This window comes from Melanostigma gelatinosum, assembly GCF_949748355.1.
Source record: "Melanostigma gelatinosum genome assembly, chromosome: 8".
In the NCBI taxonomy this organism is placed as follows: Eukaryota; Metazoa; Chordata; class Actinopteri; order Perciformes; family Zoarcidae; genus Melanostigma; species Melanostigma gelatinosum.
Genome location: NC_136641.1, coordinates 8,257,133 through 8,329,221, shown reverse-complemented (window position 1 = coordinate 8,329,221; position 72,089 = coordinate 8,257,133). Strand labels below are relative to the sequence as shown.

At 43.2% G+C, this 72,089-nt stretch overlaps 1 protein-coding gene across 4 annotated transcripts; it reads right to left on the bottom strand.

Annotated features, from left to right (window-relative positions):
* Window positions 1–30,355: 30,355 nt before the first annotated feature.
* On the bottom strand, window positions 30,356–70,889 carry mib2 (MIB E3 ubiquitin protein ligase 2). Of its 4 annotated transcripts, none has more exons than XM_079273329.1 (19): window positions 70,759–70,889; window positions 57,258–57,653; window positions 55,750–55,921; window positions 50,507–50,613; window positions 48,880–49,074; window positions 48,389–48,531; window positions 47,896–48,003; window positions 47,657–47,761; window positions 46,653–46,815; window positions 45,908–46,041; window positions 44,788–44,936; window positions 44,094–44,250; window positions 43,339–43,493; window positions 37,623–37,749; window positions 37,203–37,463; window positions 34,363–34,541; window positions 33,928–34,121; window positions 33,620–33,685; window positions 30,356–33,101 (listed from the first exon to the last, which is right to left on the bottom strand). In XM_079273329.1, exons 2-19 carry the CDS (start codon window positions 57,478–57,480, stop codon window positions 32,860–32,862), a joined length of 2,880 nt encoding a protein of 959 aa, XP_079129455.1. In that variant the 5' UTR covers window positions 57,481–57,653; window positions 70,759–70,889; the 3' UTR covers window positions 30,356–32,859. The 4 variants fall into 4 exon arrangements, with proteins under 4 accessions (XP_079129455.1, XP_079129456.1, XP_079129457.1 ...); XM_079273330.1 differs by lacking the exon at window positions 70,759–70,889 and adding an exon at window positions 63,776–63,917; XM_079273331.1 differs by lacking the exon at window positions 47,657–47,761.
* Between the last annotated feature and the right edge of the window lie 1,200 nt (window positions 70,890–72,089).

The window sequence follows — 72,089 nt, the reverse complement described above, 5'->3', positions numbered from 1 at the left end:
GAATTTCACCAAGACAGGCTTTAACATGAGGCCATATGCACATTTGCCTCATATTAACAGATATGTAAGAAATAAATAAATCCAATACATGTGGTGTCATCAGTCCCACCCAGCTGAGCCTCTGTGGTAACTCCAAATGCAGAGAAACGTGTACGTGATGCGTATGGCAACCTCCTGGGTTAACGTTATTCAGTATGTTGGTTACGCCCTCCAGAGTTATGGAAAGACACAAGAGGAATACCGTTTCATTTTGAAGTGGAAAATGACTCACCGATAGCAGACGTTGGCAAGAACACGACAGAATGGGAAGAGGTGGTGGAGGCAGAAATGCTCCCGGTTTACAAAGCCTTAAAATACAGCAACTAAGTGCTTGATGCAACGAGTGCTGGTGCCAGTCAACACTTCAGAAATCAGTCAGGTCAGTCAGCTGAATTCCATCAACATGTAATTACAGACAGTGGTGTATAAAGCAGCCAAAAGCCATACTTGAGGAACAGTAAAGATACCTGACTGGAAAATGACTCCAGTAAAAGTAAAAGTCACCTATTAGAATACTACTTGAGTAAAAGTCTTAAAGTATCTGATATTTATTGTACTTAAGTATCAAAAGTAATTTTCAGATATTAAATGTACTTAAGTATTGAAAGTACAAGTAAATGCTGTTCATAAAAAAGCAAAGGGTCAGAATTTTGAGAATGATGAAGTTTATTCTTTTAAGTGCTGTGGCACCATGACCAAGGACATGGAGCTGTGTTGAACATAATTGGGTTGGCTGTGATCCATTCAGGAGCAACAATGTTCAACATAATATATTGTACATAAGTATACTTTTGCATCTACTATGAACTTATCATCATAATTCTCCGAAAAGCAATATGACACTATGAAGGAGTTGTAACAGTGCGTTTATAAGTATGCTCATTAGACTAGAGGATGTAGAGGACTAATGCATAATATTATGTTCAGCAAAACATATCCACTTGATGCATCAGGTCAGTGTTTAGAGAAAGGACACCTGCCTTGTAAACTCCTATGGGCCTGATTTGAACACAATAAAGGTTTTGCTCAAGCTGAATCTGCAATTGGGCGACTGCTACCATCATAACTCCATCTGATCATCCACAACATGACTCAAATATCAAAACATGATCAATACTAAAGCAGCACCGAAAGTAACCCAGTCATTACTTGAAACTGAAAAATGTCCTGTTCATCTTCAGAAGACAATTCTATTCGAATGTAAAGAAGTCACATTGTATTAGAATACAATGTGACTTCTTTACATTCTATTATCAACCAGCTTTATTTTCCTTCATTCATCTGTTCAGAGACTGAGTCGACAACTCGCACATAATGTGATAGAACATAACAGCATAGAGGATAATATAATATAATCAGCAATTAGTGTGAAATTGGAAACCATGAGAGATTACTTATTTATTTTCATTTACATTTTTAATTGAAAAATGCCACCCACAGAACACCACATCAGGCTGCTTTTTGCATTAAAGGTAATAAAGACGTTGATTTAATGATAATCTGTCTGAATGTATCTGAAAATTGCCAACCGGATTCTGTTCTTAGGGACTGAATAGTTGTACATACATTTCTAATATGTGTGCTGTGTCTTGACATCGAGGCTCGAATGTGATTCAGGCAGTGAAGTGATTATATATTTTGCCAGAACTGATGTTTCTTGTTCATATGCAATACATAAAAGTGTGTTATTGGTTTGCTGAGAGCAGAATACTCTGTAAGTATACAAAGCATTCATTGCAGTAGAGCTTCAAGTATTGAAAAAACTAAAATCGAACTTCAGTGTGGCAATGCTTCTGCCCTAACTGCCTGTGGAACTGCCTATAATCAGCTCCACTCCTCTATAAATGACTGCAGACTGTGAAAGGAGTTCCCCGCATGACTGTGTGGCAGCTCCTCAGAATGAATGTACGTCAGCAGAGTTGCAGGTATGTCACAGCCGTTTAGACTTTGTTGTGCTCCTGTTCCACCCCAGTGGCAAGCCCAGCTAAGTGAATCTAGCCTCCTCATCCACAGCCGGCAGTAGTGCAGGGAAGTGGTCTGACTGCACCAAGCATGCACAGACCAGTGCAGGAATCCTCTACAGGCTCTCTGCCCGTCAGGAATGTGATTCAGTAGGGTGACGTCACCAAGGGGGGGGACCGAAAAAGTTGCCTGTAATGTACTGTTTTTATTTGTATAATTCTGACACATTTTAACTTCAGTGTCTTTATGTGCTGCAATGTAAAAAAAAAATGCTTTACAAATCAAACATTGGACCCACGGGGAGATCATTTATGGAGGTGGAAATGATATTTTGCAGACAGATTTTAAGTCGTGTTTTTTTTGTTATAAAACAAGATACAGTAATTACAGTTGATCTGCACTGTTGGTGTCTGTGTCCATCTTGGCAAGAGTAAATGCTTCACCTTATCTGATGCCAGTTAAGTAAATAAGCCATCCAGTCGGCTATGTCTACCGGCCTGTGTAAGTATAACACGACTGAATAATGTGGATTTGTTTTATTTTACTCTTTTTATAACAGATTGTATAAATGCATTCTTATCAGAATCGTTCAGGTTAATTAATTGTAACTTATGAAGATTTGTATGGCAGCAATTCACTTTGGTTCAAAACTTGTTATTTAGTCTGAATTTTCTAGCATAGAGATATCGCATAATGTTCAAGATGGCCGCCCACCTGTTGTACGTGGGCAAATAACACACATCTTCCACTGACAAAGGACAAATACTAAACTCAAAACAGGTCTGCCCAGCATTCACACAACCAAAAGAAGTAGGTAATGTGAATCATCCACATTGGATTTTATTTAACTTGACATTATTGGTAAAGCCCAGGTGTTACTAAAAACGTTGATGATGGCTCTGTTCTACTCAAGTGTGTCAGTAAGCCATGACAGTGTGACAGTGAACAGAAACTGAATTCAGCCTTCATCTTATTATCGAATGTGACATGATGTCAAAATATCTTCAGCCTTTTCAGCATGGATACACCTGTCTGCATCAGCAATATATTACTGACCTAAGGTCAATATGAACAAAAATACAAACGTGCTTTTTATGATGTATCATTTAAACACAGATGCTCATGATAGTACATTATAGAGGCAAAGGTATATGTTTCTCTGCATTGTGGTTTCTCCTAAATAGATGCAGTCTTGAGTATTTAGATCACAGTCCTGTGAAAGGTGCCTCTGCTGTAAATGCTAGAGATTAATGATTAAGAAGGCTTTTGTCTTCCCCTCAGGATTCGTATCTTTATTTGTATAAGCTGTAACAGGAAACCATTTGAATCACCCATAATTCACAGAAATGATGATGATTAAGTACATTGGAAGGAGAAAACGGACTGTTCTAACTAAAGGTTAACATCTTCAACTTTCAATATATGTCAGGCACAATTTTCTCCACATTGTACACATAAAAACTGCGATAGAATATTTCTCGGACTAACAAACTCTTTGTTTGTGGAAAAACCATGAATGTAAGTCTCTCCATCATGGGGGATCAATGAGGCCTGGGCCCTGTGATGTTTAACAGCTAAATGGTTTTTGTGTTTGCGTTCCAACTGATAAAATCAGAGCTGCGTTAAAGCAGTCGACTGAACCCCTGAGCTATCAGGCCTAATTAAACACCATAGCCATGCTATTGGCTCCGTATGTGTGTCTGTTGCTGAGAGGGAGATAACAGTACTAAGAAAAGAAGAAAAAACTTCCCCTGTAACTCTGTAATTGCAACCATTGTGATAATTTAGACTAAGAGTATAGTTTTCAGTAGGCAAAAGCAGCCTACTGTAAGTGGCCCATGGACCTGGCAGTGAAAACACGTCTTGTGCTCCTCGGTTTATCAAGCTAGCCTACTGTGTACTGCCATAGACTGGGACACAATGAGGGCTTAGCTGATGGGGGGGGGGGGGGGACCTCATGGGTAAATTGAGGCATTTAAAAAGAAGCTCTGTTCAGCAGTAACCTGATCCACACCTGACTGGGGCTCGGCATTCCGGTCTGGCTGAAGGAAGAGTTCACAATGACCAGAGAAGCTGCTACAAAGGGCCAGCAAACAGGAGATCTGAATAAAAGAAGTTTAAAAGAAGAACTGATTCTGAAACTATGTTTAGAAAAAGCAAATGAACAAGAGAGGCATTTCACATTTCATCCCATTTTATTGAATCTTTTCTTTGCCATTACATCAAATAACATCTCAGTAAACACAGTTAACATCATGTACATAGTGTATCGTAGATAATGAGTTCTCAAAAACTGTGTGCATTGTTCTACTGTACATGGAGAGAAGCCAAGTCCCCAGAAGGAATTCAGTTATTGCGGTAAGAGGAAGAAAGCAGATCTTTTAACAGATAAAAGCGGCAGCATTTTCTACAATACATTTTTTTTTACATGGCACTCACATTAACATTCCTGATAGAAACTAATTTGTAAAAAAAAAAAACTCGGCCTTAACCCGGACTGCTGCTCAGTAGAGAAACTTTGACTCAAGTCACATGGAAGAAACCCCGAGAAATCAATCAATCTTCCAGTGCAAGGATCATAGTTCCATAGTCATCATCATTCAGCCCCATCTGCCACTGCTATAAATATGATGATGTGCTCCCCTGCACTGCCCTTTGTCAATACGCTGCATGTCAGATGCACGAGAGCGAGAGAGGAGGAAGTAAGAGAGCAGAAGGTAATGCCATTTAATGGACGGCATTACCAGACAGTATTAGACACCATTAATTACATCTAACCATGTCTGGTAAGACGCCTATCAACAGGCTGGAAGGATGACCTCTGAGCGTTCACCTGTGCATAGAGGAAGAAGAGAGCCGGAGGGAACAGAACAGTGTAGCAGAAACGGGTTGAAACGAGCAGTTCCTCTTTTGCTGCAATCAACGGATTCTATGCACACTACACATTCATTTACCCATACATGTAAATTGGCCAAGCATGCAGAGGGAGAATGAAGCCCCGAGTGAGCAGACACCAAGGCATGAAGCAAAGTAAGCTTGGTGAATTGTTTCTGTTCCAGTCATTCTCCATTGTTACATCAACACACAAACATGTGACGCCAACACAGAGAAACGGGAACTGGGAGAAAATAAAAGCTTTTTCACAATTCTGTGGCTCGAATAATAGAGCTGGGTCGGCAAATAAAGGTGCGGCTCATTATTTGCGGGGTAATTCTCCCTCCTTAAACAAACACTCGGTCTCTGCTTGCTTCATGTCTGTTATTTGCATATTTCTCAAGTCTGTTTGAAGGCTTTACCCTGTAAATTCACATTCTAGTCTAGACATTGATGAAGATTGTTTGACGTCCTCAGTTATATTTAATCTCCGTTGTTTTAAAGGTTTAAAATCAGTGTAGGTTTTACTCACTAGCACACTATATATCGTCCTTTAGTGGATAAAAGCTTGGAAAGCTGGGAGGAGGCCACAGCGTCTGTAGCTCAGTTTTACACCAGTTAAGCACTCTCAGGTGAGCTCATGTGTCAGTTTCAGGATGTGCCACGCAGGTAATGCTAGTCGGACCAATCACTGCCACACAACACAAACGCCAACTCTGTTCAGGGGAGGGAACAAGGAAACAAGGCCCTGCAGGACCGGTGGAACCATCAACCAACTGCTATTCTTTAACTTGGGTGGGGTTGGGTTGCAATAAAAGTTAGAAAAAAAACAGACAGGGAAGTGAGTAAAGAAGTAAAAAAATAAAAAATCATAAAAGCTGACCTTTAGGACCATTGGTGCATTCATCTTTCAAACTGTTTTCAAAATAAAAGGCTCAGACACAAATGTTTGTATATTTTTTTACATAACACTGTCACAGCATCCGTGACCTTTAATGTGTCACCGATTGACATGCAGCCTTGGGCAGCCTTGAGCCTTTATAAAAACAAGTGTGTGGTAAAAGAAAGTTAACCTTCTTGGTTTTGACTTCAAAGTAAAAAGTGAGACACTTAGGACACATTTCCCCGTCGTGCTCCCACAGAACACAGAGCCCACCCTGCTTATTACGCTTACCCTTCAGCGACGACATCGAAGGAGTCTCACAGATTTTAACAGTCATTCACATCTGGTGATCTACCGGAGACCAAAGAGTCACCCAGGAAACATCGTTACCAGACAGTGTTAGAACAACAGTTGTACAATCCAGCACTGTGAGGTAAGATGGATCCTGAGAGCCATTTCTGCCGCTGCTCAAGTATTTGAGCCGATTCAGGGGCCCGGGCCGGGAGCACACTGCTGCTGCTTACGCTGCTGAAGCGGTTTGTCTGGTTGCAGTCCTCAGATGACTATCATCATCATTACCAGGCAGTATTAGAGAGAGTGATGATATCCAATGCTGCCTCGTAAGATGGAGATAATCGCCCAAACACAAAACATCTCATGACTACACTGATACAAGGGTCCAGATGTTTGATTGTAGAACATAGAGTGATATCAGTGTCAGTTATTGAAGGTTAATGAATGAATGAAATCTACTGAAGCAGATTTAGGTGTGAGTAGTACCCCGAACCAAGAATAATTTTGTCTAAAAGAAAACAAAAGGGGAACTCTACTTTAAATCATTTGAGTAAATACGCATGTAAAAATGAAATAAGTGGATATTTGGTACAAAATATGCTCTGAAATATTGAGTTAAGTTACATAGTTTGAAGTAAAACTGAGCCACGTACAACCCAAAGAATAGCACTGTAAATAGGAGTCGGGAAGTCCATATTTAGAGACCACCTTTCCATATTATAATTGCTGAGCCCTTGTTGTGGCTTTCAGCTTAAACTCGCTGTCACAGAAGACTGGGCCACAGTGGTTGTTAATGATTGCCCAAACCTGTTCCAACTAGTCTAACTCTATTGCACGGCAAGGTTGAGAGGCCTGCTTTTCACACAATACATGGCAGTTAGTAATTTCAAACACCGCAATGTCGCGCACATTCACCTCAAAAGCACATCAGCCTCAGGGAGCTGTTTCCGTTTTACATCATATCCCGGCAATTTGTGTTTTTGATGTTGCAACACACTCCGTCTCTAACAAAGCAGTGTTGTCAAATCCATTTCAGCAGATGTTTTAAGGAATGGAAGAAAGGAAAAGCCAAATTTTTCAGTTGGTGGACTTCTCAGGCCGTTGTCTTTGTGTTTGCTGAATGATGAAAGGCTGATGGAATGCTGCTCAGCTCGACCCGAGCAGACGCGGTGTGTGCAGAAGGTCACTGAAACAGGCCTCGTTTACTGAATAACGTGGATCATTCACACGTATGCCGTGTCAAATCCTCACACTACATACTGACATATTAAAGTACATTATTCTCTAAATTAAACAATAAATACATATCTTAGTTATTCATTTATCAAAGTTATTCATTGTGCACTGCCTGGGAGTTTACTGCAACAACATTTTTGTTTTTTAAAAGTGACAAAACAAATCTTGTCACATTAGATATACAATATACTTGATCAAATGACGTTTAGGTTAACAATGGAGAGTTCCCCTTTCCTCTCAACAAAGACTTGGTTGTTCAAAGCAATGAGAATCGGCCCTCTCGTTTTGAAATATTTTACAGTGACTGAATGTCTCTCAGAACAGAAGCACAAACGAAAAGATGAGACATTGTGTTCATTGAGAAAGAAGTGGCTTCCAGTCATCCTGCAAGCAATGCAAAAGTAGAGCAGAAGAGGGGGGGAGGGGGGGAGAAGGAGAGAGAAAGAAAAGTGAGTATAAGGGAGGGAAAAGTTCAGGGAAAGAAGGTGGAGAACGAAAATGGAGAATGCACCTGTAACCTTACCGTCATGAAAGGTACCCCAAGGAAAGAATGTAACAAAACCAAAGTGAGTACGTTTTAGAGGGAAGGGGCTGAAAAAGAAAGAGAAAAAAGATCTTGAATTTCCACCCCGCTGCCTGAGAACGCTCCGTCTTCCTCCCGGTCAGTCAGGCCCCATGAAATGAGAAAGCCAAGCAGACCTGCTCTCCCAGACTCTATTTAGTTAATCATCAGCATTATAAACCAGTGCTGCGGGCCCTTTGAGGAAGAGAAGAGGGAGAGAGAGAGAGAAAGAAAGAGTGAAAAAAAGATTAGCCAAGAAAATTCTAGCTGGTAAGGAACAAGCTGCGAAAATAACAGTACCTGATCAATGTGGAGGATGTCCTGTGTTACCTTTCGAAATGTCTAATCAACAAACTACACGGTCTCAATTTGTCCTCCATTTGTCCAAATACTTCCTCTTCTGCTCCCTCATGGCCAAAACCTGCAGAACTTTTCCCATTGTTGCACATGGTGCTCGGTGCAGTGGGAGTCTTAACCGCTTACGGCTGCCCACGCTTTTTGCCTGTTGGAAGTGAGGCGTGATCAGGTAACTCTGCCCTCTGTGCTGGAATGCGACTCCACTGTGAAGTCAACAACCTGATAGGTAAACTGGCCTGGCCCTTAATCAATAGTTGCCGTCTTTGTGAGAAAACAATGGCAGGGAAACCCAAAACCTTATTTAACTCCGGACCTTATCTCAGCACCACCTAATTGGGCCTTCACACTAGCAAGGAGCAGCCTGGCAACTGTGATATTTAGGCCATGATAGCGCTTATAATCCATGTGCCACTGCAGCTTCTTGGTTGTGATTCTAAATGTATACTTCATGATTTACATTTGTCATTTTAGAGACAGTAGCTCCTCCCCATTGCTCAGTGTCCTATCACCCTTTAGTTTTGAATATTAAAATTAAGTACTAAAATATTCAACAGTTTTGGTTATAAGGGATTTGGACTTTTCCTTTTGTTCTTAATGCGTTTACATATTTTAATTTAGGCTACCTATCCACCCTCCCCCGTACTGACAGGTTCCTTTTGCATTTATGCTCTATGTATTCAGAAACAGTAGAAAAGCCAAATCTGGAAGGAATTTGAAAATGCTAATTATTCATACTGCTATGACTAATGTCATAATCATGTTGCCATCTCCCTAGAATGCTGCCAAAAAGAGGAAAAATGTAAAACTGTAAGAAGAAGATATCTTGAATTATATAACCAAATCATCGTGGCTTCTTAAGGAAAAGGGTAAACAACATTCTTAAAATGTCAGCATTAACCTTTCTTAAATGGCTCTGGGCCTTAATGCAGTGTCATGCGCCCTATCAGCTGAATCAAACCTAACTTCACCTCTCAGTTGATAAGGCCTACAGTCTCCTTTTATTCCAAACCTGTGAGTCAAACTCCGAACAAACGACATAAAATCCGTCCACCTTTTCGTCCGGCCTCCCCAATCGTTAAATCTCGCTTTCTGTTGAAATTCTGCTCTGCACTTCCCGCCCTGCAGCCGCGCACTGGCAGAGCGACACGCGCTCATGTGACTTGCGACTATTCATGTCTATGAAAAAATGAACAAATGTCGCTCTTTGCACCAATCACAATCTTCCACCTCGCTCCGCAGTCACCGCTGTACAGTATACGGTCGACATTTTTCCCTCCATTTTCCCTTCTCCTTCCCAGACTGCCACAGTCCTTGTCGGCTTCAAAAAGCTCTCAAGAGCAGCGTCGAAGACTTAATAACGTATACCTTCTATCTAGTGTCAACCATCTGCTCTGATACAAGTCCAATACTGCCGTCTGTCTTGTCTTAACCAAACCTCAGAGGCAAGGAAAACGGATGAGCAGACATTTTACGTCCGACACACATCCATTCTGCATAACAGACTTCCTTTTTTTTTCATTTCAAAAGTGCCTAAAACAGTCGTTATTATATCAAATCTCTACCTTAAAAAGAAGGAAGACAATAACAAGTTAACCGTAGACATAACAACTTGAGAATATCTTAAAAGATTGACCGAGGCTTTACAGTTCAACAGGTTGCAGAGAAAAGTTGCTAAATGAGCTCTGAACTCGTATGAATTAACACTTAACGATAATGTTGCTATTCGATTATTAGTTCTGAAAGCGGTTTCATACCGTGGATGCTCCTTGTAGATAGCATTTTAACGCTCTAAAAGAAGGAGTCCGCCTCTGTCTTCATGTCCTTTGACAAGCCTGGCAGTTTGCCTTTACCTGCCCCAACTGGTCTATCCAGTTTAGGAATGAGCGTTTGCGTCTATTGTTTCCTCTTCTTTCTCTCTGGTTAAAAGGAGTCGGAATACGATACACATTATTTTCGCTTCCCATCGAAACTAGCTCGACCCTGCTATATCAAGCACGCAATCGCAGAGCGGCTTCGTGCGATGACCTAATTTGTTTGCCGCACATTTCCTGAACTTAGCCGACGAACAAATGCCCGTAAACAGGTTGTGACGACAGCTCGAGTCTTAAAGATGGAGAATGAAGACAAAGAAGGGCTCACGTTTGTGAATTTACCAAGTCTTTCCCAGGTGTGGTCACCGAGCCAGAAACCCAAGACAAGAGGCGTCATTGTGTGAGGGCTCTTGACGCCCCGTTGGCTTGTCTTCCTCTTTCCTGCTCCTGCTGAAGGAGAGTCGACCTCTGGAGTGGCAGTTGGGAAGAGAAAAAAAAGCCGTCCCTTTCAGGTAGACGCCGCCGTTGTGTCGGAGAAAGAGCCAAGCCCCGGAACAAACCCAACCAGTTTGAAGCGCGTCAGCTCTCTTCCTGCAGCCCGAGCAGAACTTGTTTTTTTCCAGGAGCTCCCTTCTGCGGTGTTAGGCGGTTAAGCTTCTCAAGAAGACAGAGGCTGAATTTGTAAAGGGCTTGGTTTACATGTAGCCTGACCCCCCCTCCTCCCCCTTTCCCCCCACAGGTGTAATTTTCAGGTCGCAGCCAATCTCTTAGCCTCTGGCGCCCACAGGTGTGTCCCCCGCGCTGCCTTTAGCCAATGGTGGTTGACACGAAACCCCCCCCACCAATCCTACCCGACCCTCCGACTCCCACCTCACCGGTTCGCTCACCTCCGCCCTCCCCATCAGCCCCCAGGTACCTCGTTGTGTGTTTTTTATGATGTCAGCTCATGCTTCTGTGGGAACAACCTCCTCTGTTCCCATTACAACGCAGACAACGGCTAAACCACCATCATCCTCAACTCACGAACACACCCCATCCTGCCCGAGCAGACAAAATAAATCATCGGCCCGAAACACCCGGTGAGGGCCAGGTATTCAAAAACATGTGTCTGTGAGGTATTATCACATGCATAAACCTTTGCCTACTTGTGAGCTGTATAAGCCCGCCATAACCTGAAATACCTGCCCTTTGCTCTCATGCCTGTCTTTGTGTCCACACACCTTTTTTTGTTCCAACAATAACCCGGCTGTGTTACAGCGAGAGCGACAGGTGAACAAAGTGCAGGGGAGTAAAACTTGAGAAAGACACACCAGCAGTTTGAGAAGTGGGAGATGGGGGAGCAGTGACAAGGGGGCTGGCGGGGCTCCTGGCCCCCAGGGCCAAACCGGGGGCCTAATCCAAAGCCTGGACAGGGCTTGGTCTGGATGCTTCGCAAAGCAGCCACTTTCGGTCTCGAAGTGTAATTGTCGGGATTAGCCTCTCAACAATGAGCACAATGCCAGAGTCGTATCCTGTTTCAGCAGGGGCGTGGCACAGGTTGCGGCAGAACTACGTTAGCAAAGATGGAAGCAAGCGATTGTTTGAATCTTTGAGTTAAACAAACAGTAGTCTGTGAAATACTGACCCAAAGTACAATAAAAGCACTCATTATCCACCAATCAAGCACATTTACCTATTCTCAGCCTGAGTTCTGTACTGTGGACAATGAGCTGATTCAGGCCGACTGGTTATGAAAAGAGACGATAGTGACAGAAAGTCTGTGCTTAAGCATTGAAATCTATAAGCTAAGACCCTCCGTCTCTTCAAAGGGAGCAGTTAGTAAGTTGCCCTGCTCTGAAAGGTTTGCTTTGTTTAGGCCTGTCATTTGCATACCAAATGAGGTTTGGAGTGAAGGCAGAGGCATGACCCGAACTTATTTGGGTACTGATGGCTATCTGGCTAACCAGTCACGCAAGTCAGGATGCAAGGACATCCATCAGCGGCACTGACCCAACAGCCTCAGACAACAAGCACGAACAACCAGAGGCAAATGCATCTGCCTGCATACTCATGCTCCGACTCCCACCTACCAACACGAGGCTGCAACAAGTCACTTTCAGGAGAAAATCAACGAACAAAAACCTAAAATAACAGAACCCGGGAGGTCTTACGGAGGTGTAAAAAATAATTGATGCTCTCGAATGAATAATTCTTGCTCTTGATTTTGCATAACTTATCACCTTCATGTCATTACGCTTGCCTTCACACGTTCATATAAAATTCAGTTTTATAGTAACTATTTTCTCTGTAAAAGTTGTTATGATACAGTGAATGTCATCCAGTTCATATAAATCCCAATAAGCCCCTTTTACAATGCAATTCTGAATTCAGTTCTGTTGAAAAATTGTCTATTCCCATGAATTGCCTCCTTATAAATTCACTTATTAACTCAAGAACACAAACTATTAGATTGTGGGCAGAAATCAGATTCGTTTTCTTCTATATTCGGCCTCACAAGCTCCATATAAAATAGACATAGACGTGTTTTTCTTTGTTTGATATTCCTTTGTTTAAAGACATACGTTTTCTGCAATTTGGCCTGTGATTTATGATGTACTTTTCTCTAACTCCCCTCCCACAACTTTAGGTCTGTTTTTTTTATCTTCATGGATACAGTGTAATCTTGAAAGGGTCTGTGTGCACTGGACGTACTTACAGTATCAGACATCCTGGGGATTAAATGATGAGATGGAACTGACCTGTAACAAGTTAATAAACCTTGCTCACTGCAAAACTTTTTAAAGCTAAAATCATCTGGGCAGCGGGATTCATTGTCTTCACAGTAACATGACAGCAGCTGTGTGGAGCGCAGTCTGGATAAATGCCCCAGCTTGAGAAAAGGAAAACAAAGACTCGTGTTTGTTTCATATTTCCCTGTGCTGTTGCACAACATTTCCATGTAGCCCCTTCAACAATCGGCATTCAGTATCCAGGGTGACCAGTAAAGCTGGACGCTTATCTTCCATCAGGCCTCTCACTGAAGTCGAAGCTTTGATGGTGCTCACCACAAATCAAGAGGTGACCTTGGAGGGCACAATATGGCTTCTTAAAATGCAAGAGAGTCCAAGTGAGTGCTGTTTGCTCATGAAATGTAGCTGGAATGAGGGGCAGAGCTGTAGTTAAGACCACTGAGTAGAATCCAAGACGAGTCCAGGTCTGAGCACTCTGATCCACAAGACAGAAACAAGTCAGAGACAACAGAAGAAAAGGAACACGTCTCCAGAGCCACACTGATCTGGAGTAATACTGTACAGCCCTGTTGAACAGCATGTCAAACCTGTGCAAACTCTTTGGGATAGTGTCAGGATTATTTCGGGTGTTGCATATCCTGAGACCGTCTAACAACTGCCAATCGGAAGTTGTATGTATGCAGATGGCCTCAAATGGATTATGGATGTTAAACGCGTCGATAATGGACACCACTTTGATGAGGCCGTGTGCTGATACTTTGCTCGTGTCCGATCTTGAACAATTTACAGCAATGTTTTAATACATTCATCAGCGATGAAGAGTGAATAATGATATTTCCACAGTCTCCGAATGGTCAAAGACACGAATGTAAAGCCATCGATAGCTGCTGGTCTCGTAGGTTTTCCCATATTAGAGGCCTTATGGCTCAATACGCAGCATCTGTCCGTTTAGTCTTTTCTGTTGTTTTATCCACCTGTCTCCTTGGTCTGCCCTGCTGCTCAGGTGACTATGGGATAATTACAGAGATTGACATTGTCTTAGAGGAAATTGGAGGACTTAGCCCAGGTGTGATGTTTAAAGGCCCCTCATTACACTGATCAGCACTCAACCACGGACTTCTACCAAGTCTCTCGCCAATTAGCTCCTCTTCAGGAAAGCCCCCTCGCCACCTTACGGTAGATAAACACAATACTGAACACGTTATTCCTGTAGGTGTTAAGACTTTTTCTACATTACAATATTGAAAATTGCATATCGAACTTTTATCTCTGCCTTGGCTGTGATGAGAAACGAGTCTCGTTTCTCATCACAAAGCCAGAGAATCACCCAGGGAGCAGCGTGCGCACAAGCTGTCTCGCAGCCACAGCCGTGCTCTGACTTGCGGCCTGCCGCCAACAGCGGGTAATTGGCCCCGAAGGATTTAGGGCGGGATGGTGTGTGTGGGGATGGCGCTGTCGTATCCCATAATCTCCAATGGGGCAGTTGCCATAGAGAAGCAAAGTGAGGCATACCAATTATTACTGCATCTTATTCGACAACACACCTGTTTGGCTCATCTGCTGGTTTAGAAACAAACTGCCGCTGTAATCAGCCTGACATCCGTCACATGCAAAAATGAAATGGAGTAATAGACAGAATCCATACAAAACGAATGCATGTGCTTCTGTTTCGCATGAGCACACTACTTGTTCGTTTGGAGAGGTATCATAAGATCATATCAATGTTCCTATTGTGCAAAAACATTCTCTGTTAACGTTACTCGATTAAGTATTCCTTCATGTTTTAGTTGCGTGAAGATTAGAAACTCAAGACATGGCCTTTTATGTGTGGAGGAAAGGATGGCCATAATTCTATGTGTATGATGTCAATAACTATATTAGACAGTAATCAGGTCATAGGCAATGCTTGATGCATGGCTACTATACGTAGTCGCTTTAAGTCGTTACTCTTTATTTTGCATTGAGGTTTAAAAAAACGTGTCCAGTATTTTCTCACAAGAGCAAAACAAAATGCTGGAAAGACTGAACGTAGAACTACACCGTTAAGGATTTTATAGAAATAAAGTTCACTGGAAAAGTGCATGATGGAATCATAAGTCAGGCTGAGGCAAATCTTCTAAAAGTTTTTAGTTGGTTAAGTTGAATGTCTTTGAATGGACTCCTGTCTGCCTTAAACCGTCACTGGCACACACACTGAAGTTTGACTCTTGTTGCCTGTCAAACACAGCTGCTGAGCTGCCGGCCGGGTCCAGTTTCAGTCATTCACAGTCGAGACGTTGCAGTTTGTTTAGGAAATGAGCGTAAATGCTGACCTCAAGGTGATCATTCATTGTGCCCTACTTTAAATAGCATGTCAGCCTCGCCTGCCTCACGGGCAATATGTGGCATTGTTAAAGCTTTAAAGGGTTTGTGTGTGTTCAGTTTGAGGGCATTATGATCGTGTGCATCTCCAAACACACCTGCCTGCTTCTTCCAAAAGACTTTCTGTTTGGTCTCATGTAATTAGCTGGGTGCGTAATGTGTTTACGAAAGCATTAGATTTCCAGAGGAAGAGCGATATGCTTTAGTTTATGTGTATGTTGGAGTCATCCAGGCATGAAATATGTTGAATGGCACGAACAGAAGGGAAGAGATTCTCGCACGCTGTACTCGCATGCTGATGAGTGTTTAGGGCAACAGTCAGTTGCCCTGTGTGCATTGACAGTTATTATATTATCAGTTATGGGTTGACATTTCTATTAAGAAAGAACTCTTTTCTCATCCAGGTCAGTCCAGTTCACGCTTTTTTTGGCAAAACATTTTTTATTGTTTCGAAAATGTTCGGTAAGATGATAGTTCTAACAAAAGGAGCGGTTACTAGCCACTAACACATGTTACTGCTTTCACTTTTGATGTTCCCTGTCAAACTTCTTTGTCATACATTTTGGTTGGTGATGAGTATTTACCATTTTAATCTATTTTCCTGCACTAGAAGTAGTTAAGGTGACAATTTAACATTTTCTACCATAATGGCACCAGGAACTAAAAGTCCCTCTTGTGCAATCCTATGTACATTTACACCACCTTTGAGCCACCATGACGGCTGGACCAATAGACCGATGACAGGTAACTGACGGGAAGTCGACAACATGACTTTTGAATATCAATAGTGGATAATCAGTAGTGGAAAAGGACAATATTATACTTTTGAATGACTTTTATTTCATGACTTTTCTCAAATATTTGCTTGTTTTTTCTCTCTTGTAAATTTCTGAATCATTTTATCTTAGCCTCTAAAAACATTTTGATGAAACAAAGGACTCTCTGGTTAAACTGGTGACAACCAGCAGAAATATGCCACCAGTGACGACTATTCAAGTCGACATTGATTTGTTTCGTTACTTTTAACATCTGTGAGATGTCCTGGATATGTGAACATTTGTGAGCTTTATAAACTGCACACACACCATAAATGGCTGAATACATTACTTTTATGACAATTCATTATACTTGAATCCAACTGACAACTGTGGACTGGATTGATATGAGATTTCTGAGGGTCATAAAACCGATTAAAGATGCTGACATACATTTTAAGGTGATCTAAAATATCTTTGACCGTTTATGCTGCAAATCAAAATGTAGTTGGTTCTGGTAGTGTTAAAAGGAAATAAACACCAGTGCAACCCTCAGCATTAGAGAAATTCCAATTGCCATTATTACTATTTCTGTTATTGCTCGTTGTGAAGCTGGGCCTATGACAGTTCACTCACTGTGTGTTGGGTAACGGCTGATCTCTCCCACAGAGTGGATCATGGGGGTCTGGCTGCAGGGTAACAGCAGGTCCTGCTAATGATGCAAGACGTGTTTGTGATGTGCAGGCTCTCTGGGGAGGCAGGGTTCAGGTGAAGGTACGGCGAGGAAGCGGCCCACTGGGACCAGTTACCAAAGCAGAGGCACAGCCCTCCTCTACTCCTCACATGTGCTGTACCTCTCCTCCACCTCTGTGTGTCAGGGTGAGGGCCATGATGAAAACAAAATCAAAGAATCTAGTCGTGGCTAAAGAAAACCGGAAATCAATCAAATTGAATCTGGTTGAACATTTGAGCGTAGCATTTTAAAAATCTATGTATCATTGTCAAATAAAAATAAACACCTTGGTGTAATTGCCATATGAGTGCATTTCCCAGAACTCTCCCCGGCTATCAATCACCAAGTCAGAACAAGTTTCCCAGCAACCCTTCACTGTAAAACAACATCCCTATTTTCCATTTTTTTGTTGTAATGCAATGCAGCAGATCCCAGTAGGTTACATCCAACCCAAATAAAAGTGCTCCCAGGAACAGGGCCAAATTAAGAAGTAAATACTTCTCTGTTGACTTTGCCCGAAGGAGCATCTTTCATTGAAACCAATATGTAAAGGTTTGTACATCATATTCCGTAAAGCTCGGGTAGGTATTTCTTGCGTTATCGGGACAAACACATACTTTATGCATACTGTACATACATCAGGCGTTTGACAAACTACTTTTTGCTGTTAAAAGTGTTTTATGTTTCTGCACAACCTCAGCATATAAAACCCTCATAAAAGCATTGTTTCTCATCACTGTCTGTGGGCAGTAAATTACTGCTGAGCAAGGTAAAAAAAAAAAACAGGCTGCAATTAAATTAGATTCATAGCTCAGAATAATTTACGGTTCTTGGTAATGCTGATGGCCATGACCACAATATACATCTGACCTAAGCAGGGAGATAACAAGATCTCCAACCTGCACACTCAAACGACAAAATGATTCAAGGGAGGAGAACGTAAGGAAAGAGACCATAAAAAGCAGCAGAAGTAAAGATTCTAACTGGTTATGTTCATTATTAAAAGGTAACTATGGCCAACCAGAAAGTCGACGTGATCTGTAATGGGAAGAAGTGATTTCTTGTCAAGTACAAAGGAAAAGTGTTGCTGGCTGCTTAATGACCGGCTTTCGTGCTGCATATCTTATCTATGCAGATAAAGTTAATGACTTCAGTCACATCTGTAGCCTTTGTTCCTCATGCGAACAATGCTCAGGTTCCTCAACTGTAAATGATGAAAAAGCTTTTTCAGTTGATAAAAAGTAGGAAACCCCTTTTCTGTTGCACTAGTTAGACTCAATTTTGCAATTGCATCACCAAAAATCTGATGCACAAGAATAACAAGAACAAGAATTTGCAGGAATACACTCCTGCCCCGAATGGGGACAGTTTGCTATCGTCATGAACCACAGACATATATTTGATCTGTAGCGTGGGGAAAGTGAACGTGAGATTGGAGGTGAACACTGCTAAATACAGGCATCCCAGTCTGAAAAATCCCCACGTCAGCATGACCCCGAATCTGCTCTGAATTCATAGGGGTCAGTCTATGCAAGTAAATGAATGGCAGATTCTGTTGTATGAATCAAATGAGTATCAAAGTCCACAGGCCTAAACATTACCTGGGTCTCTCTGCTATGCAGACCTGTCACTGCAAAGGAGCTACACATTAACACATTCAGCACGCTGAGTTTTCTCAAAGCTCAGCCGGGGTTTTTACAACAGTTGGGCGCCGCTCTGTCAACATTACAGTCTCCAGACACAGGCAGGTTCATTTAGTCCTCACAGCCAATCAAAAAGAAGCAGCAGGGGTCCGCTGAGAGCCTATGGGAGAGCAGGAGCCATGGAGACCGTGCTGCTCGTTGACCGAGCGGCGATGGGTGAGGAAGTGTTGAGGCCTGAGGGTGCAGGTACAATTTGGCAAGCAGAGTATTTACTGGTGTGATGCTGGTGTTTTATAGCCAGTGTACTGTGCAAAGCAGTGCATTTATGGAGTATTATCGGATCATTCAGGAAGATGCAGGTGTTGAAGAGGCTTTGAGTCAACATCCCAGTAGACTGCAGTCAAAAAGAGAACAAAACACACCCAATGCTGCAGAAAAACAGCTTAAATGTACTTAAACGTTACACATCTAACTCGATCTCTTCTCCACGATACCTCCAACTACACTTCATACCAGCTTCTTCAGGATAAAATATGTGCAGAGTTTGCCAACAAAGTCCCTCCTGTGCATCTCTCATGAGTCAAATGCTCTATTTGCAGTCTGTTTCCCTTCAGGTTGGCGGGTACAGACACACAACAGATGTGGGTACACCCTCAGCATTAACCCCAGCTGACCTACCTCTTGATGAACGTGACCTCTTGCCCTGGAAGATCACCCAGTCTCTCCATCTCTGTCAAGGCAAAGGCAGGCTGCAAGGGAATCTTCAACTTGTACTCTCCAGCTCAGCAAGGGCTGTGAGATCGACCGCGCTTAAACGCGAACTCGGAAAAAAACCAAAGGGGGAAGATGTTGGCAGCTGTGATGTGTGTTGAGAGGAATTCACCGTCGTTATCACTCACTGAGTTATGCAAGAACAGGCCGGTGGAAACCTTTGCCTGGTACAGTGTTGGGCCTCAGCCTCCTTATACACAGGCTAAACACACACACACACACACACACACAGACAGAGCCAAGAAAATCCTGCCCTGCAGATTTTCTAATTACCCTCAGTGAAAGGGAGGCAGTTGGACTCACAGAGGGCCGACGGCCCGGGTTATCACACACACCACAAAGACTCCCCGGTCTTCTTTGGGATAAACTATTTTTAGCTTTCATCTGCGCTTTTTTTCTTCCTCAGAGGGCATGAGGTGTATGGGAGGCATCGTGAGGAAAAGATTTATCTAAGTGGAACTCTGTAACTCGAGCCAAAATAAAAAAGTTTTCTTTAAAGCATTTACTGCCTGTAGCTTCTCATCAGAAGATGCTTCTGACCACAATAGAGTTTGAAGTAAAAGTCAGCGACAGAAATTAAAAAAACATTTACGTCTTATTATTGGTTAGAAGTTCAGTCAAAAAACTTTTATGGCTGCAGTACAAGCCTCCCCTTTCATTTGGTGCATTATAATTTACAGATTTTTGAACTTTTTCCGAGTGCATTTCATATCTCACAACCATGGCAAGATTAACTGGTTAGGAGGCAAAATGGGCCCTTGATGAACTCAGTGAGCCTGGGGCTCTATCCCAGTGCCCGAATAATAATGCCTGGCCACTGGTTCCTGTGTGTCAATTGATTTGTGATAACTTTTTATCAAAAGAGCACCAAACCAACAAGCTTTAACATCAGCAGCTAAGGCGCATTGTGATGGTACTACAGCACTGCACGCAGGACGCAGCTGCACTTTGTTCTCAATGAAAATATATTTTTCTCTCTCTCTCTCTCGCTCTCTCGGAAACATTCAGAGGCAACGAATGAATCCGTGGACTCCAGAGGTTGAACGTGGAAACAAGCCGCAGCCTCGGGCCCCAGAGCTGAATGGGGAGACAGTGAGGTGAGGAAGAGCCGTATCAGATGAACACATGAAAGAGGGAGGTCGCTGGATTTAAGGCCTTTTGTCTTTGAGCGTTCAAAGGAGACAGCTGTCGACTGCACAAGACTCGGCTCTATTCATGTTGGTGGTGGTGGGGGGGGGCGCAGACAGAGACCATGCCAACATACACACACTTCAAAGGAACATGTGTGTACACGTGTGTGTGTGTGCGTGTGTGTGTGTGTGTGTGTGTGTGTGTGTGTGTGTGTGTGTGTGTGTGTGTGTGTGTGTGCGTGACTTCTCCCGACAGGTTCAAACTGTTATCATTATTCAAGCAACCTGAGGATATATTCACATAACCTTATTGTCATCCACGTATGATTTACACGGAAGGTGTGTAGCACCCACAGTGCTTGACGGCCTTCCCTGTTTTGCTAGGTGTCGTAGCTCTTACTTCCTGTACTGAGACAGGCCCCGCACTTTAAAGGAACAGTCCAACTTTTAGGGAAATACCCTTGTTGGTGTGTAAGAAGATATTACTTTCATCTGAGTGTGTCCAGCACGCACAGCATGTTAGCTGAACTCAGCACAAAGACCGGAAGCAACTGTCTTAACAACATGCTACATCTTGTTCATGTATCACTCCTGGAGGTTAAGGTTTTAAAAGCTGTTACACATTTGGAATTCCTTTTAATTCGTCCAGCACCTGTTTGGAAATCCTAAAGACCACAGCCTATACATTCCTACTGTTTATGACAACAAACAAAGGCAGGGAGAAAGGCCTATGACCATAGAGAGAGACGAGCCGAGATGAATCAAACTATTGTGGATAACATACACTTTTGGTAGGTCTTTACTCAAAGGCATTCATGGTGTTGCCCTGTTAGCTAGTCCAGTCAGGAAGTTGTCCGTCTTTCGTGTTTTCAGTTCATGAAAGTTAATTGTCACATTTTGGTTCCTTTAAAAATGTCCCATTCAGCATTCGGTTGTATTCAGCACCACCCTCCCTTGTGTCACTTCTGGTTGCAAAAACAAGATGGCGACGGTCAAAATGCCAAACTTGAGGCTTCAAAACCGCAGTCCACCAACCAATGGGTGACGCCACGGTGACGAAGTCCACTTCTTATATACAGTCGATGGTTTTGTTGACAGCAACCCTGCCGGCATTTTTCCAGTTAATGTGGAACTACTTCTTAAACCATACGGCCTCGTTTTTGCACTCGACAACTAGTCTATCACTTTAATAAACACAAGTAGCAATTGTATTATGACAGCAGTCAGATGTGTAAAAAGTGAAGGATATCCAAACTTTACTAATTCAATGCCAATAAATCAATAAGTGTAGATACCATAACTATCTCATATTTGGGATGATCATTTGATAATAAAGATTACCACGTGGTAGGCCTAATGAGACCAGGCATTCAGTAGAAGTCAAGTTCCGCCAGGTGTTCACAAAATCCCAGTCTGACATTGAAAGTCAAATCTCTCTCTCTCTCTCTTTACCTGAAGCAGTTTGAGCTGCATCGTCACTGCAGCCCGTCTTCAGTTGATATTTGCATCGGAGGCAAATCAGTCAGCCTCCATGAGAGTTGTGTGTCCAGCAGCAGAGCTGTAGCTACTGAGCACAGCATATGAGCCATATGTTTTGGTGTAGCAGTAGCAATACTGTGTTTTAGCTCGTGTTTGATTGTGTGATTTTTATTAACAGTAACAGTGACACTTGTATATCACAGCCGCATTTAGCAGACTCTTAAAAGTAAAACTTTTAGCCACAAGAATGGATAAAGTCAAACTAGTCGTCGAATTTAGTATGTAACAGAATTGTAAAAGTACACATTATACACTATGTTCTTCTTCACAGCAAAGTACAGAATGAATGTCTGTGTACATCCATGTTTAAATTCAGTTTAGAAACTGAATCCTCCAACGACGGGTCGACCTCCACTCCCAAAGCCTTCACTTTGTATTTTCCTATGCAAATAACTTTGCATTCAGTGAGCGGATGCAGTCGCTGCAGCAGGAGACAAGGCTGCTCTGTCACGCTCAGGTCACTTTCTGAACTCTTTTGTTCAAATCAAACCAAGATGCAAAACTGGCTTCAGCAGCAGACATGACTCAGACAACACCTTTTGTCCACTCCAGTTTGTACAAGGAAACCGACAAGAGGCGACCAGCAGCAACTCTGAACTCAAAGCGTGTTATATCTTAAAGGAAAGGGATGTGAACCAAATGCCCCTGGGAAGGAAATCTTGACGAGACATTATCCGATATTATCCGATATTATTTGTGGCTTCAAAATGCCAGATTGGATTAAATCCCCACAGTATATATCTGTTTGAATTTGGTAATCTCAGAAGAAAGGGCAACACATGTGATCTGGGTCTCATCAGGCCTTAATTAACCTGCTTCCCATCAAGTTTACCCATCTGCTGCGGTTAGTCCCTCTACATATGGGCTGTATTCTCCTATAGGAAATGTAATGACCACCTTCTTAACAAATCCGCAGTAAAAGAGGCACGACAGCAGGTTGACTACAATGAAGGCAGGGTCGTAGGGGGGCAATTGAAGTGTTAAGCAGGACCACAAAGGTGGGGGTTGGTCTGTAGGGATTTTAAAGAAGGCTGTGCATCAAACATGGCCGTTCAGGTTACTTTCTGTCAAACTAGAGCACTTTAAGAAACCGGCTCCTCGCCGCCTGTTCGTAACTGGTACATCGTGAGCAAAAACACCTCCGACCCAAAATTAGACTACGCTCCCGTACCCAGAGAGTTGAGCTGAGCTCGGCTGATATTGCATCAGTGGGAATCCCATCGTAGCAACCAGGTGCCTACAGCCACAGGGAGATGGAGACAAACAAGGTGCTTACTTTACTTTACGTCTCACCTCCTGATCTGAAGCAGGCTATACACGCAGCGCCTATATCACCCATAACTACTGCACATGTAGTTTTTGTTACAGTAGCTGTGCTGTGATTGGGATACAGCAAGGTAGAACAAAGCACCCTAAACCTGACTGCCATTAATCATCAACCACCAATGACAATGTCACAGTCAATGGAGAATTGACTGTGAGTGCCAATCGCTGGACAAAGCAGGGATACAAATCTAGAACATTTAATATGAACTCAAGGTCATGAATAGCACTCGCCTTTGGCACCGTACAGATGCTTTTGTAGCACATTTTTTGGACTTGCATGCACCTTTTGTCTACAACAGGCTATAGATTCCATATTGTCACGTGAATCATCTAGTTCAGACAGTCACGTGACAACACTGATAAAGTAATTGTATGATTTCTGCATGTTAAAGGTGAAGGTGTGGCTGTACTTTGGCGATATAGTCGGTTTGTCTATAATCGTGGGTCTGGTTGTTATTCCTACTGTGCACGACACGAAAGCCAGAGTTGGAGCAAAGATGAAAGTCGTCATGTTTATTTTCATAGTCTCTCGCCCATGAACTCTTTTTAGTTTTAATGTCGAGCTGCTCTAAAACACATGAAGTATTAAATGAGGAACTCCAGTAATTTAGCATTACTTTTGTATAGTGGTGGGAATGGTTAGCGACAGATTAAAACGGATGGTCACAATCGACCCTAATGACATCATCAATGACATTATACAACTGTTTCCAAGGGCTTGTGATGAGTACACTGAGCCCTTAAGTGACATGATGGACAATAAACATAACTTTTAAAGACTGAGCCATGTTAAAAACGCTGTTTTAACTCTTGAACCCGAGCGACCCCGGTAGTGCTATCTACTATTCAAGTAGAGCTTGTAGTTGCAGAGGTGCACTGTTCATTCTGGGCATGAGGACTTGTGTTTAAGAGTTTAATTCAGTAATCTGTGTCTATTGACACCCGGGTGAGAATAGTCAAATGGCAGATATTCGTCTATTTACACCCGTTAAATTGAATATGCTACTTAATTTAGCCATAGTCTGCTGGTCGAAAGGCTTTCTGCCAGAAAGATTTAGGAGTGATAGTAATAAAAATAGTAGTAGTACCATAAGGAGCGACAAAGTATGTGCAGGGAGTAGGCTGAGGTAGATGAATGGGTCAAATTCATTGCCTACAGTGGCTACATATACACATAGAGTTTGTTATGTGTGCCCGGGTTGGGTGCAAATGCGTTGCTGGCTACAAACACCTGGCTGCTTGTCTCCGCCATGTTATATACACCCATGTGGAATAGCTACATTGGCTATTCCATCTGTGGGCTTCTGACACCTGGGTGCGAATAGCTTATGCCTTAAATCATGTGCTTGTAATGGAGCAGATTAATGTACTCCCGACCGAAAGGAAGTAAAGCCTTTCCTAAATAACAACTTTTAAAAATCCCAGAAATCCCAGTGCTTGGTCTCAGCAGCAGTAGGCTTGATGAGTGATAAGTACTGTGTATGTTCACAAACATATACACCCTGCGGATATTTCGTCCATCATGAGCTGTGCTGCAGAAACACTTTAAAGGTGTCATGAAAGATATATATGATTTTTTTCATTTAAACAAAGCTTTATCATGATGTAAAAATGCTTATTAGAGTAGTGGACTCGACAACTGATCCACATTATTCTCTCACAATTGGGCTTGAGGCTGTTGTTTGTGTGGTTTTCGGTGGAGGATTCTCCTCCATCTCTCTTCCCTTTGTCTCATTTACTGTCAGTGATCGTTATCTGGCTGGTCTGACTTCATGTTAAAAACAAATAACGTCCATCTTTTATAATCAACATCTGCTCTTTGCTCTCAGATGAGTTGCCGTAAGATGAAACTTGGGGACCTCCGTGGGGAACACGCAGTCGCTGCCTGCACCAGATAACAGCAACAACACCGTCTCCCTCCACCCAAACCTCCCTATCGGTGACACGAACCGCATCAGCAAATCCAAAAGAAATTCTTCAACTGCCGGTGATTTTTCATTCGTATGTGGAGTGAAAAACAACTGATGCAGCGCAACTTGTTGATGGTACAACATGTGTTTAGTGACAGTGTCAACAAAGCCACCCCATCTTGAATTGCTGGTTTATTCCTGCTGCAGGAGAGTCGATTCATTAAATCCTACGCTACGGAAAAGTCCCGGCAACTTGTGGTATTTTCCACCAAAACATCTCAACCTGATGACTGTATAAAGTCCAGAGGACAAACAGGTGCAACGCTATTATTTTGACAATGAATCATCAACCAATGAACTAAGAGCATGGAGGAAACAATGGCCTTTTTTATGTTTTTTTGAATATATCAATTCCAAAATGTTTGTTGAACACTATAATGATGAAACTACAGAAGTAAATGTGGACTCACATTTACTGTGAGGGTAAGAAACAGAGGATTCTCAGGGGGTGACGGACCTGGCTGCAGCTTTGTGACAGTTAGTCTTTAGCATTCAGCAAATGTATTGACAGATTATGGTAATACTAATTGATCATAAATCAGTATTGCCTTCATATAATTGTAAATGATTGATTATAAGTGCTCCCATGTATTTGTGTTGGTTTGGTTGTGTGCTTTCTCTGGAAACAGGAGTTAGAAAATGATCTCCTTATCATTTATTGATCCTCAGTTCTGCTCACTGTAATGAGCAAAAAGTGCAAAGTCATCCTCTCTTTCTTAAAATTAGGTTTTATTTATTTTTGTGTGCGAAATTGGACTTTGTGAAAACAAATCGCCACAAACTGCAGTGGTGAAAAATAAATAACATTTACCTTCTCTAATTGTGTGGTACCGAACATTAACCTATTACTAAGGCAAATCATGTAAAATGGAGTTATGTGTGACATCAAGTTACTGCAAAGCATGCAGTTTAATAAACATCTACATTGTATCACTAACCTGTGATAACACATTCAACCATTTCCCTTCTTCAAGTAAGTGAACTGAATTTTCCATGTGTGTTTTTTTATCACAGACCCGTGTTCCTATAAGGTCGACAACAAATATAAACTGTTCACTGCAATCAGGAACTGGTATTTGAGTCAACCAACCAGTTCAACTTGCCATCAACCAATAGAACACCTGAGGCAGCGCGGGACAAGCCAGCTGTAGTGGATCCTGCTGAGAGCTTCCTCTGCTGAATCTCTACCATCTTCATGGATGCTGTTCTCTCCTCTCTGGCTCACTTTCTTGACAGAGATCAAGTAAAAGGTGTTAAAAGTTATGTTTACATTCAGTTTTGATCACCAAAACACATTGTTTGTATCCTTGAGGTCTGACAAACGTGTTCAATGCATTTCCGTCCTTGTAAAACATTTTGCGGCGGCGATTTCCCAGCAAATGTCTGCATCCACGTATACGAGCCTGCAGTCATCTTCTTTCCTTCCTTTGCGGGCACATTGCAGCGTATCTCGACGCGTTACCGCCACCTATTGATGAGTGGAATAACGTGAAACCACTGGTACTGTAGGTCTGTGTATCGCATCACCTGTGTGGGCACGCGCATGCATGTGTCCTCGTACGCAAGATAAACAAAACTCATAGAAAAACAGCTCCATAGCATTAGAGGTCAAGCACCCACATCCTATGAAATGACCAGAATCAGTCAGGTCTACGTCTGTCTGTCTGTGCTTTCCAGCCACATCTGTGGGAAATAAAATGTTTTAAAAAGGCCAAATAATACACTACAATGCTCAAGTTCATGTCACCCAGTGCAACAGCGTGGCTCCTTGATGGTCTTTCATTGATTTTGAAAAACAATGGAGGAATAACATATATCAGGGTTTAGATGCACAGATGATCAATTGTGTTTGTTTTGCTAATACCTGGAACATGTATTAACATACCAAAAGGCTCTCGTGCAATGGAAACGTTGTTCACTACTCCAGTAAATAGAACGGACCTTGGATACTACTTGGCTCATCTCAATAGAATCAGGAGGCTCAGCTAGGAGCCAGAAAGCTAATGTTATGCGAACAAGAACCAAAGTCAATAACATTGCCTGACAAGCAGTAAATATAATGTGACAGTAAATAGCACTTCTTTTTTTTGTAGCCAGCGCATTGATTTAGAACGGTGAACACACAGTTTCACTGGAACTACCCAACTATAGCTACCTGGTAGGTGTGCCTTACCAGGAATTAATGGCCACCCTGCAGCCAATCAGAATCGAGTATTCACCCGGTATTTACCCAGCCCATGTGGTAAAGTAGTCTATTATTTAAATAACAATATAATATCTAAATAAAAAGTATGCTCAAGTACACAAATTACCCTCCACATGATTCTCTTAATAACAGTAAAAAAAAAGTTTGAATATTTACATGTTATTAAAAACAAAAAAAAGATATATCAAACCACCTTTTCTTTTTCTCCCACCAGTGAAATGATTTTGACGTGAGAGGTGAGACATGTGCATGCACTAAATGATTTCCCCTTATTGTCTTTACATCCATTTTTGAGTTATTTCTCGGAAAGAAAACAGGAACAAGTGCCAGAACACCAGAAGGCCGTTAACTCAGACAGAAAAGCTTTAAACATCATCATCATCTGTAATGTCTCATCGGCATTCAACATCCTGTAAGTAACGTTAGAGAAGTCGTCTCTTCCTTGTTGAGTCAGGAACCAGTTTATAGGAACCAAAGTTCTAGTGCTGCTTACGTGAACTGTACGCTATACAGTAATGCTCTGATGGAAACATTTCATCATTTCACATGAACGCTAATTTATGACCAAGGAGAGAATATATTTAATAATAATTCATGTTTGTCTAGATATGAAGCTACAGCCAGCAGCCAATTAGTCTAGCTTAGCTGTTAGACTGTAAACAGGGGAAAACCTAAATCTCACATATTAATATGTGTTGTACATGTCATACTTATATAGGGTCGGGAGGGTTACTTAAAAAAATGTATTCCGATACAATTACCAATTACCTGTTGAAACAAAATGTAGTCAAGAACCTAATGTAAGTATCACAATATTAAAAATGTAAAAAGAGAAAGTGAATATAAAGAAATTAAAAATTATTTTCTATGTAAAGCAGAAAAGGGAACATCACAGTGCTGTACAAGTTATGCCTTCCAGCAGCACCCACTTATTAAACGTCTACAGCATCTCTAAAGCTACACTACCAAAGCAGCACAACTTCTGACGTTATATGTTTGTTTGACTCGTACAAAAACTGAAGTGACAGGGTGTGGTTTGAGGGGGGGGGGGGGGGGGCATTGTAGACAGACTCCCTGAAGTCTCTTTTGGTTGGCAACCTGACATGCAAAGTAGTATCAGCAAGAAAGCGAACAAACACAGCCCTCTAAATGTTGAAAAGTTTCAACTTAAATATTTCTTAAAACATGTCATTCTTTGTGAGTTATCCACAATGAGACATGACTTTCTCGTCTGGCTTTCTTTTTTTTTTTACTTAAAAACTCTGCTTGTCAGTTGAAGCTGTGTAATGAACAAAAGCCTGTCAGTGTGGATGTGAATGATGTGAATGATGTGAATGATGTGAATGCACTGTGCAGGAGAGCAGCAAATGAAGACACCAGAAAGGAGAGGAAGCCACAGCACACGTGAGGCTCAGGGAGCAGATCTGTGAGCACGTGTGCCCCCTGTAGGATCCCTGAGAGCAGGGTGCTGATGTTCAGGAAATAATCCCCATTACTTTGATTTCACCAGTAGATGGTGGTCTCATCACATCCCGTAAACACAAGCTCTGCTACTGTCTGCCACACAAATGAAGTGGACAAAATAATAGGACAGTTTACCTGCAAACACCATTTTATATTTTATGAAGTTGACAAAGATGGGTTTTAGGGAGGAACTGTGACAACTCTTCATTGTATTAGAATCATTATCAATAGAAATAAACTTAGCTAAGGTCAGTATACAACTTTCATCAAAAGGAGATAAACTCGAACAATAAAAATATACAAAGGAGAAACAGTGAAAAAAACATCACAAGGACATTTGACAGAAAATTACGAATGATATATGAATGTGTAAAATGTAATGATTAAACTTATAAATCTTTATAATGAAGGGAAAACAAATCAACAACGCAAATACGCTTTTCCACATATAAGTATTGGGGCATAAACGTGTCAAATATGTGTCAAATATAAGCGGAACTAATTTCATTCCAAATTGATTTGAAATAATTCAGCAAAAGAAAACTGATTTAATTTCTGTCATTTTTCAAGGAAAAATACTGACATACACTGCTAACTGCAGTCGTACTTCAAAGTGGCTGTTCATTTTTGAAAATGTTTTTGCATGTTATATAATAATATAACTATGACATATAACCACCTAACAAACTGTACCGACAGAATTCTGAATACTTTACTCGAAATCACTAATACAGGCTTCTTTCACATCAATTCATTTTTAGCTTTGTAAATATATAAGAACAACAATACACTGGTTAGAGTTCGCAGCGGCATTGTACGTGCAGCCAGTGTTCATGGCTGCCATGTTGTCTTCAGAGAGGACGTCACTGCCAAAGCGCTGAGTCATATGCCAAAGCCATCTGAGCCGCAACACAATTAGGACTAAGAAGTGGCACAAGGCAGCATTGGAGACGCTGCACAGATATACCGTCCAGACGAAACGGGTCACAGCCAACACAAGCTGCTCAAAGCCTCAAAGCCGTCTGTTCACCTGGACTGAGGACAATCTCAAGAGGGGGATGCGAATGTGAAATTGGTTCAGAAATGTTTAAATATTACACCTTTTAAAAAAAAAGTCGTTTTCTTTACAAAAGCAATATTGTTTTTCCCCCAAAACTGGAGTCAGTGAAAGTTTGTCTAGAATAGTTTCATTTTTATGAAAACTTAAAACACCATGTTTATCCTCCTCGTGGGGTTCAGACTGAGAACCAGTATTATTCATGTGAGCGTTTATAATGGTGAATTAGAAGCTACTTCACCATGATGAAATATGATATTAATACTTCTGGTCCATGTCTAATTAAATAAAAACATTTTGCAGTTGAAAATACTTAATTACATTGCTTGAGATATGCAAGATGCGTATAGAACAATCACTAACCTACAACGCTAAAGTGTAAAATTAACATTTAAAATCTCTGTATATTGGGACTCAATTTTCAGTGAAACAGTGCGTCAAATGACACAAAAATGTCTAAACTGTGGAAAATGCTAAATATAAACTAGGTTTGCTAGGTTCAAGGAGGCGAGCTTGTTATCACACTGGACTCACTTGATTGTCTGCAGCGGACTTCATTTATGAGAGAATTTCAGAATTTGACGTCAAAATATCCTGAAAAAAAATGTAATAATTAAAAGAAAAAAAAAAAAAGCACCACAATCTATGCCAAGTCCTTATAAAACAGTTCCATATTTATTGCAAAATATGTTTGTACAGAATACAACTGAAAAAAAACATCAACAGAGGAGGAATGGACAGTAAGGCCAACATCAGAACTCCGAGAGCTGAACTGTAAACACCAATAGTAACATTTTCTGCTTTGTGTTTTTATACATGAATTGGTTTCCCGCCCTCACAGAGACTTCCTTAAGGGGGAGGAAAAAAGAAAGAACTCAAACATCTTCCCCTTTTTCTAAAACATTAATGCCTTTACCTCGAGACCCATTAACTCAGGACACCAGCGGACAATCCTTAAAAAGGTCGCAACTTCTGTAAGAAACGTGTCCCTCTATCGATAGTGTCTCACAAAATATAAATATATACTTGTAAAAAGCTCCAAACAATATGGGACTGGTAATATTTTGGAGGTGACCGTTGCGTCACTCGTCATTGAGAACATGAGGCGGTTCGGAGCACAACAGCTGAAGTTAGGAGGCTAACGCCATGAGCTCAACTTCTAACGCCAGTGACAGAGTGCTGAGATAACACTTCTTACTTTGACCGAAATCAAATATCAATGTTTGCTTTTAGTTTACTTCACACTGCTGGAACAAGTGAACCCTCCCTTGAGCTCGGAGGGGCTTAGCATAGTGCGTGTAGATAAATTTCGGGCGTGCATGCCCATCCATGCACATCCTCATGCGATTTGGCACAGATGTAAAAGTTCTTTCCTCAAATTAAAACTCGTGGTAAACGCGTCTCAGTCTCTCCAGCTTGCTTCTCTTACATCTTTTTTCTTTACACATTAAAAAAAGGCAGAGTGAGACAGGATACATTTTTCTTCCCCGACATTCAAATGTACATCTTAAAACATTGGCTCTCCCAAAATATGGGATCTAATGAAGACAACCAAAAAAAAAAAAAAGGTTTATTATAGAAAATCTAAATTAAATAACAATTAAAATAAATAGGATTTTTTTTTTCATATGCATAAGCCCTTCAAGAAAACACACCAACACTTTATAAAGGATGAAGATGATGTACAATCCAGAACTCCAGAGGAGAAAGGGAGGGGGGGGGGTCTTTTGAAATGACTCCATTGGAACTAGAGGTGCAACAAAACAATGTCACGTTTTTGCCCTTCTGATTCTATATCTTACAATGCATCTGGTGGATAAATAACAAAAGACGAGTACCCGCTGCCCGTGGGGCTCTCTACACCAGTCAGATGACACACAGACTGGGGTCTTTAGACACAAACAGGCCGACCGACACAATTCTTTGAAGCTGACTTGGATGCTTCAAGGACATTGTTTTGATGTCAGTTTTGTTGCAGCAACTCTTCTGCAAACATTCATTTCACGAATGACGGTGAAACTCTGAGGGTTGATAAAGTGAATTGTGAGTCACGACTGCAGACCTTTATGACCATTTCTTTCTGTGACCCTCCACTAAAATGATCCGATACACTGTAGCTCTGTAATGGTGTGTGTGCGCGTTGGTGGGGGGGGGGGGGGGGGGGGGACTCTTTAACCTGTTATGGATATCACAAGTGCTTTCAATGGTTTGATACCCTGAGTAGAGGACATAGGCTTGGGGTGAAGTTCAGTAGAAACAAAAACATTTTTGCAGAGCAAACATCAACTGAACCACCTCATCAACCACCTTTCACACATAAATAATAACCTGTACTGATCGCTACATTAAAAACCACAAATGTAACCAGAGAGAAATAAAACGACAAATCACCCATGATAACACAGTCATTTTCAGCTTTACAATATGCATATATTCATGCATATATAGTGTGTATTTCCCCTTGCATACAGGCGAGTGGTTGGGGACTATATATAGAGAGCCTTTAGTTATACCAACTCCCTCTGCAGAGACTAACACAGATTATTAAGAGATTGGTACAAATGAGAGCAAACATAATTCACAGGACGGGCTGAGGGGCGAGAAGACGGGGACTGATTCTGCGCAGCCTTGTAAACAGAGGAGGCCGGACAGCCAGAGAGGATGATGGGTAACAGACATCCACTTAAAGCAGCAAAGATGGGACAGATTACAGGAGGTGGAGGCTGGGCGGGAGTGGGGGAAAAAGAAGAGGTGGGGGACATTTTTCTCCCGGCTTACCAATCAAAAGTACTCAAAAGAGGCAGCATCGCCTCGCAACATTTGCCTCGTCTGCTTCCCGTCCGGCTCGGCTGTTCTGACGTCGAAAAATGAAGTTAAAGTTATCGACATGTTCCTGCCTGCGCTACTCGAGAGGGAAACTACTCAAAATGTAACAAACAGTGGACTCTCAGCGATGTAACACAGCATCTTATGGTAAAGCGACCTATGGGCTGAGCGAGTGTTCGATAAGGGGGGGGGGGGGGGGGGGATGATGAGCAGGTGTAGGTCACTGGGTCTTCGAAGGTAACAGCTGCTCCCTCCCAGCCCACTCTTCTTCCCAGCCCCCCCGGGTCGGACATCCTCTTTGGGTTGTTAAGAGCTGAGATGACAGAGGAGCTCAGACGAATAGCTGGATGCGCTCGCGGATGGTCTGCCGGCAGATCGGGCAGGTCTTGAGCGCGGCGCTGCAGTCGATGCAGGAGGCGTGTCCGCACTGGAAGACCAGCTTGATGTGGTTGTCGATGCAGATGGGGCAGGTGATGCGCTCCTCCATCTGCCGGTAGCGAGACTGCAGCTGCTCCAGCAGGTTGTGCTGCTCCGAGTTCTCGGTGCCGGGGCTGCAGTCCACCTCCGTTTGGTCTGTGTCATCAACACGGATGATGTCAAAGCAATGAGGAACCGAGTTAACAGACTTAGGCAATATCTACAGGTTATTGGCTCCTGATGCTACGCAAGACGGGACTGTCCTACTGATCCACCGTGCGACCGGTTGGAAAATAATTAGGCTTTATACTATAGCACTGACACCTCAAGACTAGCGATCACTGCTAATACAGACAGATTTTTCTAAGTCCTCTCCTCTGGATGTCCACACCGAAAATCCACATCGTATATATGACTTTAAAATGATTTTAAAAAATCGTAAATGAATGCACAATTTAAACCTGGTTATAAAAAAGAAACACACAGTACAAGCAGATTATGAATTACAATATAAAAAAAAGGTTGCTGTATTTAAAAAAAATCCAGAAATAAAAGCTGTTAAATCAACATTACAAGGAATATTTTTTTGTTTCAGACATTGTTTTGTCTGAAAATGTTCCATTATATAATTTTCCTATTAACCCAGATAACAAGAACAAGAGGATTATTCTTACCGTGTCTAATTTTCTTGGTGATGGTGACTTGGCATTTGATGCATTTCTTCATTCGATGGGCACACTCTGTTTAGAACAAGAACCACGTCAGCACGGAGACACAGACAGTACATTTCAACAGAATACAAGTGAAGCAAACCGTAGCGACACATTTGGAGATGGTTTTTCAATATGAAAAAAGGCCATTCTCTACGTTTTCTTTCTCTTGACACACAAAACCATAATCTGCCTATCGATAACCGTGCGGCCCTTTGCTGCCATTGGCTTCATCATCACCGAGTCCTCCACTGACTCCAGTCTCCACCCACCTTCACAGGCCACGCTGTGCTGGCAGGGGCAGAAGAGAACCAGCAGAGCCAGCTCGGAGCAGATGAGGCATTCGCTGGGCCCCGGCGGCGTGGGAAGAACCAGGTTGGTCATGGTGTTTGGCGTAGTGTGGACCCGCCGCAGGCTGGCGCTGCTCAGGCCCTCCCCACATGTGATGGCCTGCAGACGCTGCAACCTGAGAGGCAACACACAGCTGTTACGCACAAAAACTCAAAGTGCAGTTGTTGTTTTTTTAATCTCTTTTGTTTCCTGTAGCAGCTGATTTATCTTCATCTTTAAATTCATAGTTAATCTGCATGTAAAAAGAGTCTGAAACATGGCCATACAAATACTACTCTTTGGTTTAACAGTCCAACATATTTAGTAGCATTACCCAAAGGCATATGGATGTCCGCCCTGCTTTTCCAGACACGTACCTGTGCTTCTCAGAGAAGCTCTTGATGAGCTGCAGCATGGTGCTGTCCGCCACCAGGTCCAGGGGACTCTTTCCCTTGTGGTTGGCGTAGTTTACGTCGGCCCCTTCCTGCGCTAGAAAACAAGCGATGGCCGAGCCAACGCTCAGCTCGGCGTTCCCCAGAAGACCTGAAGCGTTCAGCTGTGGATGACGACGGGAAGAGAGGGTGGAAAAGACAGAGGACGAGAGAGTAAGTTGAAAACCTTGATTTTGAGGCGGACCTCTACAAGCGCACCCTCGCTGAGGCCAAGGACTGATCTTGTGGAAATGGTAGGAGTTGAGAATACTTTGAAAAATGTTTGTGTCAGGGACACAGCTGATAGTGAGCAACAACAAAATAAAGGGAATGGTAGTAAAAACCAGTGCAATCCAGCTAAGGCTGATTCATAAGCCCAAATCTAATCAGCACTGAAGAACTCCCCCAATAACTCATCTGCTGGCAGAGGCAAAAACAGCCCTGAGCACTACAGTCTAGCCACCTTCATGGGTGTGCGTGTGTGTGCGTGTGTGTGCGTGTGTGTGCGTGTGTGTGCGTGTGTGTGTGTGTGTGTGTGTGCTGGCTTGGCAGGTGGCCAGGATGTTGAGTGAAGCTGCAGTGTTTGCAGTCATGTAGACTGAAAAGGACATTCTCCATTGGCACACTGACATCAACACCAACTAATGGAACAGTCATGTGCTGCACAAAGCAAGGTCTCTCAATGAGGAATACCAAACTAGTTATTGTGAGTAAATTGCTCTCAGACTAGCAATGCAGGTGTTTAATGCCCGATTCATGGGTTAAAATGATGATATGTAATGTGAGAGGTGTGACTCGAAGTGATGAAACCACTGAGAATTATCTCCTAGCTCTGCAGTTTAGCAACTTTCAGCTCAGCTTGTTTTGGTTTTATGACCCACACAACTTCACAGTGAAAAAGCCGAGCTGCTCAGCTACAAACAGCAGACTGTCACAGTTTGCAGCTAGCTGGTGAACATGGTAAAGTATTTAGCCGCTGAAGAACCAGATATTTCCCTCAGGAGTTGTAGGACACGGAGTTAAATGAGGTTTGAATATTGGACTGACGTTCCCCGGGTCACGTGAAGCACAACTCTTGAGATAATGTTGCAATAACGCGCCTCCGTGTGTGCTGCGTGCTCACACATTCACTACGATTTAAGCGTCGTAGTGTGTCAGTGTACTGTTTACAGCTACAGCTTGTTGTGCTGAAAAAAGTGGCCAAAAAAAGACTGATTAATTCCGGTTTAATGTTACTGAACTGGAGTGAAGAATCACATGCGTCCTTCAGTTTCAGTCGAGGCCTTGTTGAGCCTATCGGCCAGCAGTAGCAGTATCCTAGCTTGCCATGATTGATATTAACATAGCCATTGGTGGTCGTTGTTGAGTGCAGCGGTGATGCATTGGATCCCCCTCCCCCACAAAATAACAGAGAAAAAACTGATTAAATTCAAAATGTCAAAGTGTCACATTAAGGTCTGACATTCAGTCAGTTATTGATGTTGAGGATTAATAATACCACATGCCTCTAATGGAGTGTTCAAGACATCCTCTGGGGGGGGGGGGGGGGTAATGACCTGGTGTCCTCCTAAATGTATCACAGACAGCTTAACTAGATCTCCGTCTTTGCCAGATCTATATAGCTACACTAAGTGGGCCCTCTTCACTTCTCCACCCTTCAGCACTTCCTCTTTCCCGTCATTGTACACCATCGTTCTCGGTCTCTTGCCGGTACTTGCTTTTAAAACGGCGATAAGAGATTAAAGTCAAAGATGAGGTCATCTTTATTTCGAAGAGAATAAATCTTCAATGCTGGTTATCAAGACGTACAATCCTATTCCATTTCCAATTTTGGTGATTTCTTCCATAAAACGAGGCTGTGACGCGTGCTGTGAGTTGCATGTCGTATCCCTTTGTGACCGGTGTGATGACTTTCTCCTCAGTTAACCCCTCTCTCGTGACCCGTTTACACAATAGAGCAAAGTCCTCCCTCCTCAGATAGCCGCCCTTCACCTTTAAGTAATCCCAGCAGACTCCCTTTCCCAGCTCTTACCCATTCATCCCCTCATTTACCTGGCAAAGCCAACTAACCCCTTTATCCTAAAGCAGCCGCTCAGACTGTAAACAAATGCCGTCCCTGTTTTGTTTACCATTCCCTCCCTGCTTCAATACTAAGTCTGATCTCAACCCATAAGTCTTTATTTACCGCGCTTTGAGTCGGTTTGGATCGTCTTAAGACTGCATTAATCCTTTTGTCCCTCCTTCAGTCCTAATCTCTGCCCGTTTTAGTGTCTATTTACACCTCAGCCATTCTATATTTACACCTCTTTGAGTGTTTTATGGACTCTTCCTTTGGTTGTTTATTTGTCGTGGATTGTCTCTACAGCAGCCATATCTTCTGTTTACACTCTCGCCAGTCTCAAGTATTTAGACCTCAGTTCATATATTTTCACTGTGTTCACATGCAAGTTGTATTGTTTCCCTTCAGATCACTCTGTCCCAACGATACCCAGAATTCAGTGGTCAACAGCTGCAGTTACATTGTAAGTCCTTCTCATTATGAGGCGAGTAATGTCAACAATCACAGAATATCAGTTGAGAATTCTGAATGGTGAAGAGCAGTCATGTCGTGAAGCTTCCCTTCTTTTCTTTTCTACCAAACAAAGCTTCGTGTTGAAGAATGTGTCCGTGTGTACCGTCACCCCAAAATCCCACTCTAGTTACTCCCCTTGGAATAAAAAAAGAATACTTTAAAACAAAAAGTAATGAACAAGTGGACAACATGCCACCTCAACGTCGCTTCTCACCCTGCAGTAGAGCGACGTGGAGGAGCAACCTTCGCTGCTCTCCTCGGTGCTGCTGGTTCCCACGGCGGGGCTGAGCATAACGTTGGCCAGCTGCGGGCGGAGGAGGGCCACGTGCATGGCCGTGTCACCGTCCTCGTCCTCCATGTTGACGTCGGCGCCTTCAGACACCAGCAGCTGCACCAGGTCGGTGTGGCCCTGCGTGACCGCCAGCTGCAGCGCCGTCTGGTTCCGGTTGTTGCGGATGTTGATGTCGCAGCGTCCCTTGTGGGGAGAGGAAGGTGAATTCGACGTGCGACACGACGGTGGGTGCATTCTGCTTCGTGCAACTCTACTGTATTTATCAGCAGTGAAGAAGAGACGGATCAAAAACAGTTTTTTTTTTTAAAAAGGACGGCGATGTGCACCCCGTCTCCAGCTCACCTCCTTGACGAGGATCTCGCCGACATCCCGGTGGTTGTTGAGGGAGGCCAGATGCAGCGAGGAGAAGCCGTCCTCCTTCTTAACGTCCACCAGCTGCCGCGCTCTGCCCAGGATCTTCTCTGTGGCCCTGCCGTCACGACAGACAACACAAAACTCAATCAGGCAGAGTGCACAACACCCTCCACGGCTCCAATTAAGAAGAGTTGTATCTGTAATAGTGGCCCAAGTGCTTTTTACTGAATCACCTCTCACTTTAAAAAATTGCAGGTTGCTGAATGTCACAGTTACCTAGTGCCCAGTAGTAATACAAAAAGATTCAGATATTGGTGGTTGAGGTGAATATAAATATTCTCTGTTAAATGTGATGCTGTACAATATTTAAGTAGCCACTTTCATCCACATTTGTTGATTTAAGCTCAGTAGTGCTCAGACTAAGACATCAGACACAGACTGTATGGACCTCTCAGAATCTGAAGCTCGTCGCCATCCTGTGCCACAGTGTACTCGACGCCAGCTTGGACAGAGACGCAGCTGTTGCAGAGCTATTAACAAGCCGATATAACAAGAAAACACTCGGCCACAACACGCAGCCAGTTCTCAATAAACACAGCTAACTGGGCTCCTGATGTACAGCTAACCCTTTCTTTAATACCCCCCCTACCTTAAGTGTTAGACGTGAATTGTTCCTTTAAGCTGCAACTGATAGGAGATCGCCATCATCCTTAAAGCTGGCCATCATCACGTTCAGTATTAAACCAGTGTGCTTTAATGTGGACAGAATATCACAATCAACATTAAACGCTTCCGACGTCAAACATTTGAACCATGTGAGGATGACACCACATTCAGCAAAGTGAGACTACGACAACTTATTTTTGTTGTTGTGATTCACGCAGCGGGGCTGATGCTGCAGTGTGAGGCTGGCCTGCTCTGTAGCTGAGTCTGCTTTATGACGTGTGAAATTGAAGCAGACAGCCTTCAGCGAGCACCGTGGAAGCTTTGGTGCGACGTGACCCAACCTTTCCTTTATGGCTGATTCTAATGATGCTCGGATTCCGCTGTATGGACACACTGGCGCTGCTGATGTTGATAGATGAGGCGGGGGGGGGGGTCAGAATGCAACTAGAGGACGTCAATACATCGCTCAGTAACCAGCAGAACATCAATAAGCGTTGAGTAACCGATAATGTATACGAGCGTCTTCATATCCAATCCAGCAATAAAAAGCCAACGACTACAAAACAAAACACGATGCGATACATACAGTAGGTGTTCCTACTTAAGCAAACTTTAAAGCTGGGGCACAGACGGCTAATGTCAAAACTATATCTATTATTTTTTCACTTTTACCTTGTTTGACAATTACTTCAGAATTATGGTTGCTTCGTTACTGTAATGTGGTTTTAAAAAGTTAATATTTTTATACGGTGACAGCGAGCTGGACAGCTTACTCGAGTCACTCATTTGGCGATATTCATGATCAATAGAAATTCAGCGCGATCAACTTGCTGCGAGTGCATTTTATCACGATCAAATCTTACATTGTCCCATCTCTCCCTAGCACCTCCACATCACCAATGTGTAACTATCCTTCTATTATGTACGATGTAACTGTTAGTCTAAGTTTCACGGCAAGTTAAAAGAAAATCTTAAAAATCTCTCGACCTGAATATTGAATATTTAACAATCATATCTTCCGCTACATTTTGACACAGCTTGACATTTCCTTCATTCTACAACCTGAAGACGCTTAACAACAAAATCACAGCCTGAATGACAGATGCACTGAAACTAATTGAGCCATCTCAGCTCATCAACACACCAACTCTCTGAAATGATGCATCCAGATAGTGTCATCATCTTGATATTGCACTGCAGAAACGCTCCCAGTAGTGTACGGGGAACATGAAAAACGCAAATTGCGTTTGCGTCAGTGTAACAAGGGGCCGTTTTAATGCATTTTAAATTATGATAACTAACAAATTACAATTGCTGAGCTGAGAGAACAGGCTGCTTTGTTACATGTAGAGTCACGTATGGTCTCCTCTAGGCGCGTTACTAAGGATGAAGGCTGTTGGGGGGGGGGGGGGGGGCATTGTGTTGGAGGTCATTTGTACCTGCAATGCAGCTCCGTGTGTGTGTGCGTGTGTGTGATGGTATTGACAGAGAGAAATATCATTCCTGCTCTGGAGTCTTCTCCAGAGCACCTTCGATGAGCGAAAGAGCTCGCCCTCGCAGTTGTGTCCCCCTTTGCACCCACCACGACTCGTTTCTCTGTATTATTTCCATAATCGTTACTCCTGTTTGTTCATGAATATTCAGACTTGGGCTGACGTTTTGGGACAGTTCTGTACAAACATGCTTTCACACACAACAGCTAGAGGGCATCTCGGGCACGCTGGTAACGACTTTTTCCGGAGACCGGAGTCATCGTTTGGCTATTTTTGTTTTTTTTTTGCATAATGCTTGTTTGCAAGTTGCTTCTTGATCAAAGCAGAATAAACGTCCAAGGGCGAGTGCTGCTTCTTTGACTTTGGCGGTGACAAAAGAAATTAAAAAAAATAAGGATTCCATGTATAATTATAGCACTGAGAGTTGGTATGCTGTGAAATCTATCCGGTGTGTGTCACACAGTTTAAGTCAAAAGGCACAATGTAACGCTGGGAAGGAGTCAATAGGGACTGTTGGAAGAAAGAAATGAGTTACGAGGAAAAGAGGGAGAAATCCAATACAAACAGACCAACCGCCCTATCCTCACTCTCCATTTGCCTTTTCTGTGAAGCTGAAAACTCCAGAGGAAATCTGGCTGCTTGCCTCATTTCTTTTCTTTCCCAGGACTGTTTGTGAACTTGGCCTCTAGCCCTCTTTTTCCATTTCCTCACAATAAATAAATACGCTAATAAAGAAAACATTCTGATCTTTCTGTCACAAATAAACAACAAAGGACAACCACAGCTGCTGCATTAAACAAACCAAACAAAATCTACTTTTAAAGTCTACACTCACCAACAATTCAATTTACGCCACAAAGATTAATCTCATGTTAAATAAGAGGTAGACCCTCAATCTAATGCCTGCGCACATTCAAACTGTACACTACAATTTGTGATTCCAGAGCAAACGAGGAAAAGGTACAACAAACGCACATCACCTGTGCTGTCTGAATGCTTTGGAGGCCTGCTGGTGATATATGATTGAACTGGTGAACCGAGCCAATCCTGAACACTGTAAATCCTGTGTCTCTCCTCTTGGCGCAGCGGCCGATGTCAAGCTAAATGAATGGCGGGGAGTGCGGCCTCAACTCCCGGCACTGCGCATATGACGCTTGCCAGAACAGATTGGACATTTATTAAACGACTGTCTACTGGAGCTTCCGCTCCCGTTCCTTTTCCTCTCTCGCTTTCTCTCACTGCTTGTTTTTGTGTGGATTTTTTTGACCCATGCTCTGTTGACATTTATCCACATACTGCAGTGATGTACAGGGCTGTCCTCAGATCAGATTTTTAGTGTAGGGTCATTTTCAAGGTGTGTACAATGTGAGCTTGGAGCGGGCTGGTTATTGGAGTGATGGAGGAATGTGGGTCACAGGGAGGTGAAGTTGGAAGGGCAGAATTTAGCACTTCAAAGCTTTCCTTTGGCAAGAAAAATGGATTGACTTCAGGTTATTTTACACTGGTTTAGTACTTGACAGAGTGGCAGAAGTAGATGGTGGAGAGTCTGCAGGCAAATAACCAGAGGACCAAGCTATGGTGATCTACTCTGAAAGCCTTTACTAATGACAATAACAGGGCGCCCACTCTTTGGAATAAACACTTCTCTAATAAAAGCTCTAATTGAAACATTGAAGGATGGACTTATTCATGGTGGTGCTGGGTTTTTTTCATTGCTGCTTCCTTTCTTTCATGGCAACGCTTTAAAAAGAGCCGGGGATAATTTTCCATTACATGGTTTTGTTATCATTTTGGACGTAAAGTTCATGTGAGGTCGTAAAAGCCCTGGAGCGAAGAAGCGGGAACCTCATGATGGCCAGGCAGACTTGGTGCACTGTGAAAAAATATCAACTCCAAGTCGTCGCTCAGGCCTGTGAGGAGACTTACTATCTTGTTCTTTTTTTCTATGTGAAGAAATCACCTGTCAAGGTGCTTTTCAAAGCATTTTACAGCAATGAATCGATTGTACTGCTGAAAATAGCAAGAAAAATAATAATAAAAAAGAGAATAAGATAACTTTACAGCTCAAAGTAACTCAGGTCAGCTGCAGTAATGCATGCAGTCGATCTGCACTGCACAATGTAAACAGTCTATGTGAATATCACATATCAAAGTACAAACTGCTCAACTGTTGAGGTTGGTTTGAGTCATGGAATAAAAAATATATATAAATTACATACTTTCTATGAATACGTAACATTTTGATTTTAAATGTATCAAAGCTGCTACTGAAAACTTGAATAACTTCACTTTTGCTTTGTTCTCTCTACATTTTAGGGCTTTTCGGGGTGTGTGGGATGCAACATGGACAGAGGAGGACACCGGCACACCAAAAAAGGAGCCAGACAGAATTAGTTGTGTTTGAGGGCGGAAACCTTATCATTGTGAGAACATTCAGGTATGTCCGGCGTTTCTGCCTGCATGCTCAGTGTGAAGTCAAGGCTCATCTTGTGATGAAGCACCTCCAGTGTTAACAAGCCAAAAACCAACACAGTCAGCAGACAATGGAGCCTTTGTGACGTGCGTCAGTGAGGCAGCCTTGATATTTGGCCTCAAGCACCTCGGTTCAGAGTCAAATAGCTGATCTTTCACCAGCTCTCTATTGGTGTCATTTTAATGATATATTCATAAAATACAAATGTGCTTCCCTGCTCGCGCTCAATAAGCGCTGTGACACAGCAGTGACACAACCTCTCGCCAAATCATGAAAGCTTTCACGACTGCTGTGATGAGTAGGTCTTTGCTGGGAAAACTGATCTGGTACACTGTTCGCAGTTTTTTTGGATCTTTTTTCTATCGTGTATCTCTGGTTCTGCATTGCTGAAAAATGACTACACAGAATGCAGTTTGGGACCAATGTCGGAGGACAAGTCGATGTGTAGGGAACCAGGGTGCAAAAGTAAATGTTGCATTTTTGCCTGATATCGACTGGCAGCCTGCTGACAGCAGCAGAAGCTGTGTGGGAGATGAGCTCTCTATCTGTTACGGATAGTGTTGACCTGCTAGTCCTCAGTTGACGCCAATAAACCATCATTTCCCAGGCAGATACGTGCATTCAAACTACCAGATAACATGGCTGTCAAGGTCCATACTGATTGGCTAACAAGCTCATATTATAGGAGACTTGGAGATTTGTGGGATTAAAAACATGTCAGCACTGATGATTCTGGTTCAACTGAACTACACTGAATCTCACTGAACCCGTTCAAAAATATATAAAAATAAGACCACTCCAAACTAGTGCTGATCTGTTCCTCCTTTTGCCATTATTAACCATTATCTAGTTATGGTAAGTCATATGGGACCACCAAGGCTGGTTGTTGGAGCATTACAAAAACAACACAAGATGCTCTTCCACTAATCCTGCTAGATGATGACTCCAAGAAAATCCCCACTCGATTGAAGCGTCTGGGTAAATACCCACCGTCTCATGTTTCAATGTCTAATCTGATGTCACAACCAAGCTTTTAAAAACGTACAAAGTTCCGGACATGATCTCCACTCACAGTTTGTTTCCTTTGAGGGCAGCATGGTGCAGCAGGTTGAAGCCTCTGTGGTTCTGCTGTGTGAAGTCAATGTTGGGCACCAAGACCAGGATCTCGATGATATTTCGGAAATCTTTAGCAATGGCGTCATGGAGCGGTGTGTCCCCATATGAATCCTGAAACATTTTTGTTGTTGTTTAACATGTTATAGGTTTACATTAAACCCACCAGACATTTGTTTGCAGCATATATTGGAAATGAAAGTGTACACATCTGCATTATTCAAATGATTACAGTTGTGAAAGGTATCCGACTCATTTTATTTGTACTAAAATACTTTGTTGTAATCCTGATATCTAGACTGTGTATGCTAATTTGGTGTCTATATTAATGTGAAGGATGCTACATGATGTTTTGTACTGAGTAGCTACACCATTCAAGCAGAAAAATAATGTTGTTAGTGGATCCGGGGCCTGGTTGCAGGCACGTTAGACAGTCTGGAAAATGCCTTAAAAGAAACACGAAATTGCATTAATGAGTATGAGGGCTGAAATGGATCAGAGTCACGTCAAACACCATAAATGTATTTATGTTTGTTGTCATCTGCTTGGAAGGACAGCATGTGAGTTGCTCACGACATGTGTATAGCAGATGACTGACACTGTCAGAGAAGCTCAGAATTAAAGAAACAACAAAAATCACGACTTAGTTTTGTAGGGCGACAAATTCTAATCAACGTTCGATCTGGAGGCATCAGGCGTGCTAGGCCCTCTCACCTGGAGATTGACGTCAGCAGAATGTTCGGTCAGCACTCGCACCACGTCGGTGAAGCCCTTGTTGACGGCAATGTGGAGCGCCGTGCACATGGAGTTGTTCAGGAGGTTGACATTTGCCCCTTTGCTCAATAGCAGCCGTGTGATCTCTGCCTGGTTACTATACGGGAAGACACCATAAACAGAAAAAGACACACACGCAGATTAAATCCTCACTGTCATCCACTTCAGTTTAGTGATTCTACATGTCTGAGCAGTGCTTTTCCATGAAGATAATTCAAACCAGTACATCAAATCTCACTGGCTTATTCTGAAAACCTACTGGGAGCTACACAAAGCTCAAGGGTTTGCACGCTATGCCACACAAATACCCTTTTTAAACCATGCAATTTTGTTTTTGCATGCTGTACCACTGCTGCAACATTTGTTGGCTTGACAGCAAGTGTAAATTCCCAAAGAGACTTCCCGAGCATGTGTTAATGTGGTGAGAGGAGGAGACATAGCTGACTGATTAGGGCAGCACTTAATGCTACCACTTCTGTGAATGGATTATCACATTACAAGGAAAGACAGGCAAGAGCTCTGCTGTACATCTGTCAGTCTCCTATCTAAACCCTCAAGGAGCAGAGCTGCAACTTGTGTGTGTGTGTTGCACCTTTGTCAATTGTGTGCAGGACAAATGTGTGTGTGTCCTCACCCGAAGGCAGTGTAGTGCAATGCTGTGTCTCCATCTTCATCCTTGACCTCGATGGAGCTGTTGGCCTGCAGCAGGGCCTTCACCACCTCCATGTGGCCTTGGTGAGCAGCGACCTGCAGTGCAGTCTTGCCCTGGTTCTTTATATCCACCTGCCAGGAACACCACCGTGGTGGAAGATTCATTAGTGGCGACGACGGCCCGAGACACTAACAGAGCTGAACAAAGACTGGCTGGAAATAATCTGGGCATGAGCGACAACCCCGTTCGTCATACACTCGACACATAATCCTAATAAGTAGTTTAGTCGAAGCCAAGTAGAAATGTAGTCGTGTAGAACGCAACTAACTACTCCTACTAACCTCATTATAACAAATCATGTTGGTTTGAAAATCTGTTTAACAGGAGCGACATACTGAGATGATATCATTTTCACCTTTTTAAGTAGTAGCATCCCTAACTGGTCATTATCTCAGTTATCTTTCTCATACCGTCAGTTGGCTCATTCAATGATCACTCTCTCTCTCCCACCTTTGGATTTAAATAATCAGTCTTGAGCGTCTTAACCAAACAAGCCAACGAAATTATGGGAATCAATTATTAACTAAATTTAATTATTGTCAAATCCGTCATGTCAAATCCCTTGTATGTGCAACATACCATGGCAATAAATGGTTCTAATTCTGATTACTTATTATATCTCATATTTGTCATTTCTCACATTTCTCTGTTCATTACATGTGTAAATATAGTAAATTACCAACTAGATAGATAGATAGATAGAGAAACTGTAGACTCTTTTGTGGGTGAAAATCATTTAATAAGGGAGTCACTGACGTTCCCAAGAGCAACATATTGTTTGTTGCACATAGAGTATTATAGTCACAGCACAAACTCAATATCGTTTTTAGAGATATTAGAGTAGTGTGTGACAATGTGAACGGTCTGGAGTCGCTTCCTCCAACAGACTGGCAAACGTCAGTGTAAAGCGAGCCCTTGCCTTATCTGGTTCACTAAGTCACTCCGGCCCTTAAATTCCCCGGCCCCAGCCTTGGTGTCCTGGTGGAAAGAGCTCTTGGAACGGGCAGTGGACTGCAGCAAAGAGAAGGAGTGCTGCACTAACCTTGTCAGGATACTTCAGCACCAACTCCCGCACTTTGTTGGCACTGCCGTGTGCCGCCTCAATGACCAGCCGGCTGGGATTGTCCTGCTCTGTGGACTGAGACAGCAGCTTCTCCAACACTGAGATGACAGTACCTGAACAGAGACATAGGCAGATGGAGAGCAGGTTAAAAGGGAGAAGGAAGAGGTTGTGAAAAGGGGACAGACAAGAGAGACAAAAGGTATCGGTAGAAATGGTGGTGCAAAGCCTTCCAGAGGGCTAAAACAGCAGACACACGGGTTAATGGGCTCGTCAAAGCTGAGCTCAATGCAAAACCACAGGAATGGCTCAAAATGCATGCTCCATGCAGTGCAATCCGACCACACACACACACATTCACAAACGCCCACATCACTCTGTTATCAAGCTGCCATCCGCTGAGGTGAACACACAGAACAGATTCAGTCATGATTAGGAGACTGCTGGGAACTCCTGACATGATGAGAAATGTCTGCTGCGCTGCCAAAGCCTCTCGCTGTCAGCGTGCAGGATCATGACATGCAATGGAGAAGAACATTTCAAGAAGTGGCACCCTCGTAAACACACACTGCTGAAAAACAAAAGACAAACAGTTGCAGCCTGTATGTGAAAGCATACGTAGGCAGAGACAGAGCTGCAGTGAGGGCAGGGTGAGAATGAATGAATGCATGCAGAAGGTAAAGCTGGAGCTGGAGGGTTAGAGATGGGCCCCCTCGTCTCGGCTTACTTCCAGATTCGTTGGGGTTCTCGGCTGTCATGAGGTTGGCGTCCACCTCCACGGTCTGGGACGAGAGGCACGCTGGGTTGAACGTCCACGTCTGGCCTGCAAACGCCACTCGTAGGTCACCATCAGCATATACTTTCAACACTTTCCCGGCCTGGCCAAGCACCTAGGAGAGCAACAGTAAGTAAGGTGGATGTGGCATGGGTCGGTGAGAAAGGACCTTTTAAAGTAAAAAAAAAAACAAGGGAGAAGGTTGACATGGACAGATAAAGAAACAAGGAGCGGGAGAAGCTAATCCAGCAGAAACTATTCATGGTTTTTAAAAAAGGACCAGTTCCTGTGCCTCTCTGGGTGAATGACCAGGCTGCTTTCGAGGCAGCGGCTCTGAACTTGATTACATCCTGATGTAAACTTAGTATTCAGGAAGTGCGTCACTTGTAATTCAGAGGGAGGTCTGCAAAAATGAAGGCTTTACTTGTGACACGGTTAACATCATGCACACAGACAGGGGGTAACCTGAATATACCAGAATACAGAGGTGAGACAAAACAAGTGTTTTGCAAGTCTCAAGTCTTTAATGAAAACCTATAAGTCAAGTTGCATCTCGAGACATGAAAGTCCAGAGTCAAGTCCCAAGTCAAGACGTAAGTTATCATGCACCCCTTACCACATTTAATGCCATAAAAAATGTATCTCTCTATTAGTGACAGTTAGTACAATTAATAAATATAGTAAATAATAATAAACCATTGGATTATCTTTCCATGTCAAAAGGTTTACGTCCAAATGATGTCATGAGTTGAGTTACAAGTCTTTTCTGATTTTAGTCAACTCTCAAGTCATCATGACCTTAGTTTAAAGACGCATGACACAAGTCTGACTCGAGTCCAAGTCATGTGACTCCAGCCACAGTATGTTGTGAACCAAGCCTCCATAGCTAACGCTGAAACACCATGAAGAGTTCGTACTATCGGGCTACTATCTATTATCAGGCTAAATGAGCATACAGGAGCCATGCTGTCTGTCCACTCTCCGTGGCCCGCCTGCAGTCTCTTCACATTCTCGATGTCCTCCAATACTTTTACTCGTTCGCCAACTCCAAAAGTGTTCACCTAGTGGAAAGAGAGATGGACAAACTTACTACGCTATAAAAATCAGATGGAAAAAACAAACCAATCATCCAACTCAAGTTCTGAACCACACCAGATCCCACTGTAAGATCCTCTGGTTCTCTGTTACTCGGTACCTTGGTGAGGGCCCCAGGATGGAAAGTCCAGCGGATGTTGTTGCTGTACTGGACTCTGATGTCTCCTCGGTCAGTGATTCTATGTACAGTCCCGATCCGGCAAATGTACTGCAAACACAAAGAGACTAGTTTCACCCAGGGTCTCCCTCTGCACGACTGTGACCTTAATGTTCCCTTTAGCAGCTGTGATTTGAGAATTGGACGCTCCGTTTCCTTTCACTCTGTTGCACGCTAACATCCATCTGAGCCACTTATAGAAATTATCTGGATGCAAGGCTCAAGAGGCTCGTGCGTTTTGACTGTGAGGGCATGTTTATGTCTAAAACATAAAGAGTACATAGGACAAAAACAACTTCCTGGAAAAAAACATGTTTGTACACTTTGTGCTTTTACGTTATAGACAAATTAAGCAGGGAGTTTATTGTATCGTCTATTGTGCATATCTTTGGGATTGTGCGATTTGTCTTTCTGGCAGAAGGGAAGACTTTAATACCTCAGCCATTTTGGGGTTCCACCCTCCGTGGCCCTCCTGCATCTGTCGCAGGATCTCCACCTCCAAGAGACATTTGACCTTGTCGCTTTGCTGGAAGGAGTGGCTGTCAGCACTCTCCTGGCGCTGCAGCTCTGCGTGCTCTCCTGGATGGACAGGTGTCATGTTGGAGACTTGTGTGAGACCAACACCGGAAGTGTCTATGTCTATATATTTACAGCGTTGTAATGTTCTAAAATGTCGTTCAAAAATACAACAAAACATTACAATTATATGGGACATAAACTGACACCAAATATGTTTTTGATGAACCAGTTCCTAAGTGGAGGGCTGACTTCCACTTATCAGCAATACGTGACATAACAGACTAGTATCAGATTATTCATGACGGCCAATAGCTGTCAAATATACTGCTTCACGTCTAATGTTCCCTTAAACAACTGAGAAATAAATGACTTCGAGCATACTTAGAAACAGGGATGGGTCTGCCTTACCGAGCTTTGGTAGGTGGTCTTTGTAATAGAAGCCTCCTTGGCCGTCGGACACGTACTTGAGGTCTACTTTGCCCTTGTGGCCCATTCGGTAGACATTGGTGGTGCCATTGGACCAGGAGACGCTGGCCACGCTGCGACCAGACTCTGTGTCCCAGCCGCGAATGTCCACTACCTTCCCAACCTTACCCTCCCCGCCTACACACACACAGATACAAACACAAGATATGCGAGAAACAATAAAGCATCGCTGTGTGGGAGGAGTGGGAGATAAAAGGCAGTGAAATAAAAATGCATCTCATTAAAGAAGGAAACGTTGTTAGATAGAGATTGGCGCTCGCTGTGTTGTGATCAGGAGAAAAATGTGTGAGCAACAGAGAAGCACGTGTAATTATCCACAGCCAAATTTGACAAGCACAATGAGAACATATGAGACAGATGAGATGACAGACACAGAGGTGTGGAAGAAACATTTTCCCTGTAGAGCCATAAAGTGTCAGTCACTTCCATTCTCTCGAGCTAGCCCAGTCCAAACACCTGACAAGACACAATTCCCCATCTTGATTCAAACACATAAACATAGTGAAAAACAAGAATCACCGTTAAACAATAAAATCATTTCACAAGAAGGTCTCGGATCTATAGAACAAGTTTCATGGTGTAAGAAAACTCATGTTGGGCCATTAAAGTCATCGAGCTGCCTCAGCGCCTATCCACGCCAGCTAAAGCAGAGACCCGCACGACTACGCGGTGGGCTGGGGGGTTTCTAAGCATGCTCGGAGCTTCCTGTATGTGCTAACCACATACACCATTTAAGCCTGATGAGTGACTTAACCGAAACCCCAGGGTGTTGATTTCATTTTGACTCATTCGCTCTAGCCCATAAAAAGGGAGCGTTGCTATTCTCAGAGACAACGATGACCCCCAGATCGGGAAACATTAAAGACATATTCGCATTCCCTCTTTTTTCCTAACAGGAACATTAAAGGGCTTTAATTTAGCCCACTTATAAAGGGAGATTGCTTTCAACTATTATTTAAACTATTTCAAATATTAGCCAGCTGTATCTGAAAGAGGGCCAATTTTTTAACGTTTGTCACATAATGTAAAACTGCATATATTAGTGGAAGCCATAATATCCATTCTCTACTTTCTTAACACCTGCATCATACACTATATTTTAAGTGAAGGGGCTTCTCAGTTTATGCCACTACACAGGGCTGGGAAAAGAAAAACAAGGACTGTGCATTAAAGACACATCTGTGGAACAGACTCAGATGAGTCACTGGCAATATAAATGCACGCAGGCGCAGGCGCAGGCACACACACACACACACACACACACACACACACACACACACACACACACACACACACACACACACACACACACACACACACACACACACACACACACACACACACACACACACACACACACACACACACACACCATTTTATGGGTTAAAGAGACGTGAGGTTAGAATGTTATTATGGGTTGTGGATGGTGAAACACTTTGAAGACTTACAGCTCCATGCTCAAGATGGTAGGGGGCCTGCTGAGTCAGCAGCACCAAGTTAGCAGTTTGGAACAGGTCCCCCACCCCCCCACCCCCCACGCACCACTCACCGTCTTGGTTGCCCCAATCCCAGTCAGGTCCACGAACCACTTTAACCCCCTGGAAGATTCCTTTGAGGATGATCCGCGGGAGGTTCTGCCTCGGTGCCAAGCACACTCTGTGATAAGAGCATGGAGACACAGCTGAACAAATGCTCTACGGACTGTCCAAGACAATGTTAAGACCTGATATGAACTCCTCAATACCAAACATGGTCCAAGTATGCGTATTAAAAACCCAACGAAACAGCTTTGAATCTGTGGCAAGCCTCGGCAGACACAAGTCAGGATCAAAGTACTTCCGAGCAAATACATTTCTTCATTAAACACTGGTCATGATTAGGGATTCCAGTTCTTAAGGTTTAAATATTAGTCAAGTGACTGATTGATCAGTTAATCATTACAAGCTTATGAAATGCAAATCATCTAGTGAAAAACATCATTGAGGACCAATGGACACGCTGCAGAATTTTGAAAAATGTTGTCGCAAAACTCCGATGAACAGATGAACAAAAAGCCCATTAACAGATCAGAACTCAACAGATTCATCCTGTGTAGCTTACAGGCTTTCCTGAAATACAGACGTATGATAAAACTGAACATGCAGGACACACTAGATAAAACCCAAATGGATACTCTAAACCCAGGTGGAGTTCTCATGTACACATGCATACATTCATCATGCCTCACCATAACACATAACGTGCACAGTGCTACCTGTGGTGAACCGGTAGTTCTTCCACAAGTGGTCAAGAGATAAGCAGGATAAACCCTCCTTAAAACGAGATGTTTTTTCTGATCGGATTTCCGCAAAAATAAAAACAAAAATCTAGGAAAGCTATGCAAAGCTGCTTTGATCAGTGTCAAAACTCGACTATCTAACACAGTGACCAACAGCCTCAACTGCATTCAAAGATTCAGACACTCAGACATACCTGATGGTGAAGATTTGATCCGATTTTGGCGCAAACGAGCTGCCTATTCCCATACTTTCTCGACGAGATCAAACCCCAGCTTCCATTTAAACCGAACAGCTTTTTGGATGGACTCAAAGTCATATAAAATCCAACGGGCTCAAAAGAAGAGGAGAGCCTTGCGAGAGCTGTCGCCCTCAGGGAGCCTCATGGAGGCTTTGCTGCTCCCACGTTTCTCTAGCGCTGGGGTTTTGCTTAAAGTTAGCGTTGGCTGACTTCATCCCCCGTTACTGGCCGGATTTTCCAGGTTCCTGGGTGCGATAGCAGGAAACGGCAGTACATTTGGGTCCTCGAGCTAAATCTCGACGCAGGTCTGGGCTTTGGACAGGTCTGTGTGTCTCTGTAAACAGAGCTTTGAGCCTAATCCATGGAAAGCAGAGCTATCAGAAAGCAGGCCAGCAGAGTATGCACCTGTCATACAAGAACCTATGTTGTTATGAATTATTTCAGTCATAAAGAGGATGGACACTGACAGATGTCTCTGGAAACATGACCTCAGACTTGTTGTTTGCCAGTGTAGCTACTCTGAGAAAGACAACAGCTCTTTCAAGGGATCAAGACTTCTAATCCTGCTCAGGCCAAATGTCACACACCCCACCCCCACCCTGCTCCTAGACAGGATCAGACCTACGCCTACTGACACGATGGCTGGGTCAACAGTCAGCCGGAAGCAAGCTTCACTGTTTGAAACCTTTTGTTTTGCAGACATCACCAAAAGAAAGTCACAAGAAAATGAGAATTTGCATAGCAAGTGGTGGCTGTCAGGATTAGGCATTGCGTTGACCGAATATGTCCCCTGGAACTGCGCGTGCGTGTTGTTTGTGTGTCGAAGAGCCGATTAACCAGCTGATTAACCAGCTGCATACGAACCACCGCCTCGTAAACACATAAGCTGTATAAGCTGTAACACAACGCATATGCTGCCCTGAGCACCGTCAGCATGTACACACACGTGTGTCAAAGCAGCGTAAACGTATTCACTTTGAGCAGAGGCAAGATTCAGAACACTCGTAGCATTTGGATCAAAAAACAATAAATGATCTATAATATTCTAATATCCTGAAGATTCACATTAACAAAGAAAACAGCCATAATGAGGGTTGAGAGAACACACATCATGAAATGTAACGCTGGTACACAGCTTCATGCTTCATGAGCAGCACCTCGATTTACACCCGTTATCTATACACGCCTTTTAGGAAGTTGAAAATGCTAACATGCTAATGCGCACAGCTGCGAATCTCAGCATGCTCATCTATTTCAATCTGTTGCAATTACGATGGAACGCTCATGTACAGCACATTCGGCTCTGGTCTCACACCATGTCTGTGGTGGTGCTGCAGCTCCAGTGCCAGTGAGTTGCAGCAGTAAGTTGCAGCAGTGAGTTGCAGCAGTTCGTCGCGGTGACAACTTCCCATTGTCCACTCGGGACACCGGTGAAGTTTCTGCCCACAGTCTGTCAGTGAACTACAAATAGATCTAGCCTTCTTAAATAGTCATTAAACCCTCACACATGTTTGGTCCACATGTCCCTCTTAACTATGTTAAACCCAAACTCCAGCCTCCTTACATAAATCACTGCTGGCACAACAAGAAGCCCCACTCATTATGAAACTAAGCTAAATTTGTCTTTCCAGGCAACTATCAAGCACGTCCCATGACAGCCAGATTATAAATGAGTCTTGAAATGCTGTCGGTGAAATATGGGTCAGTGCGGTCCAGAAATAAAGAAGCAGTGTGCGTTTAGCAGCACGTACTGTGGAGTAATAAATAAATAATGTATTTTATTTGTAATGCACTTTTCTTTTTTTTTTTTTTAAATCTCAGAGTGCCACAGAGCCAGTACATAGTTAAAACATTAAAAAAAAACTATAATAAAATAAAAACCAGTGAATGAACAGAAACACAAAAGAAATAACTGACAGTGACTTCGGTCAGAAAGGCTTTCCGGAATAAAAAGGTTTTTAGGCCAGTCTTAAAAGAGACCCGTGTCTGTGTTGCCCTTAGGTGGTCAGGGAGACTGTTCCATCGGCGTGGAGCTGCCGAGCCAAAGGCCCGGTCGCCCATGGTGCGGAGCTTGGAGTGCTCGTCTGTTTCACTCATCCGACGAGGAGAGAGATTTATGTTGATCAAAAATCTTTTAATTTCTTTTAAAAAGTATTTTAATTTGTTTTTGTTGCACAATCCGCAGACATTCATTAGTTTCCTCAACAAGGGGGCAACAAATAAATTAGATTAACTACACTCAGCAAAGCAGCAATCAATGTTTCTTCTAATCTTAAACCTTTGAGTTTGAAAACTTGGACATAGCTAAACTAGACATAAAGAACCAATATACATGTAATCTTTAATGTTTTCAGTTCGGACTCAATTCCATTCAAAGTTTGCGCTTTTACGAAAAGTTGTTTCTGTAGATTCAATTTCAATCCAATTGAATACCACAGTGTCAAACACAATCTGTTCATGAATATCTAATACTTCAAAATGTGTTTGCTGAAAGCTGAAAGCTGAAATATGATTTAATGTCACCTCCAGGGGGTGTATGATGGCAAACAGAACACAGATTGGAGAATTTAGAGAAACTATTAGAACATTAGAGCAAAAGACGTCTCTCTAAAGGGCACTGCTGTCATTACGTTGTATATTTAGAGCGGCCAATGATTCACACCAAACCAACATCCTAAGCGCCGTCTACAAATGTATAAACACACACAATACTATACAGAAGCCAGGACCAGTGACGTTTGAAGTCATTTACATGACGGCTGGTTGACTGACCTCGGCTGAGTCACATTCTCTTCTGCCACTTATGGAGAATTCATGCCTCAGATTCAATAAGACTAATCTCCCCCAGAGCAATAACTGAGACAGTTATTAGCTGTTAGCAGTGACATTTAAGAAATGTAGCACAGAAGGAAATTCTATAATATTCTTGCAAATCTTAATCTTGTGAGTTTCATACAGATTATTTATGTATATGCAACATTGATACTGCAGGGTTTAAATTACATACAATTGGCTTTTTCCGCCATTCATTTCAAACTGCGCTGAAGAAAAGACAACCATGAAAAGATCATTCCAATATAAGACTACCAAACAACAGCATACGCCTTAATATTACACAACTCAATGATATCACTGAATCGTAATCTCTTGACTAATTTCAAGTATTCTAAGTTTAGCTTTGTCTCACTCAAATGTTACGCTTCACAGCTGCTTCGGATGACTGTACAACCTTTAAATGACTCAGATTAAAGATGCGGACGCTGAAAGTAGAACTATCTGACACATGTATTCACGAAGGCGGGTTGCTTTACTCATCATCTTTTCTAACCCACATCAATGATGATCAAACACATCAGATCCTCATCTGTCCGTGTATTGAAAACTTAATTAAAAAGGTCTCCTTGAACTAACTTGAAAAGAAAAATGGCTGCTCAGAATGTGAATGGCCGGGTATTTGTGCAGCGTCCACAGATGGAAGGCAGTGACCTGATTTGACCTGTTTTGACCTGTTCGGAGGGTTACATGAAGCTGTTTGTTCCACCAATAAAAAATAACCCCACAATGAAGGACACTGCTGAGCCAAACATTTGGGCTTCAATGACAAATCAATACTTCTGAAGAGAAACTGTGGTGGGAGACGAAATGAGATTCCAGCTACTGTCAGAATGCTAAATAATTACTGCAGGCCGGGTTTCACTTAGAGCCAAAATCTGTAAATGGTTGGTAGTGGACCCAACCTTAATCCAACATGACTTGAATTAAGACACTTGTCATATCTAGTCAGGATGTGATCACAGAACATAACAGCAGGAAGTGAACCAGCAGAGAGATTGCAAGAATACTGGATTCAAAGTCATGACCAAAAATGTTTTAATACAATGTCAAAGTCCGAAAATCCCAAATCCTACACGGGGCTTTAATGCAAATACACTTTTGTACCTAATAGCTAACTAGGAGATCTAATCAGATAAGCTAAAGAAACAAGTCTTGAAAAGATCCTGAACACAACCAGGCACTATATCAAGTTTACCATTATAAACGTAGCAAAACCAGCAGACATGTACAAAAGTGGAAAACCTGACGACATTGCTGAAGCCCTGCCTTGACCTGCTGTCCTGTGTAGACAGAGGGCAGAGTAACGATAATTAATGGGAGGAAACGACACTAATAAGATCTTACATCCTGTGAGAAACGGAGACCTCGTGACGGACGACAACATGATTAGAATTTAAACGAGGATCAACTGTGCTGGGGAAGTGGCGGCGCAGTACTCACGGCTGGGAGTGCGCCGTCTCGTAGCGCTCGAAAGCGTGGCCGAGGTCGTGCTTGTTGTTCATGTAACACTGGGTGCACAGGTCATAGTCGAAGCACACCTTGCACTTCCATCGCATTCCCATGATGCCGTGCTTCTTGCAGCTGTCACAGATGATGTTGGAGTGACGCACGCCTGGAAAGGGGAAGGAGAGGTGGGGGAAGAAAGGTGAGTGTGGTCATTATGACTTGTTACTTATCACAGCGGCTCGTATCATGCGATGTGGAAGAACTGAGGCACAAGCACCATGACACAAATACCCCCCACTTCCTTCGCTCATCATCTCTTCTCCTCCTCCTCCTCCTGTTCTTCTTTCGCTCCATTAAAGTAAAGAGCGAGCTTTTGAGGCAGAAAAATGTTGCTTTAAAATGGAGCACAATGCTAATGAGTCCTGCATTATTGTATGTGTCATTCAAGTCCAGAATAGAGCTGGATGGCTGAAAATGGGAGATAGTCTTTAGTACCATAAATTGTGCTAAAAATGAACCCCTGGATTTGAATCATAGGGCTGTAAAACTCTACAGAAACCCAGGATGATGACGATGTCTGATGAGGTTAAAGGCAGCGTTCGATTGCAGCCGCTGATAGCGCCGTGAATTACACATCACTTGCAACCGTTCTCTGCACCGTATCACGGTCTGAATTACAGCTTAAACGTGGCCAGAGCGTTTTGCCCCTTTCTTTTGTGTCCGATTGCAACTATCCACGTGGCAAAGTATGAATGTGCTTGAGGCCAATGCGTCGCTTGTGAGGGGTGAGAGTCAGCCTGAGGCAGAGGTCTTGTCAGGAGGGGCTCGTCAGAGCGCCTCTTCCATCCAAACCTCCTGAGGGCAATTAAGAAAAAAATGTATGCCCAAGGAGAGAGAGGGAGGGAAGGAATAATGGGTTTATTCGTTTATATAATAACCATTTTTCAATCTTGTTGTTTTCTTTCTCATGTGTTTTTCAGTATTGACACTTATGAGAGCTTTAATAGCTTTATTATTTTTCTTGTCATTGCATCCCAAAATAAATGAGTTTGAGTGGAGACCCCTTATACATGAGCATCAGTAACCACCAAGTCTCTGAAGACGCTAATAATTTCACTGTAACTGCGTGTGGCTAATAGCGCTAGTCTTTGTGAATTGGACTGTTTGAGGCTCATTTGCATTGAAAGTGGGAAGTTTTGCACCAAATGTTGCACCGAATATTAACTCATTTAAATATGTGCAAAAGCGCTGAGATGCTATTTGTTGGCAGCGCAGTTAGGGGTCCATTTCCCCGTTTGTGGGTGCTTTGATATGGTTTCCTTTTGTCTCATTTCTGCATGTTTAGCATCATTAAAAGCTTGGTCCCATTCAGAGATAAAGTAACAATAGAAGATCTTTGTAAAGAATCTAAATCATTTTGGAATACTACAAGTACATTTCAACCTAGAATCAGCTCTAGTCGGCTCTGGTGTTTTAGTACAACCCCAGTCATGAGTGCTTACCGATTTGAGCGTTATCATAAAGCAGCAGGTCAAAGGAACCCTGGTAGCCAGTGCGGTAGTTGGTTCGCGTGCCGCTATCCCACTGCACCACCACGGTCTTGTCTGGCGTCGTAGTGCTGCCCTGCCGCCCGATCTCCACCACGGTGCCCACGTGGCCCTCGCCGTCATCCTGGTTCCCCCATTTCCAGTCCAGGCCACGCACCGCGCGCATGCCCACCTCCATGCTGCCTCTGCCGGGGCCCGGCCCGGGGGCCGAGCGCGACGGCCGAGGCCTGGCGGCGCTCTCGCTCCCGCTGCTGCTGCGCCTCCGGGGCTTCTGAGCGTGGCTGGCTCGTGCCGCCGATATCGCGGGCGGGGACGGCACCAGGGGTGTTTCAGGGAACAGGTCGGGGGTGACTGGAGGAGAGAGAAGAGAACGGCTCAATGAAACCTAGAAGCAGCAGCAGCAAAGTCACAGCAGGACACTGCAGGTACAAAAGACGTAGATACATTGGTGTAACAACAATATAATGCACTAAACACTGGCACCTTCTTTTACCTCGTCAATACTTAACATAACAGCTGATCCTCACCAACTGGTCTAGAATCCACAGCAAAGCTTTACTCAGGCCACAGAACATTTTGGGTTCGTTTCCACCGCTTTCAAACCACACAACCTGTGTGTAGCCTCACTACAAGTCTGTCAGTGGCAGCTGAGGGACTCCATACCATATGTCTCATTAATTTCAGAGCAATGCTTTTTCTCTTTGCTGGTGGATCATTCACTGAAGGCCTTGCTGTGTGTCATGGCACATTTCTGGAGAGAGCAGCTGGACACAACTGCTACGCCCTGCTGCGCTAATCAGACCCTGACCTGACCCGCACAAAAAACACAAACACACACACACACACACACACACACACACACACACACACACACACACACACACACACACACACACACACACACACACACACACACACACACACACACACACACACACACACACACACACACACACACACACGATATGAAAAGTTAGAAAGTGCTCCTGTGTAGGGATGGAACAATATAGGATTATATCACGGATCACAATACGCACTCACAATAAGTTGATCGTGGTGAATTTCCATTATCGGGACAATCGAGAGCGTCGTCACAAGAGTGACTTGAAAAAGCTGTTGAGCTCGCTGTCATGGCGGAGAAGTGCAAAATAGAGCCTGATTTTAAAATGTCCAGGAATAAGCATGTAAGAAAAATCCTCTATCTACGCTGGGTGATGTTATGATTTATGATCCTCTTATTTTAGATTGTTTGTCTTTCACTAAAAAAAGACACGTGTCCTAACTGTGATGCAATGACAACAATAGTTTCTGACGGTAACGTGATTCCAGTATGTTGATTTTGTAGCCATTTTAACAGCTTTAAGCATATTTAGAAGATTATTGGGATAATATCGCGAATCACCCATTTTTGGCCAGAATAATCGTGACTTGGATTTTTCATATCGTCCAATGTCTACTCATGTAGCTTTGTACACATCCCACACATTTGTACGGGCATGGCTGAACTGAAATTCCAGAGTATTCTGAAGAAGACATAAAAATAGTCCAAAATCTTGTCACAAGGACAGACGCACAAGAAACTCCTTCACATTCACACCCGTGACGGATGACTTCAGTGTTTTCATGAATGCCGCTGGGTGCTAGAAACTAACACAGGAAGGAAGCCGCATTCATGGCAGCTTGAGTCAGCGATACACAGAGAGGAACTTCTGCCGAGGAGCAGCGACCATCAGCGACTTCCAATCACTAATCACATGGGGTTCAAAATGTTCTTTTTATACACTGACGCAGTGTTCCATCTCCACCATTAACAAGAGACACATATAAAGCAGTCCTTGTTGATGCTGCAGTGCTATTTCTGTGTCCACAATGAAATGTTTGTGAGGTTGCAGAAAAGGGAAAACTGCAGGCTTGTAAAACTGAAGGACAGTGCACAACATTTGTCCAGACAACAGCTACAGCTTTGACATTGGGATCATCTGCCTGTGTTTATGCTTCTTTCATAAAAGAGATGTTTAAAGAGAAGATGAAAGTCTGCTGAGGAGAGGAACTGTTGTCACTTTTCACTGTAAAAGACTCACATCCAGGTCCTGCTGTGCATCAGCGTAGAGGAGGAATATTGAGTGATGAACCTTTCACAACAATGTCCGCTTTCTAGCAAGATTAAGAAGAAGCCGACAGGCCGGGCGTTACCATGAGTGAGAAAATATCGATACGCTTGAGCGTCGCAACATTATGTTTCTTGATATTGTATTGATTTTTGTATTTAACAGTTTACGTGCAGAGACGCGTGGCTCAGACTGCACAGAAAGCAGTGCTATGATGTTGGATGTTACAGGGACTTCCGTAGAAGATGGTGGTGTTAATCCGACATTTCCCTGTTTACAACCACCATTGATCTAAATCACAAGGACGAGGGAGGGACTTGAGTTTTTTCTGTGGACAGCAACAATGTAGTAAATGATCTATAAATGCTGCTGTAGACAGGAAACTTTCAACAAGTATTGTTTTCAAATCTATCCAAATTTGTGAGAAAAAAAGCCTTACGCTTGCTAAAAACCCTCCATTTATCTGGTAATTTATAAGTTGTATAGCCTGATAGTTCAGTCGCAGGGTTTGTGTAAAGAAAGAAGGAAAAAAATCAATAATAGGGCAGACAGATGTCTGTAATACGGCTGAGATTACACTTGCATGCTTATCAAGATTACAATGTCATTTTGGTATTAAAGGCATCTGCTTAAGCATGAAAACATATGGGCTGTAGGGGATCAAAGGAGGGAAAGCAGGCTGCTTACACTCCATTTTCTTAGCCTCTTTCATGCACTGAAATAATATCCCAACCAATCATCAAACCTGTCAGCATGAAAACACGGGAGCTTTTTTTTTCACAGCTCCCACCATTCTGGGTGTGGATGGACGTAAGAAACGGCAAGTCGATGTACCAGTAACCGAGAATGCACTCATGATGACACTCAGCACACTTAAACCACACGAGGGAGGAGAATCTGTCGAGATGTCAACATTTGCGATAAAGCAGTTCCCCAATCTAGCATTCTGGATTGAGGAACACAGACCGAAAAATAACTTAACCTACCACCTACATTCAAAACACATATACCCACCGCCTCCCACCTCACCAACTCTGCTGCCCCCACACTGTGTGTTCCCAGAGAGGATTCAGGCGGAACACACTGATATCTAATCATTATCATTTTAGACCGGGGCTGGACAAGTAGATGCAGCACAGGGCATTCAGTGGAGGACGCTATCCACACAACAAGCTCCTATCCAACACAGACAGGGAGAGCATTTCTTACTGTGTGAGCTTCATCTTCTGCCTCTACATTGAGAGTGAACACACGCTCCAAGCTGCACTTAAGGACCCTCATCTTCTTAAATCTCGATGCACGTTATTGTTCGGTGCTGACAGATGGTCACTGCTAGAAAATTGCATCCTCAACAGCAGTGGGTACGATTACTACACACCAGCCAAGATATTACCGCTTGTTGAAATGAAGGACCGCCAACGTATAAAGTGAAGCAGCCTCAGCAGCTGTTTGCACAAACACACTTCTGGTCCGAACAGTGAGGACTCCAGCTTCCATTTTTGTTTACTTATGCGTTTCTGTATCTTGTGTGTTGTGTAATGTTATCTGCAGCAGCAGCAAAAGTCTAGTGGCTTTATAAGGGTGAACCACTAACTTTAAAGAGATTTAGTTATTAATAACCTCACCAAAGTCAAAGTTGGCCTAGTTTAACAACAATAGAAAGTTAAGAGAATCGAAATGTTAAAATCGTAAAGATTCGAATAGGCAGGCGGGATTAGAGCTCTCTGCCTGCAATAACAGATGGGCTGGCTTCCGTCATAAACACTGCTGAGGGCCAATCTGGGAGTCGACCTCCTTCACACAAACAACCAGCCAGGCGTTGGGCCACAATCACAAATAAACACACGCCGTCAACAAATGCTTGAATATCGCTCAGGAATATTATTGGTTTCCATAAAGTAGGTGTTTAACGCTAATGAAGGTTGGACTTGGTTTGTTTTAACTGCTACATGTGGTGTTGCAAAACATCAATATAAAATTGACAATTGAATTTCTAAAATATACAATTTTTGTAAAAACATTATGCTTGTGTTTTCAGTAAAGATGAGGAATCAAAACAGTGATGTATAGTACCATTTGTGGTAACTGGATTGGGTCAATTTCCTTTGAATGCTACAAATACAAATGAATGAAGAACTGAAAATCCGCACTCAGTCACTACATCGACCAACAGATGATGGTCTCACTACGCAGATATACAGCACATTTAAGATTCTTAACCAGCATGCAGGCAGACCTACTGATGAAAGTCACTGAAAAGGAAAATGAATCAGGAGGAGTATTATTACTGGCGGACCCGGCGCCATCAGATACGTGCTACTGTTTGAAACAGCGAAGGCCTACTTGTGCCGTGTGTCTTGCCTGGCTCATATCCTCACTCTCATGTCTGATAAGAAGAGGCTGCTTGCAGCATGTGCTGGTTTTTTTTCTTCATATCACCGCCACTGGACCTAAATGCTTAAGCAAAGAGCGATCTACACACAAGCTCTATGGCTTCAGCCTCATCAACCTCAATATCAGAGAAAAAGCCTGCTGGAACTGGTTCATGTCAGAAACATCTGGTGGCCGGAGGACTTTCAAGAAAATCAATAAGGGCCGCGAGTAAATAACACATTTACAAAGATTTCTTCAGAGTGGGCGACAGGCCTAAAATTAGACTCTCCATTTTCCCGTTTCAGGCTTCTGCTCGGCCTACCTTCCTTTTCACAAATCTCACTCAAACAGGCGCCGCGGAGTGTGGAAAATAATTATACAACACATAAGCAACTATTGAAATTAATACAAAATGTAGTACAGTTTCAAATCTTTGTCGGCAGACTCATGCCTATCAGCAGACTTTATCCCTGGAGCCTTTCCCAACAACCACAGCAAAGCAAGACATAGGAAACACCGTGCCAAGATTGTCGTATCACATTATCGTGGATTGTCATACTCACGCCCCATGATCTTCAGCCCACTTTTGAACATGTTGGAAGCTGTATGGTTCCAGTGTGCCGGGACACCGATAACCTCCCTCTGCTATTATCCCGGGTCAACCGGCAGGACCATCTGAGATCCTGAGCGCTATGAAGTAGTCATCCTACTGACAGGGGAGTGAACCTTTTCTGGCACAGTCCTAGTTATTTGGTGAACTTTGCGCTCTGTTTTTGGAACATGCAGTTATTTTCTGCTCGGTTTGGTTGGTTGTTTTCTTTTGACAGATGTTGCTCAAGAACTGGACAAGCCTGATGCCTTATCTGGGGGGAAAAAAACAACATACTGGCTGCGTAAGGTAAAGAAATAACTTCCAAAAAAAGCAGTGCTGATCCTACAAGAGGACTGTGTTTCAGGTAAATACATTAGTTTGAATAATAACGGGGCATTGTCGTGTCACATAATCAGTAGTGTGAGGACGCTTTGATCATTCCTTTGTTTGCTAAGGCTAGTCTCTTGCAAAATGGGCTTAACTCAAACAACTGTAAACCCAAAGTGCTGTGCTTTATCAGTCCAGACCTGAACCTCAAGTCAAACGTCATTTCAAGTCAGTATTCAGTCACATGTTGCTAAATGCGCATCACAAGCTCTCAACCCCAATTTGTATTCACTCAACCCGAAACAAACAAATCATTCAATCTTTTCGAGCAACACATTCTTACCAGCAACGTAATCATCCAATCAGCCATTGTCTATGTGATATAGTTAAGTATGAAGTACCTAATGTGGTAATAGCTACTCAAGTAAGTCTAACCGGGGCTCTAACCATGCTGTAATTAGGCTACCGGCAATCAATGATCTACAGGCTAAAACCCAAAACTACTTGCACCACTTTGACATCACCATACTTACACGTTGACTGAAATGTTTTGCCTGTTTGATGGTCACCCGTCTGTAAACAGTGAGAGAGTGCTAGCCAGATGTCTGCCTGCTTATCACGTCTGCTAGCTTAACTACAGATTGCAATGACATGTGGCACAATTGTAGTAGCATGGGCATGGACGTACACAGACTGCGCGAGGTTGTCTTTGCGCATGATTATTTTACCTTCTGGGGAGGGAAACAGTGAAATCAGCTCATTTATCCCCTATGACAGTCTAAGACAGGGAGAACAGAAGCAGACATGTATCATTTAAGACACATGAGACTGTCTTATTTCCAGAACGCCAATCTCGTCCATTTTCAAACTGATGAGAAGAATATATATCTTAAAATAAGAACAGCATCATCGCATGGACCTCACCGTCTTCCAAGAAAGACGTGCTAACATTACCCAAATAGTCTGCATCACCTGATAAGTAAAGCATGTCCTGTTTAGCTGGACATGCTACACATGCTGGACATGCTGGACATGCTAAACAGAGATAGGGAAGGAGAGGGAGCAGCTCCTACCTCCTGCTACATAAACACATCAGATGGTGAAGGGAAGAAAAGAAAAAGCTACCGGTGGTCCTACCGGTTTCCAGCGAGATTAAAAAAGAAAAAAACGTCAGCTCGGGACTGAAGTCCTGTTCAGATGCACTCCCTGAATGAACCGGCCCAGGAGGAGGCGGAGGACGAGGAGGATGAGGAGGGGGGGGATACAGTGGGTGGAGGACGAGGGCATCCAGGCCGGTATTCCAGAGATGTGATATACAGTCGCAAACCCGTCTTACAGAAGCAGCGTTCGGCCGTACAGGTGTACAGCCCGGCTCTAAAGGATCAGAGCTGGAGGAGGAAGAGGAGAGAGCCCTGCTGCTGGAAGATGCGGCCAGCATTTAGTCCTTTGTGCGTTGTGTCAGCAAGGATTACCACCATGGAGGAGGAGGAGAGGAGAGGGAAGAGGATAGCCAGGGACAGCGGCTGCCCGACCAGCACTGCATTCAGGTCGACGTACAAATTGCTCTCACAATAAAAAAACAGGCCAGTGGGCTTTGCTCCGCGTAAGACTCCTCTAATGCTATATTCCAACACAAAGGACACGAGCGCCAGTGGCACGCATGTGAAGCCGACACACTGTGTTTACTGATTCAGTATGTACAAACAGATGCGCATCGAGCTCCACACAAGGATGTGCAGCCTTCTCTTTCATGGGGACAGAAATTTGCTCTGCTGCCAATGAGCAGACAAGCAGAGGACAGAGGGGAGGGGGGAGGGGCAATATGTTTCAGGGTGCGGAGGGTCTGTGTGTTGTTGTTTTTTGGGTGTATGTGTGTGTGTGCGCGTGTGTGCTCGGGGAAAAGAAAAGGGGTGGGGCTGAAGGAGATTTTGATGAATGGACACCTGCCACAAGCCTCATTTTTAGTCGCAAACTGGCTTGTGCAAACGCTGCTGGGGAGCTGGCAATACCAGCCCAGAGTCTCCTGCAGGCTCACACAGGAAAGAGGGATGTGTGTGTGTGTGTGTGTGTGTGTGTGTGTGTGTGTGTGTGTGTGTGTGTGTGTGTGTGTGTGTGTGTGTGTGAGAGAGATTGCGCATGTTTCCCCATGCTCTCCTCGCCTTGAACAATACTCTTTAATGTGTCCACAGCTGTGGGAGACCTCGACAATATGGCTCCAAGAACGAGCCAAAAACAGCATTCTGTTGATTCTGGCACACACACACACACACACACACACACACACACACACACACACACACACGGTATAGCTGCTATTGCCAGGACATAAGCAGCCAATGAATGAACGGGGGGCTTAGGAAGCGGTCGAGACATGGGCTTATAATGAAGTTTATTACACCACTCTCCCATCTTGTAAACAAAGCTGCTGCTGTCTGTGTAATAGGCTTGTCGGTCCACATCACACAAAAGGGGGCATTCATTCTTTCATACAGCTCCTCTTCAAATAGGCGGTGACACACACACGACGGCAGACATCAGACCGGAAACACCGTTGAAATGTTGGTGTCAGCCTAGGCCACACACACACAAGGCTTAGACCAGGGGTGTCAAACTCATTTTCACTCTGGGGCCACATCAGCATCACGGTCGCCCTCAAAGGGCCGGTTGTAAATGTAAGACGGTGTAAATGTAACTACGGTACTCCTAACATAGTTAGTTTAGTTTCCCGGGATATCTGTGACTTCCACAACACGTACTTCCAGTTGTGTGATTTCTCCTCCGCCATTGTTTCCTGTTGCTGGTGCAAAATGCATTCTGGGATATTTGGCTGTCCCAAGTACAGACAAGTCACCTCCGATGCATCCCGGGTAAAATGGGCAGAGCGAGCCACATCCGGGCATTAGGGCCGTGCTTGGCTCGATGTGAACTTTGAATTGGAACAGTACTTGGGCTGAGACTGATGACGTTTCAGTACAGAGAAGTACGCATGTTGAGAAACTTGTTGGAAATCCTCTTTATGGGCTGTTGCATCTCCTGTCCACCTGTTGTGATAGTTTTAATGTCGGCACACAGACAACATGCCATCTCATCACTTCGACTTTCTATCTCATAATTTCGACCATGGGGATATTTTTATTTTCACATCTAACTTTAAATTTTTGTAAAAAAAAAAAAAAAAAAAATTATTATTTTTTTTTTTTTGCTGGCGGATTCGTGGGCCACATAAAATGACGTGGTGGGCCGGGTCCGGCCCGCGGGCCGTATGTTTGACACCCCTGGCTTAGACACTTGGATATATAGCTGTGAGGTGTGTCTGATCAGCCAATCATTCTGGTAATCATTCATTGTTTGGAACCTCTAGTAAATTACAAGAGTCCAGGGGACAGGAAACATGTTTGGGACTGCAAATGCCGAGTCAAATACTGCTTGTGCAAGCCATCATTACTGCTCAGGCTACCAACTCTGCCTTGTGAATTCAAACCTGACTATCACCATGACGGCATGTCACCCTATTCCTCCCTTATAACATTAATCCAACCTGGACTTGCCGCTTCAACGCTAGGTATTCCTACGAGATCCTATCATCTAACACACGGCCACCAAACAGTCTCACGGAGATCAAACTGGATGACTCTGGAGGTGCTGACTTTCTCAAGGAAACCTGTCATCTTTCTAACTATTACAGGACTGGCTTGTGGCTAGAGGGCTGTTGGTCTTAAGCCTCCGCAGTCCAGCTGGGACAATCCTGTTAGGGAAACAGTAAACAAGCCGCATTCTCTCTTACTGGAGCATGTATGGCCCATGACAGGGATACACACATCAACGTCGAAGAGGGAAGCGTGCAGCAGACCGTGAGACAATCACCACCCACGGCATCTTCCGAGCCGGACCAAACGCCACCGAAAGCGGAGTCGACCACCCCAGGAAGAGAGGGAGGAGAGCAGGACCAAAGGTTACTCCACTACCCAGCCCACTCCAGGCTAATGTCCGGTCACAGGAAACTGAGATAGATGGACTTCAGGCTCCATCGTGTCATCCCGGATCAAGCTGCACGTGACTTGACCTTAAACAACAGCTGAATTTTTGCAAGTTAAGAGATCAGAGGAGAATCCCGGGATCACATATCACAAAAAAAATCCATAAGCAAGTTATGCGTTTGTGTTCGTTAAGCCAGAGCACGGACCGAAATGCGTCCCGTGAGGACCTACTGGCAGCTACCAGTGTGGTCTAGTTAGCGACCGGTGAGATTTAGTTAGCTACAGCTGTGGTTTAGTTAGCTGCCAGTGTGGTTTAGTTAGCTACGCCGGTGTGCTTTAGTTAGCTACGGGTCTGGCTTAGTTAGCTACGGGTGTGCTTTAGTTCGCTACGGGTCTGCTTTAGTTCGCTACCGGTCTGCTTTAGTTCGCTACCGGTCTGCTTTAGTTCGCTACCGGTCTGCTTTAGTTAGCTACGGGTCTGGCTTAGTTAGCTACGGGTGTGCTTTAGTTCGCTACCGGTCTGCTTTAGTTCGCTACCGGTCTGCTTTAGTTCGCTACCGGTCTGCTTTAGTTAGCTACCGGTCTGCTTTAGTTAGCTACCGGTCTGCTTTAGTTAGCTACCGGTCTGCTTTAGTTCGCTACGGGTGTGGTTTAGTTCGCTACCGGTCTGCTTTAGTTGTGTGCGAGACGACATCGAGAGGAGACTGCTTGTTCAAAACAACTTAGGCAGCTCCTGCGGAGGTTAGCGTAGACGCTGCAATAGCATTCGTTATATCAGTACTGGAGAATATTTCTTCATTGAAAGGAGAGGTTTTCGCTCTTCTCCCGAATTGCTTTGGCAAGAGTTTGATTGACAGATGGTTCATCAAATCCTATGCCAAGTATTTTTTGAAAGTGCCTGCCCTTTTCCAAACTGTGATGGCTTTCTCAGATGGTTCTGTGTAACAAACCATCTGGCGAGTCAGGGTAGCACTTGCCAGGCGGACCACAGGACAGAGCGCAGGATTCTGTGTCGATGAACAACGTTTTCTTGAGTTTTTGATGATGAGATGCCATGTTGTCTGTCCTGATGCAAATTCAAAAAATGCACTACAAGAACGCACTACTGTTTTTGTTTTGTCATGTTTTCCTTGTGTAGCAAATGGGATACAGCTGCATTTAGTTGTGAAAGCCTTTGTTGCATAATGACAATATTTATCCTTGAATCCCACAACTTGAGTCAACTAAGCAAAGCTCAGGGTGGCTGATACAGATATAATTAGATTTTTAAAATGTGATATCAATACTGATTATTGTAATATGGTGCCTTTTCTGGAAATTCAAATCAAAACCATATGCACAGTGTCATCTAGTAGAGATAGAATGGACATGAGGGGGTGATTTACTGATTATTATTATTATTATTATTATTATTATTATATTACACAAGCATGCACATCCAGACGATAAATACTAGACAGAAGAACATATAAAAGACAGAAGGAATAATGTGCACACTATATTATGCACCTGAATGTTTTGTTTCACGCAAGTCCGTCAAGATGAAGACCTTGAAACAGTTTCAAAGGCTCTCTCCTCAAAGAAGAACTTCATTTCACCAGAAAGCGAATGCCACAACTGCACAAAACGATCAAATTTAAAGCCGGTGGCTATTTGGCACAAATTCTGCTTCCTGCAACCTCAGTGAATAAATTGTGGTTTTGGTCGGCGGCTAAGCTTACTGGTTACTGTGAAAACTGTCACTCTATTGTGGTGACAGCTACTGTCAAGCTCCACTTAGGAATACCATGCCAGTCTGTCAGCCAGGAATGGCTTTTTTATTTTTCTCTTTATTTAATTCATATAAAGTATTCCCTACATACACAGTCTGGAAGAATTCAGTAAAAGTGATCTGCCTTTCAGTCTTAAACTGCTGAAACAAAACATGTGCAGAGACAAATGCATGCATACAGAATGTATCTATTCAGAGACCAAGCACTAAAATACACACAGACAAAAAAACAGGCCCCATACCACTGAATGCTAGTTTGGCACGATGATAAGTCCCATCCTAATGTTAGCCCAAGTGTTTAAAACTCTTACCTTGACAATTCCCACACAACAGTTTCCCCATTTCTTCTCAATCACAATCAACTGATCACTACTTGTGTCTCTAGCAATGTCCGTGATATAAGCCAGTGAGCACTCCACGCTTGATTATTGTGATTTGGTTTTTGGGGGGAGCCAAACAGGAACAACAGGACAAAGAAACAGCAGATGACTGAAACTTTGCTTCCAAGTAGGTGTGGCTGAGAGCAATGCTGACTATGTCCAGCTGCAGCTCCAGTGTGGCAGCTGCAGCAGCTTCATCACTACCAAATGACCAGGAAGATGAAAGCAGTAGAGCAGGGATTCCCAAAGTGTGGGGTGCACGAGCTGCCTCTAGGGGGTGCGCGAGAGGGAAAATTGAATGGTGGTCTAATGGTGTAATAATTAATATGAAATATAATTTTCACAAAATAAAAACATGAATGTAACAGACTGTGTCATGTTTGTTGTTCTTCTGGTGTTGACGATGATATGTCCCTTGAGGGTTGCCGTAGCGAAGGCGCAACCCCCGCCTCTGGCCAAAGGAGAAAACAATAATAAAGAGAGTAGCCGTGGGCTGATACAAGATGTCTAATCTCCCGACTCCAGTTACTACTGTATGATAAGTGCCCTTAGGAAGGAACGGAGAGGTGTGTTGGGGAGAGACCGGGAGAAGAAATCGAACGGGAGTCAGAGAAAGATGAGATGGAGGAAGGAGGAAGGGATTGCACAGACAAATCAGGAGCACATAGGCCCATCGCGGAGTCAAGGTAAAAAAAGAGGAAATGAGAGAGCATCAGACTGGGGGGAAAAAAAGAGGAAATATGATGATCTGGGTCTGGGCGTCACTTGGATTGCCAATGCAGATTGCCCAAAGCCACAGTGCGTGGTGTGCAGTGAGGTTCTGGCTAACAGCTGTCTGAAACCCTCTTATTTACGTTGCCACCTGAACACCAAGCATGCCAGTGCAAGTCAAACGCCCCTTACATTGTTTATATCGAAATTGGAGGAGTTACAAAACAGCCCAAAACAACTGCAGTCTCATTCTATGTGTGGTTAATTGTAAATTAAATGTGATAATCTGCCTCTGAGCCTGTGCGTGTGTCCTCACCATCCTTCTTGCTCTTTAAAAGTGACGCCTTGTGTAACTGAAAGTTATTGAAACTTTGTTGCAGTGTTTCAGGGCGTTTTCACACCTTCAGTTCGTTTGCTTTGTTCTGATTCAGGGATTAATATGATACAATGTTGCAGTTGCCCATTTGTTCGGTTTGTGTTCACACTGCAACATTTAACAGCGAACAGTTCAACAGGTTGCCAACAGACAGTGCTCATATGGTTGATTTAATTGATTTGGAAAGTGTGCTCCTTATACCGCTGCTTTTTTTGTTTAGCTTAAACCAGTTAACAACTGTTCCTACCATGTGACACAATGTAAAGTACAGACTGACAACTTGACAGGTACAGTAAACCAGCCATGACACCCCACTAGTCAGCTAGTTAGTTTACTAGTCAACTCAAAGCCCAGAGACACTGTCCGTCCTCTAATGAGGAGACGTCAAACCAAACGTCGTGCAAAATGTGCCCGTTTTCATTTCTCCGGTTACTTTGAGAGGCACTTAAAGAGGGCAACTTTGTAAACAATTGTTGACGCAAACATAGACATATAACCAGCAGAATGTCTTCTCATAGCTCAGGTGTCAGTTTCTAAAATTAACAGGCAGCGCTAATAAAACTCAGATCAAGCAGCTTCCTATCGCCCCTTGAAGTGTAACGCCTTTTTGAACCAATGTTTTTTTTTGACAGGCACAATGTCTGGACACGTTTCATATATTCAAAGTCGTGAAGCGCTGAAAATGTTTCATTATAGAGTAATATGTTGTAACATATAACGATACTCGGAATAACAATAACATGGCAATGTGAGCTAGCTTGTCTAACGTTGACGCTAGCTAGCTAGCTAGCTCATGTTTGGCCATAATTTATTGGTATGAAAACAACTTCTAGCTACTTACCGGGTCTTTGTGAACAATGTTTACTTTGAGGTCAAGTATGATTCCATGTCGCTGTCCACCACCAACGCTGAGAGGGCTGGTTTTAGGACAAATAAGTGTTATATTGGAAGGTTTTGCAGCACAGAGCCATGACGAACACGCCCATGCATTACGTCACTACAAATGCTGCCTTCACGTGCTCCTCGTAATAAACACAACAACTCCTGAATTGAAGGTTTGGTTTGATTTCAACTAACCGGCTCAGAAAGAAAACAACCTCAGATAGACGTGCTGACTGCGTTGCTGTATTTCTCTTTATTGATTGAACAAAGATTGCTGTGGAGTTAAATAGAAGTGGGTTGTTTTGTTGCTTATGCATCAGTGCAATACAAACACGAAATGGGAGTGTTTTCTTCCTGAGAATATTTTCAAAATATGTCCATAACATGACTTTAATACTGCTATTGTGGCCTTCCTTGTACTCGTCCCTACAGATGACTGCTCTCATCTGTACGGCTCACTCCTCAGTCTGCAGCACACTCAGATTCAGCAGCCTACAAACAGAGGCAGCAATACTCAGAGGAATTATTACAGTACTAAAAGATTAAAAAAACAACCACTGTATATCTCCCCCAAAACAGTTGCTTAACACACTGGACTCCACAGGAATAGGATATAACTTGTATAACTCTATAAGAATAGAGTAGGGTATACGTTTTAACTTGGCATTGTGCAAATGTCTAAAACAACAATCCACAAAAATAATTTTAAATGAAGTGAAATCGAACAAAAGGGCAAACACATGTCCAACAATTGCCCAATCATCACTTATAATTTGGTCTTTGTCGGGCCCCTGGTGGCCCCGGGGACAGTCGGACATATAATTGACAAGTCCTTCTCTCTCTCATTTCTCAAATTATACATTAATGTCCTCAAGGAGTGACAGGGTTAAACCACTCAACGACTGAACTTCATAACAGCCATAGCAGTAATTTCATTTCCTATATGATCATATTCATATTATATTCATATTCTGAAACACAGACAAAGGCTGATGTGAACTTATTTATTAGAATTTGAATGAGCTATTAACAACATGGGAGCCGCCATTCTTCATTTCCACTTAATTTCCCCCGGGTGTCTTGGGGCTGTGGGTGGAAACTTGAGCAGCCACAGACAACCCACACGATGCAGCGAGGAGCAGTTGGTTATTAAAACGAAGCTCGGGGTGAGCCTCTCAATGACACCCTGTGGAAGTGTTTTGGGATTAAATGTACTCAAACACTGTAACTAATGGGAACAGGTTGTCTGAAAGCAGTCATAGCAGACATAAACAATAATGTGCTGTGTGT

Bases quoted from the DNA above. Each gene is read 5' to 3' on its own strand.
- mib2 (XM_079273329.1), bottom strand. From the start codon at position 57,480: ATGGAGGTGGGCATGCGCGCGGTGCGTGGCCTGGACTGGAAATGGGGG. The intron at 46,042-46,652 runs GTAAGCCGAGAC...GTCTCTGTTCAG, and splicing joins GAACCCCAACGAATCTGGAA to GTACTGTCATCTCAGTGTTG. The intron at 33,102-33,619 runs GTAAGAATAATC...TTGATGACACAG, and splicing joins CACCAAGAAAATTAGACACG to ACCAAACGGAGGTGGACTGC.